This window comes from Coffea arabica, chromosome 5e, assembly GCF_036785885.1.
Source record: "Coffea arabica cultivar ET-39 chromosome 5e, Coffea Arabica ET-39 HiFi, whole genome shotgun sequence".
Taxonomy (NCBI): domain Eukaryota; kingdom Viridiplantae; phylum Streptophyta; class Magnoliopsida; order Gentianales; family Rubiaceae; genus Coffea; species Coffea arabica.
In genome coordinates this window covers 44,210,183-44,280,542 of record NC_092318.1, presented here as the reverse complement: position 1 = coordinate 44,280,542, position 70,360 = coordinate 44,210,183, and the positions used below count along the sequence as shown (strand labels likewise).

At 33.1% G+C, this 70,360-nt stretch overlaps 8 protein-coding genes and 2 long non-coding RNA genes across 17 annotated transcripts in view; 2 read left to right on the top strand and 8 right to left on the bottom strand.

Annotated features, from left to right (window-relative positions):
* LOC113687479 (homeobox-leucine zipper protein PROTODERMAL FACTOR 2-like) overlaps window positions 1-441 on the top strand; it is a 5,479-nt gene extending 5,038 nt beyond the window's left edge. The window contains exons 11-12 of the mRNA XM_072049751.1: window positions 1-8; window positions 94-441. The exon at window positions 1-8 is cut by the window's left edge and continues 390 nt beyond it. The gene's annotated coding sequence lies outside the window, so the exon portion shown is untranslated. The remainder of the gene's footprint in view (window positions 9-93) is intronic.
* A 5,788-nt stretch (window positions 442-6,229) lies between these two features.
* LOC113743800 (glucose-6-phosphate/phosphate translocator 2, chloroplastic) lies at window positions 6,230-8,449 on the bottom strand. Its single transcript, XM_027271899.2, has 5 exons — window positions 7,806-8,449; window positions 7,476-7,701; window positions 7,151-7,373; window positions 6,812-7,025; window positions 6,230-6,659 (listed from the first exon to the last, which is right to left on the bottom strand). The coding sequence occupies exons 1-5, from the start codon at window positions 8,340-8,342 to the stop codon at window positions 6,648-6,650; spliced, it is 1,212 nt and encodes a 403-aa protein (XP_027127700.2). The 5' UTR covers window positions 8,343-8,449; the 3' UTR covers window positions 6,230-6,647.
* A 6,440-nt stretch (window positions 8,450-14,889) lies between these two features.
* Window positions 14,890-16,659, bottom strand: LOC140006589 (uncharacterized). Its single transcript, XR_011814304.1, has 2 exons — window positions 16,345-16,659; window positions 14,890-15,168 (listed from the first exon to the last, which is right to left on the bottom strand). It is a non-coding gene; the product is annotated as an uncharacterized lncRNA (long non-coding RNA).
* A 5,776-nt stretch (window positions 16,660-22,435) lies between these two features.
* LOC113743804 (uncharacterized) lies at window positions 22,436-24,889 on the bottom strand. Its single transcript, XM_072048736.1, has 2 exons — window positions 24,427-24,889; window positions 22,436-22,727 (listed from the first exon to the last, which is right to left on the bottom strand). Exons 1-2 carry the CDS (start codon window positions 24,748-24,750, stop codon window positions 22,551-22,553), a joined length of 501 nt encoding a protein of 166 aa, XP_071904837.1. The 5' UTR covers window positions 24,751-24,889; the 3' UTR covers window positions 22,436-22,550.
* Window positions 24,890-26,612: 1,723 nt separating this feature from the next.
* Window positions 26,613-29,808, bottom strand: LOC113687801 (uncharacterized). The gene is made up of 2 exons (XM_027205323.2): window positions 29,340-29,808; window positions 26,613-27,092 (listed from the first exon to the last, which is right to left on the bottom strand). Exons 1-2 carry the CDS (start codon window positions 29,661-29,663, stop codon window positions 26,937-26,939), a joined length of 480 nt encoding a protein of 159 aa, XP_027061124.1. The 5' UTR covers window positions 29,664-29,808; the 3' UTR covers window positions 26,613-26,936.
* Window positions 29,809-30,932: 1,124 nt separating this feature from the next.
* On the top strand, window positions 30,933-35,684 carry LOC113743376 (uncharacterized). The gene is made up of 3 exons (XM_027271361.2): window positions 30,933-31,288; window positions 34,968-35,047; window positions 35,330-35,684. The coding sequence occupies exons 1-3, from the start codon at window positions 31,178-31,180 to the stop codon at window positions 35,397-35,399; spliced, it is 261 nt and encodes an 86-aa protein (XP_027127162.1). The 5' UTR covers window positions 30,933-31,177; the 3' UTR covers window positions 35,400-35,684.
* Window positions 35,685-39,863: 4,179 nt separating this feature from the next.
* LOC113688584 (septum-promoting GTP-binding protein 1-like) lies at window positions 39,864-42,211 on the bottom strand. Its single transcript, XM_027206456.2, has 6 exons — window positions 41,797-42,211; window positions 41,521-41,641; window positions 41,308-41,404; window positions 41,148-41,187; window positions 40,871-40,954; window positions 39,864-40,247 (listed from the first exon to the last, which is right to left on the bottom strand). Exons 1-6 carry the CDS (start codon window positions 42,109-42,111, stop codon window positions 40,083-40,085), a joined length of 822 nt encoding a protein of 273 aa, XP_027062257.1. The 5' UTR covers window positions 42,112-42,211; the 3' UTR covers window positions 39,864-40,082.
* Window positions 42,212-46,745: 4,534 nt separating this feature from the next.
* On the bottom strand, window positions 46,746-52,733 carry LOC113688173 (glutamate receptor 3.4). 6 transcript variants are annotated; one of them, XM_027205881.2, is made up of 8 exons: window positions 52,616-52,733; window positions 51,930-52,033; window positions 51,440-51,805; window positions 49,131-50,470; window positions 48,665-48,942; window positions 48,244-48,275; window positions 47,700-48,109; window positions 46,746-47,464 (listed from the first exon to the last, which is right to left on the bottom strand). In XM_027205881.2, exons 3-8 carry the CDS (start codon window positions 51,726-51,728, stop codon window positions 47,000-47,002), a joined length of 2,814 nt encoding a protein of 937 aa, XP_027061682.1. In that variant the 5' UTR covers window positions 51,729-51,805; window positions 51,930-52,033; window positions 52,616-52,733; the 3' UTR covers window positions 46,746-46,999. The 6 variants fall into 6 exon arrangements, with proteins under 6 accessions (XP_027061682.1, XP_071904834.1, XP_071904835.1 ...); XM_072048733.1 differs by lacking the exon at window positions 52,616-52,733 and adding an exon at window positions 52,210-52,228; XM_072048734.1 differs by lacking the exon at window positions 52,616-52,733 and adding an exon at window positions 52,119-52,135.
* A 6,071-nt stretch (window positions 52,734-58,804) lies between these two features.
* On the bottom strand, window positions 58,805-65,190 carry LOC113743352 (glutamate receptor 3.7-like). Of its 3 annotated transcripts, none has more exons than XM_027271336.2 (6): window positions 64,402-65,190; window positions 61,607-62,952; window positions 60,965-61,242; window positions 60,720-60,751; window positions 59,943-60,352; window positions 58,805-59,672 (listed from the first exon to the last, which is right to left on the bottom strand). In XM_027271336.2, the coding sequence occupies exons 1-6, from the start codon at window positions 64,655-64,657 to the stop codon at window positions 59,256-59,258; spliced, it is 2,739 nt and encodes a 912-aa protein (XP_027127137.1). In that variant the 5' UTR covers window positions 64,658-65,190; the 3' UTR covers window positions 58,805-59,255. The 3 variants fall into 3 exon arrangements, with proteins under 3 accessions (XP_027127137.1, XP_027127138.1, XP_071904832.1); XM_027271337.2 differs by having other exon boundaries at window positions 61,607-62,944; window positions 64,402-64,520; XM_072048731.1 differs by lacking the exon at window positions 64,402-65,190 and adding an exon at window positions 63,686-63,759 and having other exon boundaries at window positions 61,607-62,944.
* A 4,830-nt stretch (window positions 65,191-70,020) lies between these two features.
* LOC113743258 (uncharacterized) overlaps window positions 70,021-70,360 on the bottom strand; it is a 1,006-nt gene continuing 666 nt past the window's right edge. Inside the window, exon 2 of the long non-coding RNA XR_011813936.1 lies at window positions 70,021-70,360. This exon is cut by the window's right edge and continues 257 nt beyond it. This is a non-coding gene — a long non-coding RNA (uncharacterized lncRNA).

Below are 70,360 nucleotides of genomic sequence, written 5' to 3'. Positions count from 1 at the left end.
ATAGCAAGGTAGAACACATAACTTATGCATGCTTTTGCTTCTTATGAGAATAATTTTTGTATAAATTGTGACATTTATTGTTTGTTCTTGTAGGTCAATAGTAGGACAAGGCCAGGAAAAGTCAAGAGCGCACTCTAACATTAATTTTGTGTTCACAAAATTTGGCAAAGGTGTGAAGGTGGAGAGGTTCGGGCATTGACTTCTCCAACAACTGTTCTGTAACTTATGACTTTGTATTACCATTGTTGCTTGTTTCTGAAACTTGTGCTTGTAACTAGAGATGAGTAATGGAGTCATCCATGCTGATCTCTGCAACTTTTATCTTATTTCATGTTTGCTTTTGATTAAGACTTGGATAGGGTAACTTGATCTTAAATCTAAGACCATAATGCTCCTTTATGGCTCTATGTTGACATATAAAACTTTTGGTTTGACTTGAAAGTGTTTGAGATCTTTGGTTTGGTTTGATTAAGCTTACATCTGGCTTCTTCTCCTAATTTACATGTTGACTGGTTTAGTCCTTAGCTAAACTAGTGAAGTTTGGAAGCTTAGAATGGCAAGATGACTAGAACTAAAGCTGGAAGGCTTGCAAGGTTAGAAGTAAGGTCCTGAGTGGTAGAAATGGAGAGAAGTAAGTCATGCAACTTCCAATTTCAAGCTCTAAGGGCCTGAGGGAGAGTTTGATTCAAGGGTTTTCCTCGGACCCATGGGGCTTCAAGGCTTTGAATTTTTCACTCATTAAGATAGCCAAACAGGATATAAAATGGTTCAAGAATCATAATCATAATCGTAGACCCTATCGTGGGTGCTTTCCTTCTAACTTGTTTGGCTTGCAATTGAATGAATTTCGTTCTATAGAGTTAAACATAAAGTCATCAAAGTTCATTATTGGGACACCGCCACCATTCCAATTCCCAAATTCTAAGTACTGAAGAAATAATTTCTTTATATCATGAAAAACAAAGATAAAAATTAAGAACTAATTTATTTCTTGCAAGGGACAAAGAATTCCCCAACGATGGGCAAAAAATCTGAGGCTGTGGAAGTTTCATTGCTAAAAAAAACTTGTGGCAGAACGTTTGCTTGACTGCCAAAATCAAAACAGATCTTCAAAGAAAATAAATAGAGACAAAATCAAATCAATAGTTACATCAAATATCTTAGAGAACAATTAAGTGGCATTCGTCAAGATCGCTATTAAAGACAAATTTTGTGCAAATAAATGAGAATTTCTACTCGATTCATGCATGTCACCTTCAGTCATGTTAAATTCATTCCTCCTTATGTTTTCTGCGACACAATCGTCCATTCCATAAATCTTATGCTGAAATTTTCTTTCTTGTATTCTGTTTAGTTAAGGAAATTAATGAGGATTGCTTTTTATCTCTTTTTGCTTTTTGATATATGTTTCTTTTTTTCAGTTTTTAACTTTTTTGGAGTAATTAAAACATTGTTATTAGAAAAATGTTGTTTAACGTCAAAAGTTAATCTGATGAAAGCTTTTAATTTGCTAGTCTTTTGAAAAGAAAATGCTTAAATAAAAATGCAGAATAGGTTTTTGTTTAAAAATAAAATGAAGCCCATTTATTTCAAGTAAACAAGTGCAGGCTGATCGCTTTCACAAACTTGCATCATCATGTGAAACTATATGCCGCTTGAGGCTCCCAATCGTCATATAAGGAAAAAGAAACAGGAATTTTCTACCATAGGATAACAAATTTTTTTTTTTTTTGGGCTGTGAAAGCAATCTTTGGCGCTTTTTTTTTTTCTAGTAAGAAAGAGATAGGATTTAAGAAGCAATGAGAGGACAATGGGATTATACCTAATACCTCTAGTTCCTAGGATTTCAATTTAGCACTTTCTCCATATGCTGAACATTCCTTTAGTTTTAGAGAGGGGGAGCGGAGGGGAGTGTAAATGAAAATTCTGGATTTAAGACCTCCTACGTACAAAAAAAAAAATATTCCTTTAGTACTAATCGATAATGACTTTCATGAATGATGTAGTTAATTAGCTCCTAAAATTTCATTTTCCTACCATGTTACTCCTACTTATGTATTATACGGCTAAAAATCTTAGTGTTTGTAATTCTCAACATATACTGTAAAGCTTTCCTAACCAAGTAATGGAACTTAAAGGAAAGGCAAAAAAAAAAATCTCGAATAGTTTTTGGGCCAGAAAAAATAAAATCAACTTAAATTAAGCACAAAAAAAAGTAGGTCATATCACTTTCACAAATTGGCAAGATTGGTATTATGGCAACTATTTTTTCACTTGAAACTATCATCCACTTGATGGCAAACTCTTTGATATATGGGGGGTCTCTATTATAAGCTCGAATTTCATGATACACCATAAGCAAGATTTGATTCGATGTGAAGGAACATTTGGCAGTTTCTCCATTTCCTAGGATTATTACTTTTCATTTGTAAATTGAAAAAAAAAAAAAGGTAGGTCATATCATTTTGACAACTTGGCAAGATTGGTATTATGGCAACTATTTTTTTCGCTTGAATCTATCATCCACTTGATGGCAAACTTTTTTGTATTTGAGGGGTCTCCATTATAAGCTGGAATTTCATGATCCATCATTAGCAAAGATTTTATTCGATGTGAAGGAACATTTGGCAGTTTCTCCATTTCGTAGGATGTGAAAATGACTGTCTAAGTTCTATTAACGGTTCTTATTGATTGATAGCTATTCTTTGTATTTTCACCTATTTCCATACTATCTCTGTCGAATCATGGGAAACTAGAATTGAGAAGTATGAATATGATTTGCGCTTCAATTCTGACGGCCAAATGGTATGATTTTCTAGAGTTGTTAGAAATATTCGATTTTACACAGTTAGAAAATGTGAGGATAATATCACGATATCCTTCCTTCTTCAAATCACATGGATAATTTCAATGAATTTGCTTCAAACATTTAATAGAATAATTTGCAGTTGGAACTTTTCAAATCTTATGATCAACAAGATTGCCGATTCTTGAAAATCATGAAAGATTTTGGTCATAATTTCATATTTCTTTTGTGGCTAATTTTACCTTATCTATTTTTTATATTATTTTGGTTAATAAATGATGATCTTTTTGGTCATACCCATTTAGGTATGTCAATAAGTTGAATCTTATCCAAATCCAACCCAATATAGTTGGTTAGGATTTGAATTTAATTTCTTAAAACCAGAACCTACAAAAAATCTATATCCTATAAGAGAGTCATAGGTTTGGATAGGTCTGATTTTTTATTATTCATATCTAAATCCAAACTCATATCAGATCTTATCCAAACCCATATATATATATATGGGCATGTGTGTATGTGCGCGCGCGTGTGTGTATGTATATGTGTGCGTATGTATATATGTATTTATACTAGTAAATTTATAAAATAACCTAATATTTTATAGCCATTGGATCAATTACAATAAGACTTCATGATTGTTTTTTTTTTTTCAAAACTAATCTTAGTTGTTATTGTAATTGGTATAAACCTTTTTAGGAAACAGAGAAAATTAAAATCAGACAAATGAAAAAGATTGGATGTCGACACAATTAAAATTTTGAAAATAAATAGAAGTAGTCGACAATAGTTCTTTTTTTCAGTTCATAATATTGCATTCAACATCTTGAATATCAATTTTATTATTTGAAAATAAAAATTGGGTGATATTTAGATTATTTTTAAACACTATATATTTTTGATATATTTTTACTTTAGTATGTTCAAAAAAATACAAAGAATATGCATTGGATATTTAGATTCATAAGTGTCTAGATTTGGACTTACTTTTTCAAACCTATAGGGGTGTAGGTCTGGATTTAGGTCTAACTAAATTTTATGGGTTTAGATCTAGATCAAATGGATGCAATCCAGATCTTATCTATTAATATGCCTATACGCATTGATATAATTATGCATTTTGCTACTGTAAATTTCCACCATAATTCCTTTTTCTCTTTAAATATTTTCATAATCATTTATTTTGTAAAAAAAAATTCACGAATGCGTGGTTCCATGCATTGTCATATTTTATCCAAAAAAATTTCAACTCATTGTCGGAATTTTTTTAATGTCTAAGGCTAAGTAGAGATCACAATTTTGAAAGGAAGAGCTCAACGCCAATTTGTTCTGAGTCTGATCCTTGTATATTTCTTTTGCTCACAAAGTCAAAGATCATTGATGGTTTCTCAAGAGAAAATTTTTTTTTTTTGAAGGTCTATCTAATGACTGAGATGGAGTTCAAGTGTTGATATTTTTAAAAAAAAATAGAGTTACATATAAAAAGTATATAAATGCAAGTTAAGGTAATAATTACTATTAATTTATATACTTAGATGGTAATTTGTACGTGATTTAAATACATCAACAAGTACCTATTGGCACTCATTAAAAAAACCCAAGACTTAATGTCAAGAGAAAGAGAATTTATCATGGCTTGGCTGAAAAAAAAAACACCAAAAAAAAACGTATCACCTCATTTATAGCCTAATTGCTGATTCAAACAATATTCAGTAACGTAAATGTGCTCCATTTGGATTAGCTATTTTTTGGGGTGTCTTTAAAAAATTTTATTGCAACAGAGTTTTCAAAGTATATTTTGGAATATTTAAAAATAGCCGAGTTTTTAAAATATATTTTGAAATATTTTTTAAATATTAAAAAAATTTAGACTATTTTTTAGAGTACCTTTTAGAATATTTTTTAAAAGTGTTTATAGTATTTGAAAAACTGATGAATCCATAATACATGAAAGACAATCGGGCATTGATTTATCAATGTTATCTCAACTGTCTTATATGTACTTTGTCAAACTCTTTGGATTTGTCCAATGAATGCTAACTAACACTAGGTGTTCGGTTTGATTTGAAAAATCTTTAACAATCTGTACATTGCCAACTGTTTTGAAATCCTTCTTCAATTAATTCACATATTTGCTTTCCTGATTTGAGCCTTATTACTAATTGAAACAATATTCAGTAACGTAAAATCCAGGATGTAATTTTCAAAAACAATTCGATATTGATTCATCGATCAATGTGATTTCAACTTGGAATTTGTGTAACTGAGTTTCTGGATGCAAATGGAAAAATATGTCTACACCACTGGCCATAACATACTGATTAAACACAAATCCTTCAATTAATTCACATATTTTCCTTCCCAATTTAAGCATTAATAAGTAGATTGTGATTATTTTCAACTTTAAGCAAATTAATTGATAGGCTTTCAAGCCCGTCTGGTGGGTTCCATCAATTAATCCTTTCCATAGATAAAGATCATTTCAGTTAAGATTTAAGTTTGCTTTCCAATTAGAAAATTCTACAAAATGCTAACTCCTTTTTTTATATAATACATCATAATTTCATTAAAAAAAATCTGCACTAATGACAGAAGTTACATCATCAAATATACACAGATAGCAAAGAAATTCTACAAAATGCTGCCTTATGGGTATATATTTTTGTGCAATAATTGAGTTTCATCTCTTTCACTTCAATGGGGTGAAATTATCATACCTCATGTACAAGTAGGGAAATTTTATCAAAACAATAGAAATGTAAAAGTATGGAAATATCAATTGGTTGATGATATATTACTGATTTTCGGAAAATTGGGATCTTCAATCGATTCTCTTTGAAATTCTCATTCAAATTTGTAAAGCAATTGGTGCTAGACGACTTTTAGGAAGTTTAGTAATGATATAGTTTGCTTATTTATCAAAATGGTAACAGGATCCTCTAGACTCAAAAGTTATTGGGTGGTGTAGGATTTGAATTGCTATAACGTCAAGTAAAGCTACTTATTAGGAACTGATATATTTGGATACATTTGAATATATATCACATTAAGTGATAAATAAATAACTTATCACTTACTTTTGTTAGCAAATTTTATCTAGAAAATTAATGTTATTTAATTAATTCAGATATTCTATTTTTTTTATTATCAAACATATATGAACATGTTAAAATTTAAATCTATTAAATTCAAGGGTTGAACTAAGTTATCAACAGATTGTGCCATACCCAGGGAAACCCCTTAAGTGTTTTGTGGACTACTCCTAACTTAAAATTGGACCAATAGGTCAGGCTCAAAGGTTATTGGGCCCAAGACTCAGCAGTGTTGCAGAAATAGAGTTTTACTTGTCATGGCCCAGCAGACAAATGATTGTCACTTTCCGCTAGAAAATAAGGCTAGTTATCAAGCCCAAAGATTGATCACTGGCAGAGAATGCTACAAAAACTGAATTACTAACTTTTTTTACACAACAAATATTTCACGATGAACATTCAGGTTGAGACATATATTACATTCCAGAAAATTGTTAATGGATTCTGAAGAGTAAAATGAAAAAAAAAAAAATCCAGGCATTCTTTCTTTCCTCAGAACTAATCAATCTCTCTGCATCCTACTAGATAATGCCTCTAGCAATTAATCCTGGAAGAACATTGCACATTTTGTCCCAAGAGCAGAGAATATAGTGGATCAGAGATCCAGAGATTATTCCTTGGCCTTCAACATGGTTTCTCTCCTAAACTGATCATTTCCCTCTTGCACTGTCAGGTTTCATTGTTGGTCCAAATGTGATTCTTCCTCAAGTGCCTTCACGCTTGTGCCAACATCTCATCTGTCTAATAACTTATTGCTTTGCCTGCATATATAGATTATGTTACCTCCTTAGTCTTTATAGAAGAAAATCTGAATGTAACTGAAAGGTATGATTAGTATCTGCTAGAATAGGGATAACTTCTCAGAGTAATGTGGCATCATTTAAGAAAGTAGAATGAAATTAAAGGCTAATACCTGTGAGTAGAGGAATGTTCCAAGAATTGCAATGGCTGCTCCAAGGGCATTAACTGGCTGAACAGGTGTATGGAAGATGATAATTGAAGAGACTATAACTGATATCCTCTTCATGGTGTTCCCAATACTGAATGTTAGCGGAGAAATCTCGTTTAAGGACATGTAAGAGACTTGATTGTAGAGGTAGTAGAAGACACTCTGAGCTACTACCCACCTAAAACAAAGATTCAGATCCATGTGTTAGAATAGTTTCAAAGAATGCAGAAAGAATTTTTTTTTTTTTTGGTTAAATGTGAAGTGCATTTATAGAGACCAAAACAGGTTGTCTGTTGCAATTACCATATGAAATTAGGTCCAATTTGGGAGACTGCTTTCTGCCATCCAATTGCCCAAACCTGAGGACCCTCCACAGCTATCGCAAAAGGGGTCAGAATCAATAGAGATAGCATTGAAAGACAAGCATAGTAGTTCATTCCTCCAACAGATTTCCCATTCATGCCTTTCTTTGAAAAGATGTTTCTGAACACAAATGCCAAATTTGATACCATAGCCCCCATAAAACCTGTAAAATCACCAACAAAGACAAGATCCAGACGGTCATGAGCCAAAAGCAGAACTGAGTTAAGCATTTTATGCTAGACTACTGAATTGTTATACTACTTACCAGTCATATTGAAATTGAGTTCAGTGGCTGCAGAAAGTGCACAACCTCCGATAATTGGCAGAAGTGATAGGTATACTGGCAGAGGAAAAGCTTCTCCTAGTAGAAATCTTGAAACCAAAACACTGAAAGCTGGCTCACCGCTCTTGATGATATGAGTGAATGAAACTGCCACTTTTGACATACTTACTGTTGCTGCAACATGCCCAATTGTATGTGCAACAGCAACCTGGATGATGAAAACAAAGGAAAAAAATGGTTTATTATATGAAATTATTCAGGTCAAATTAGGTAATGCATAATAAGATGTAAAACTGTTATAATTCTGCTTACAGGAAACAGAGTTTTCCAGAACTCAAAATCAGTCTTTGGTGCTTCAGCAATTCTTGTAGCCCATGAAACTAACATCAACAAAGAGCCAGCTGCTAAGGACAGAGTTGAAGTGAGCCAAGGAAATGGAAAGGCATTGAGGACCTTCTTGTTGTAGATATTGAAAATCACATTCAGGCTCCACCATGTAGCAAAATAGATGCCAATCTTAAGCTTCTGCGCTGCAGCCTGTTGAGCTTCTTCGTCAAATTCAATGCTAATCGGTATTGGCTGCGATCGACGAGCTTCGTAGGCATTGCACTGGACTAAAGATTCGCGGGGTTTTGATGTTTCCTTCGATTCATCAATGTATCCAAAATTACTCACTGCAGAAATGTACAAAGGCTTCCTGGACAAAAGATTAATTTTGTCACATTTTCTGAGTGCAATCTGCTTGGAGAAAAATGGTGATAAATATGGCTTTGAACTTGAAAACTGGTTTTGTAATGGATGATCAAATGATGTAGAAGCTGTATAGGATTGTCCAATTGACATTGCCATGGCCTAAGATTCTTGATTTTCTATTAGGCCAAAAGCTAACTGAGAGAGATGAATGAAAGAGTGGCGCTGAAAATCTTTGTTTTGATACTCTGATAACAAGAAATCTTTGGCAGGGTAAGTGCATATATATACATATATATAGAGAGAGTGATTCTTGAAGTAGGGGACCAATATGGTAAAATTGGGTGGACTGACCTTTCAAGGGTCTGAACCGTGAAGGTTGGTTTTGATTTGAGTTGTTTGTCCATGAGGGACGGCAAGAGGCAGAAGTGTAGCCTCTATTGGACTCGCAGCTCACGGGGATAGATACTTGGGGAATATTCCTCATCACTGCAACTTGGAATTTGGACACATTTTAAAGCCCCTTCTCTATTCAATTGCAGTTTTTTTACTTGTTTGGAGAAAAAGTAATATACTATTATTTGCAGTTCCAATGAGGGGAAGAAAAACAATAAGTTACTGTAGTTCTTGATGCACAGTACAGTTTGGATTGTAAGGTTTTCCATGTCTATTATTGTTAGTGTGATTTTTTTGAAAAGAACAGAATCTTTGGTGTAAATGGATAGGTATAAATCAAATAGTATCCGTTCTTACTCCTTGTATGTCGGATACTCAATCAATAATTTTTTAGTGTTATAGTTTCTGGGAGAATGCTATTTGGCATGTTTTGATTCTGCACTAAAGTTGCACATCTATCTTTTTACTCATTTAATATTGTTGGTTTTTAGAGTATAAACAACACTTTCTATTGAAAAAAAAATAAAATACTCACAAAAGACTATAAGACTTGTATTAAGGTCAAGGGCTGAAAATGAACTTATTTTATTCATTCATCAACTCACTATTTATAATGTTTACATTAAACAAATTAACCTAATTTTCAACTAACAAATTTCCATACAAAATCAACAAAAACTACTTGCAAACAAATCCACATAATCTAAATCTTGGTAGAAATATTTTTGGATAACTCAACATGATTCTTTTAACAAATATTCGAACAAATACCTTTATTCAGCAACTGACTAAATTATTCCAGTATCAAATGAATCTAGAAATATCTCAACAAATATTTTCATGAGTTAATTTCACATAACTCCCCTGAGGTTTTTAACAATTGCAGAAAGTTCCCCTCAAGTTCTAAAAATTACACTTACCTCTCCTATTTTCACTATTTAAGTAATATTCTAGACCGAAAAGACTATAATTTTTTCCAAAATTTCTATAATACCCTTGAGTTATAATTCACAACAAAAATGTAAAGGAAAAAAATGGTTTACAGTCTCTATTTCATTTATCTTTATTTCCTACCACTATTACCTACTTATCAATATTCAAATTACCATTAAATAAACACTTATCTTTGTTCTAATGTTCCTCTTTTACCTTCAAAATTTTCGACGCAGACCATTGTATCAACTATAAATGCTACATCATATATTCAAAAACTTACCTACAATTTCATAACAATATCAAATTTTACTTAATATACTACAATATTCATTAATATTCCTAAATTTCAATTTCATGACTGCCACCTTTTTAATACAAAAAAATCTAAACCATCACTACTAATATCAATATCCAATATATTACATTGGCACAGAGTTCAAAATCAATGAAATTCTCTCTATAGGAATAATATCAGTAATTGTAAATAAAAAATAGAAACACAATGCAGTTATAAATATATACCAAGAACACTTTTTTTCATGATAACCATAATAGTACAACTTATATTTAGTTCCTATTCCACTTCTTATCCTTAATTTTTATTTTTTTATCACTGTAACTATATTCATCTCCATCTAATTTGATAATGAAATTAGCACTCAATTTGTTATTTGACAATTTCAATTTGCTAATACCTATCAAAAGTTAGAAACAAAAATGGGTGCAAGGAAACCATTTACTAATAATGAAAAATCGAGAATTGGGAATAGATACTAAGATATATAAGTATTGGTGGTTTTGATTCTGCACTAAAGTTGCACATCTATCTTTTTACTCATTTAATATTGTTGGTTTTTAGAGTATAAACAACACTTTCTGTTGCCAAAAAAAAAAAAAGAAACTCACAAAAGACTATAAGACTTGTATTGAGGTCAAGGGCTGAAAATGAATTTATATCATTCATTCATCAACTCACTATTTATAGTTGTTTACATTAAACAAACTAACCTAATTTTTAGCTAACAACTCTCCATACAAACTCAACAAAAACTACTTTCAAACAAATCAACATAATCTAAATCTTAGTAGAAATATTTTTGAATAACTCAACATGATTTTTTTAACAAATATTCTAACAAACACCTTTATTTAGCAACTACCTAAATTATTCTAGTTTAACATGAATCTAGAAATATCTCAACAAATATTTTCATAGTGTCATAGTTTCATCAATAAATGCTATTTGGCATGTGTTGATTTTGCACTTAAGCTGCACGTCAAAAACAAAGATGCTAGTGGATTTTTTTCTTCAAAAACCGATCCTGTCTTCTATCGAGATTCTCTCAACAACCTTTCTAGTTTGGTTTCTGGAATTTCCTATTCTCTCTATTTTTCTAACTCTTTCTAGACATTTCACAGGTAACTCTTTCTAGACTTTTCTAGTTTGTGAACACGATGAATGAAAAGTACAATGTATAGACAAAGCTGCGTCTTCTGATTTCATGTAGTCAAACTGTACAATGTAGACTAGAATCCCAGAATTTTAGCCCAGTTTGTGTAATTGCGTAATTATGAAATTTTTTTTTGTTTTTGAAATTCAAATCGAGCGTAATAAATTTCCAAATACTAGAAGTATTTTCAAATGCAGTTTTTTTATAAAACATCAAATTTTCATTAATTTTCCAATAAATCTGCCAATAGAAATGGCACAACAAAATCTAGAGGATCTCTCCTCCAAAAGACATGATCACATATAAATTTTACATTTTGCACTACCACATGAGCAACAACTTTTGAACAAAATTTGACTTAATTATTCAAAGAATAAATCTTGAACACATTCTGTGTCGCATTATACTTAGTGCCTGCAGTGCAATGCAGACAATGCAATGAAATTATGGTTTGGACAAAATATACTTTACCTCCTATGGTTTAGCGATTTTTCACATAAACCCTTTATATTTTCAAAAGTTATATATAACTCCCTCATGATTTGGATTAAAGTATTAAAGTAATGAAAATAATCATTTGTAATGGAACCCATGAAAATGTTGAAATTACCTTGATTTAAAAATTAAAATAGCTAAAGTGACTAAAATATATAATCATAATATGTATGACACTCTAACCCCAGATGATTTTATGTTTTACCATATAACCCCCTTTATGATTTTCAAAATATATATATAACCTCCCGTGGTTAATAAATAAATTTCAACTTTACATAGGGATGTTTTTGATGTTTTAGTTGACTCCGTTATGAAATGTAAATTCTGTCATTTTCACACTTTAATCCAAACTATAAGAGGGTTATATATAGCTTTTGAAATTATAGAGGAGTTACATAAAAAAGCGCTAAAGAATCTTTTGCCCTTATGGTTTTTATCAAAAAAAAAAAAGAGTAAACGAATCAATTTTGGACAAATTCTGACCAACTGGAATTCAAATTGAAGATTGAGAAACTTTCAATTCCTGTTCTAATCATACTCGTTTCCACAATTGACCAGGATTTAGGCCAGTTGCACTTGTGCCATACTCCATGAAGATGAGAAAATCAACACGGTCACAGAAATAATGTAAGGGAAAGTTCCAAGATCCCAGCTTGCAAGTACAACAAGATCCGCCATTCTTCATGGTCCATAAGGCGGTGCAGGGTGATTGTGGTCCTGGGTGGAAGCAATGAAGATCAGGCAGTACAGAAGTGGAAGGGGAGGGAAAAGGAGCTATCGGTTAGAGGTTTTGTTTAGCAGAATAATATATGAGAAATGGGTTGTAAAGAGGGCATAAGTTCTAATTTTTATCTTCATGTCCAGATTGCCAAAGTTTATCAAAACGGCCTATTACATCCTATTTTCCAAGAATATTATTGCTAATCAAAATTTTCAGTGGTCCAGTGATCATCCCAAGCCTTTTTAGGTTTGGTGGTGCGGGAGGTCAATGGTTCGAATCTTGTCTTTCATAAAAATTGTCACAATATGTGACGGTCTTCATTAACCAATTTCGATGGAGTTTCTACTCACATCGAATCCCCTCCCCCTCCCCCTAGAATAGGTTAGTTTAGATTATAAGAATTCTATCGTATCGACAAAAAAAAAACCATCGTTGGAATTCTTCAAATATAATATCCTGAGGTACAGCACAGAGATTGCATAACCATCGTTGGAATCAGCATCAATGGAATGGAAACCCATGACAAACGTTCTCAACCGCTAAATTTTTGTCTTGGCAGCATGCAAAATGTCGTCTCGTTGATCATATGTCCAATACATTTCATATTTTTTGCACTACAATTTCAGACAACAGACAACAAACATGCTTCATCTTCTTTCCCTTTTTTTTTTTTTTTGTTTTTTCTGGTGATAAGACGTAATTATCAAACACGCTTCATCGCTTTCAAGGGTTCGCATTATTGTAATCGTTGATTTTCCAACATTTGTGAATACTTTTCCTTTCCATTGGCGTCCACGATAAAACAATTTCAGAATTTGTGGCTCCAAAATTGTTGAAGTATGTGCAAAAGCATTACGAAAGAAAATAGTAATCATTTTTGTAGGTCTTTTGTTTTAAGGGTCATTTTTGTGAGTTCCTCAAACTAATCAAATGTAGTAACCTAGGAGAACACACATTATAGCAATTGTAAAATTAGTGTTAAAAGGATTTATCGTGTTAAATATTGACTTCTTCCTAACGAACTCCGGAATCTCTTCTCAAATTATATCACTTTTTGAACGAATTATGATTAACTGTACTTTCCCTTGTATTCTCCTTAGTCCCCCCTCCCCTGGTTAATTAAAGAATATCTTCCTAAATATAGGCCTCGTTCTCGGTTGCTTTAGATTATAGAAATTGATTATAGAGAATAATCAAAATCAACAAAAGTTACTCTTTGAGTGATTATAGATTCTAGCTTTTTATCATTAAAAAATTTATAATCAAGATATAAAAGCGACCGAAAACATCACAAAAGTTAATTATGCAAAATCAGAATTTATAATCAGTTGAAATTGTCAACCGAAAACGAGCCTATAAAGCATGAGGGATGGTTTCAGAGTTAGTATTTTTTTTGTCACTATTTGTAATTCCATTTTTACTCTAATAAAGGAATGGATTTACACTGTGTAACAACCACAAACAAACTATATACAATTTTAGTAAACTTCCAATAAGTTATTCTTTTTTTCTTTTGGAACTATCAACTTTTTTAACTCTCTTTTTTTTTTTTTTTGAAGAAAAAAAGTGTACGACTATAAGGTGTGCTTTTTTTTCACTAATAATAATAGCAATATTGAGTATCGTATCCATGTTGCATTTTCTTAAATATATAAACAACATATTTCACTACAATAATTTGTTACATCAACCATGTTGTAACAACCAATCTCGCAACAACCAATCTCGTACCCCTCATGCGCACTTGTGATTTCGCATTGTCTGGCCACACTGTTCTTGAATTGACAATTGCCAATTTGCCATAGCCATCATTGGATTTTCCATTTTCCCCCTTAATTTCTCTCTAGTTTTGTGGTTGATTGAAAGTAATTGAATGCGACTGGTTAAACCATATTGATGGTTGGTGTTTGCCGGCCAGCCCCAAATTTGATTTTTCACCGGCAATCAATTATCTGACCAGAATCACAATTGGGGACAAATTGTTACTTGTTTGTATCTCAGCCGCCAAAATTCCAACCAAGACAGCTAGTCCTCATTAACCCATTATCGAGCAATGCGCAGATTTTCGTGGAAAAGGGCATAGAATAGGACAAGTTAGGACCAAAGCCGATTTACTTTTCCAAATTTCAAAAAAGACCGTAAAATTTTGAGAGAAAATTGTATTTGGGCTTTGTAACATATTTATGTCTGCTGAATAATGTGCAATCTATTGGGCCATAAATTGGCAGACCGTGCTCTATACGCCCCTGACAAACCCATTAAAAGTTAGCCCATTCGAACCCAAAAGAAAAAGATAAATAGAATTAAAAAAGATAAAAACCGTATAAAATGGAAGAATTTTGTATTTCATATTTGTTTTGGAAAGGCACAAATTTGCTAGTATAAAGTTGTATAAATTTGTTAGCTACTATCAATTTCAATATGCTTCATGCCATAATTCTATAAGCTGAAAGATCATAATTTTCTTGGCCATCATCAAGACTTTAAGACTTGATAGAGTGGGAATATGTGGTTTTCTTAAAAAAATTTATACATGTGCTTAATGCACTCGTCTGGTCTCATAATGGTTCAGTCCCCATCAATCTCGTAGACTTAGTTAGGTTTCCCCCCTTAGATTAGGTTAGAGTAGGGTAGTATAGATAAAATTGATGATGACGAAAAAAAAGAAAGAAAGAAAGATCGTAGCGAGCAAAAAATAAAGACATAAAAGTCCAAATATACTGCAATTTTAAGGCAAAATAGTTTTCGGGAAGTTTTTCTCGACTAAATAATGAAATTCTTAGCCACCTTTCAAATTTCAATGATTTTTGGCCATCTTCTTCTGATTCAATGCAGGTCTTTTGCCAATTGGGGAGGACTTTCCAGAGTATAAAAGAACACCACGTAAGATGGCTAGAACAGCAACAAGCAAAGGCAGCAGGTAGATCAGTATTGGCTTTGTTGATGCTCTCTTAGATCCTATCAATTCTGCTTGTATTGCAATCTGTAATAGGCAACAGACATCAGAAAACCAAAGAAATGTAAAACTAGGGGATTGATGATATATATACACATTCTAATAGTTAAAATAGTTAAAATTTGTAATCTACCAAAGAGTAGTTTGAACTTATTCTGACTATTGTCTATAATTACTTTTCCTAACCAGTTTTTGCGAAATACATAGCAAACAAGAACAAATAGTACAATATTCTCAAATCAAATTCCAAAATTAGCTTCATGGATTTGGCAGAGCCCGATGAGTGAAGTGCTAGGCAAATTAACATCTGGGAAGATATCAAAGACAAACTCAAGAACTTCAACCTAAGGGAAAACTCGAATTGGAGAATGGAGATTCTATCTGAAGAAAAACCATTCAACTACGGCTAATTTCAAAGTGATTTCACGTCACAACAAAATCAATCTAGCAATCCAGCAGAGGACAATGTCATTATATTACTGGATTGGAGTATTTGCTATGGAAGGAAGCGAACAAGTGATTGCTGGATGTGTTTTGTTATCAAAGAAGATTATAATCTTAGCTCAACAATAGGTAATTATGCCCAAGCATCAACCAGGATGTAGATTTGGAAAGACCGTTTCCACTCAGAAAAATCACAGGTTGCATGCATAAATTTGAGCATTTGTTCAATACGATGTACCATTTTCTATTCCCCCACCTCCGTCCCAAAACAAAAATAAAAACCAAAAAAAAAAAAGGAATAAATTTATCGACAACATTGTTGAGATCCTCAGATATTAGGGACACTTCAACATTTCTTGTAAGAAGCTTCCAACGAAAAGTTACTCGTATTGGTCCACATGACATTTGCATAGATTATTACACATTTGGTACAAAGAACAAGAAAATCATTGATAAATAATGTCCAAAAAAAAAAATGAACTGCAAACGACAGATCCCAAAAAAGCAAGTATGAATTAAAGTTATTAAATCATTTATCCAAGGTTAGAACTGAGATTTGAATCAGTCTCGATTAGTTTTACATTTCTTCACATCCACGTCTGATTTGGGCTACTGAAAAGAACTGACATTCATATTAACTTCGATGCTTTCTTGACATTGTTCAAAATGGAACTCAATTTCACATAATGATCTGATTAAAAGTTTGGTAGATTAAAGGGGAAGCATGCATTGAATAAGACAGACAATAGATAAACTTACCAAGCCAGTTAAAGAGGATGCTCCGTAGATCAAACTAGTTATGTTGAACCAGGATTTCGAACCTGCAAGGCCATAAACACATAATACAGCAACAGGCCATTGGAAGAGAAGTTCAACCCATGTAAGGCCAACAAAGAAATGGGGCTTCTCGGCAAACAAATAGTCATCAAATTCTTTTATATACCACTTCTTTAAATCAAGAAGAAATGTCGGTAGAAGGTTTGAAGGAAAAATTGTTAGTGCATCGGTAACTGGGGCTGTTAAGGCAATAAACAGAAAGTAGAGAAAAAGCAAAACATCTATGAGCTTGGTAAGAGATCCCATTACTATTCAGTCTCTTGTTTTGTTCGGAAACTTTTGTGTAAGATGTCAGTTTAAGATTGTTAATCTTTATGGGATAGTGAATGGGAATCCTTGTGGGACCGTGAATGGGATCTGACAAGTAGAAGAGTTGACTCTTTTTTTTTTTGTCCCCTTGTCAAACAGAAGGCCAATGTTTTGAAAATCGGATCAGAACGGTCGGTTCAACCGATAAACCCAAAAATTAATTGAACCGGTCATGAACTAGTAAAAATCAATAAAAATTGGGAGTTTCAATCAATTTTTATTAAGTATTTATTTTTTAAAATAAATATTTTAGTTTTATTCAAAATTTTTAATACTAAAATAAATTAAAAATTATTAAACCTTTGAGCCAGAATCGAATTGGTTGAACCGATCAAACCGTCAACCGAAAGATTTTTCGGTTCACTCTCCGATCCGAATTTAAAAACATTGCAAAAGTTGACTTGTTCTTTTAGCTATGCTTTGAATTTCCGTTCCTGAACACTCTGTATCTTTTCTTGCCTTGTGAAAAGGAAATAGAAATAATTAGGCCTAAAGATGAAAATGAAAATTAAGCAGCATTTATTAGGCTTGGAACTTTGGGATTAGAACAGTGTAAATTTAAGGCTAAATTACTACGTACAACCCTATAGTTGTATCTATCACGACATAACCTCCTAAAGTTTCAACTTATCCACTAATTCCCTTGTGATTTTATGTAAAACGGAGATTTGATAGAAAGCAGCCTCCATAACATCTATGTGAGATTCTAATATTGCCCTTACGTACTGAATAGTGAATATAACAGGACTAATCACTTTGCATAAAGACTATTGGAGATTATGTGCATACGTGTGAAAGAAAAGGAAGATTAAGTAGATATTATAACTCCAGTACGGAAGTTTTGTGAGGCATGTCACTGGAGTTATTTCCTGTCTATTTTTCACTTAGATTAAATTCACTTTGCACTTTTTAACTTGTATTAGATTTTTACTTTACATCCTAAACTCTGAGATCTGTCGCATTTGAGGCCAACTGTTATTACCGTAATTAAAATAAAGGAAGTAAGGAGTGTGCAAACCACGCACAAGTATAGCAATTTTAAATCTATAAGGGTTCATTTGTTTATTGACTGGATGAGATGAGACAACTCATCCTCAGATTATTAATTTTGGATTGAAGCATTCTCAGATTAATAATCCAAGTTATCTAGTGATTGGTAGGTTCTAAGTTGGATAGGATATATTGAAAAATAATCCTATCCCGTCCTATGTTTGGTCAGAGATTGGATAAAATAGAATTACCATTTTAACAACCAAAATACCTCTTAATTTGTAAGATCGTTTTAAGAAAATAATTTATAAATTTTACTAAAATAAATTAATTTGAAACTTTATAATTATGAAGTAAATCAAGGACTTTGGTATATAAAAATTTGCATTCACTCAAACTCAGCCCACTTGGGCTCTTAAAAAAAGGTTTTAACCTAGTTTTTAAATCTAATTTTAAAATTTAGTGCCGAGTTTTGTCTAAATTAGAGTTAAATTGAATAAAGTCCAACCCATTTAAGAGTTTTAAATGAGCCAATCTCAAGCCAATATAAAAGATTTTTCTTTGGGCCGAACTTGACCTTTTTGAAGCCCTCGTTCGCAAAGCCTAATTATAAGGTTATGTATTTATATAGAATTTGGTTGAGAAAATAAGGTTAGTAAGGGCACTTTAGTCAAAGGGCAATATAGTCCTTTTATTATGATATAAGTAAGGGCAAATTAGTCTAAAAAATTTAATATAATTAGGAGGGGCAAGTTAGTTCATTTATTATCATATTATTATGCGAGAGTGTGATTATATAGTATTCAATACGAATTTGCATCATTCGCAAGGGCAAATTAGTCCAAATATTATTATGTTGGTAGTAGGTTCAAATTAATGAAAAAGCTTTAAATTAATTAGTAAGGGCAAATTAATCCATTCATGTTATATTATCCTATGAAGGTAAGGTTATATAATTATAAGAGCATAAATTTATATTTTTTGTAAGGATCAATTAGTCTCAAATTTCATCGTCCTATCTCTTAGTCGTCTCAGGATGACTAATACCATCACCACCATAGAATTATTTTATTCTATGAATAGGAGATTAATTCTGTTAATTAGAACGTGTCATGCCATGTGTAAAACGCAACCAAACATGAGATGACTAATCCAATCCTGTGTCCTCTCATAAATCAAACGGATCCTAAAAAGATTAATTTCACTATGCACTCCTTAACTTATATACGATTCTCACTCTGCAAGCTAAACTTGATTTCGAACGCATTACACATTTACACTTGATGCGTCCCATTTGAATCTAATCCATAACACAACAGTGAGCAAAGTACATAGCAGTGTCACGCAAGAAGCTATAAAAGCATTTGAAACTACCCACGAAATATAATAATCGTAGATTTTCTCTCTCTCTCTTTTTTTTTTTTGGCCTTTTTGGCCTTTTGTTCAGATAAATGTTATAAGGGTCAGATTATATATACGACTTCAATCGTGAGTATGTCAAGCTAACCAACATGGTCAAGTACGAAAAGACACAAAATAGTAGTCGTAAAATCAATGCTAAAGAATTTATCTTGTAAAAAGGGGATTTTTTGCTAATAATGAACTACGTGCCAATTTTTTTGGAACAAATAATGCTTACCTATACAAAACGCAACCTAAGCAACTTATATTCCACATAATGAAATGAAGATATGGCCTTACCTTGTATTTTCTCTCTTCCCCTTGATTTATCAAAATATGAAATAATAATCTCTCTCGTATCGATTTCTCATTTGTGATGTCGCATTGTCTAGCAACATATTGTTTTGGAACTGAAAATTGCCAATTTTCCATAGCTATCTTTGGCATTTTCAATTTTTTTTTTTAAAATTTTCTGGTGGACTTGAGTTTTCGAAGGCAATGTGGATGCGACTTGTTAAACCACGTTGAATTTTTCCCTCAGATATCTAGCCAAAATCAAAGCTGGGGACGAATTGTTACTTGTTGTATATCAGGGGGGAAAAACAAAGAAAAAGAAGGAAGAAAAAATCGCATGAAATGCTAGAATATCGTATACGTATTTGGCTGGAAAAGGAACAATTTTTTGAGTGTAAACTGTAAAGTTTTATACTTTTATTAGGTATAATCACTCTCTTCTAAAGGATCATCTAAAAAGCGATTTTTTTTTTGTCTCTATTCAGACAAAAGCTAACATAGATGTTATATCTACATTCTTGACGCCATGTTCACTGAAAGATCATAATTAGCATAAAATTGCATAAGGTACAAAAAAAAGTGCAAAGTTTTGGGAAAATTAATTCCAGAAAATTAACTTTTCTTGACCAATATTAATGAAGATAGCTCTTAGCCACCTTAAAAGTTCAAAGATTTTCAGCCACCTCCTTCTGATTCATTGCAGGTCTTTTGCCAATTGATGAGGACTTTTCAGAAAGTGGAAAAAAGACCAGTATGATGGCTGGAGCAGGAAAAACCAAAAGACCCAGTTTTCATCACGCTAAATTCAGACTGAATTATTTCCGGGAATTGTCATGTACTTTAATATATTCAATTTGCGATTGGGGAAGGGTTTCTTATAAATTCTTAGTGTCAATTGGTAGAAATAATTCATTGTTGAGATGCACAAACTGAAAAGAATAAATTAAAATTTGAGATAGATTAAAGGAAAAGAATCCATTCAATAAGAGAATGGATACACTAATTTTACTCACAAGGCTCGTTAAATAGGATGCTCCTTAGATCAAACTAGTTCTGTTGAACCAAGATTTTGAGGCCGCAAGGTTAAAAAGACATGATACAGCAAGAAGGCATTGGAAGACGAGGTGTTATCAATAGTCATCAATTTTATTTTATTTTTTTTTATAAATAAGAGTTCTTCAAGTCAAGAAGGAATACAGGAGATTATCTGATATATTATTTTGAATAATTACTATAACATTTTCTGTGATGTGATATATGTGAGATAAGAACACTGTTGAAAAAAAGTTCGATTTGACACTGTAATTATGATGCAAGTAAAATAATATTTGACAAAGATTTTACTATCCAAACACACCCATTATTAATGCATCAACGAGAAGAGGTGTTATGGTAGTGAATGGAAAGAAAAGGAAAAGCACATCATCCATGAGCTTGGTATGAGCTCCATTGTTTGATACAGTCTCTTTGTTTTGTTAGAAACATCAATGTAAGATGTCATTTTAAGGATGGTAATCATTATGGGATGATGAGTTTGGTTTGTCTGATAATAAAATGGGATCTGGGAATTATACGTGCTGACTTTTTTTTTTTTTTTTTTTTTTTGGGGATCAAACATAAGAGTTGGCTTCCCAGCATAATTGCTTTTAGTTGTTATTGGCCTAGTGATTTCTTTTTGTGCCTGCTAACTTCTTAGCAATTCCGTCCATACCTACTCCATAATATTTTCTTGCCTAGTTAAAAGGAAATAGAAATGGTCATGTCTTAAGAATGCTATAACCACAATAATATAGTTAAACATGCAGATAACAATTGCAATAAAGCAAAAAAAAAAAAATTTATCACTTGAAAATTTTGGGTTTAGAATAGTTTAAACTTAAAAAAGAGAATAAGGTGGGGAACCACTACTTATCCACTCTAAAAGGAAAAAAGTAAAAAAAAAAAAAAAAAAAGTGAATAAGGAATGAGGAAAAAAGTAATAATTGTGTCCAGAGATCAACAATTGCTTTTGACGAAAATCTGATGGAGTAAAAGATGAGAATTATGTGAATCTCTAAAGCTCAACAACACACTTGAGACTTTGTCTACTTCACAAAAGGAATACTAGCAGACGAGAGCATTAAAGTAGCATTCAATGAATAGGTAATTACCTCCATTTCGAATTAGCTTAATTGTTATTAACTTGTTATTTCTTTTCATTAGAAGAAAAAGAGGAGAAAAAGGGTCAAATTTTGCTCATTATGCTATTTGTTTTCTTTTGAATAGCACTTTACTACCGGAGAATTGATTTGAGGCTGTAAGACCAAAAAGTTATGTTTTAGTAAGAGCACATAAGAGTCCGAAGACCCTAGCAGTAACAATGAGTAATAATTTCCAATGGGCTAACGGCATGTTGTAACCAAACAGTGGAATAAAAAAAATATATCTTTCCTAATGTTTTGTTACAATTAGTCTTTCCTACACTAACTATATATAATGACAACTATACGAAATTTGAATTTGAATTCAAACTTTTACACATATATCATGAATTCAATGATAAAAGTGTATACAGTATTAGTATATAACATTTAATCGTTATTTTAGCCCGAAAAAACAAAAATAAGTCCCTTGAAAATGCAAAGAGTATTTGACATCATATTCATATGGGCAAGGAATCCTGGTCCTCTCATTGTTGAATCATTTTGTATGCTGGTTCAGTTTACTTCAGTTTAGCCTGCAACTGCAATCCATTAGGGTCAGAGATTATTAAAGTCACGACAGTTGGGCCTTAGTGATTATTCAGCATTTTATGAAACTGCTTTCCAGAGCAAAGAAACTTGAATTCAAGAACGTAGTTGCACCTTTACAAGCACAAACCAGTTAAGCAAACATTTCTGAGCAACTTGCTGGGAACCTGCCTTTTCCAATGTTTTTTGCGAAAACCAAAAATTTCAGCTACTTTTTGTGGTAGCTTATCTCAATCTCATCATAGTTTGTGCATAAATTTTGTGAACTGATAGGTGATACACTTGAAAACTTCAAAAATGCATAGAAGTCATCTTATAGGACACGCAAAATTCTGGAGAAAAACAGTTTGCAGCAAACTCTAGACCAAATTGAACAAACCTAGAACACTTCGAACTACAAAGAATTTAAACCCTCTTCTTCCTATTGGTTACAGGTCTTTTGCCCGTTGCAGAAGATTTGCCCGGATGCGACAGCAGACCACGTAAAATGGCTATAACAGATAGACCCAAAAATGGTGAGTAAATCCTTATCAGTGTATCAGACGCCTTCCCAGATGCTGTTAATTCTGCCAGTATCACAACCTGCATTGCATGAAATTCATCAGAAAATGGAACAGGAAAGATAGGTTGTCTAAATTGTGCTCAATGTCATGGCAAGCAAGTTTTCTCGTCTCCCTCAAAAAATTAGGACAGATAAATAGGAGTAAAGATGTTAAGGAGGTTAGAAGGGTTTAGCCACAGCCTGTGCGCAAAAGATGTATTTGACGGGGAACTTATTGAGACCCTAACTCGAGCTCCTGATCTCTTCAACATATCTTGAAATAAAAAAAATAAAAAAAAAAATCTTTTTCACACAAGCATGCTATAGCATTGCTTATGACATTTGATAGAAATTTATCTCAGAGATGAGACATCACAACCAGAAATCTCCATGACCTCAAGAATGGTCTGTCTACATCTACATCTATCATAGGTCTGAGTTCAATCCCACCCTTGACTTCCTTAACCTTCCCCTCCCCGCCCCAGTCCTAGCCCCTGCCACACGCATCCGCCTGGAATAAGGAGGAGGAAGAATGGCTTTGGTAGTAAGGCAACAATAAGAAAAGCAACTAGAGAGTTAGCATACATAGAGAGAAGCATACCCATAGCTATAATCTCTTCTCAGTGCTTCCAAAGAGCTTGAGCATATTGCTAAACTATATCCAAAATCAGAAAAACCAAAAAATGCTAAAGAGAGATCATTTATCCAAAAGTAAAAGCTAAAATCTTGCTCCAAATGTGGCAAAAGCACCTAGTTTGGACAAGGGTCAACTGGCCACAACTGCTGGCCTGAACGCACATTAACTATTTCGTTGAATTAAAAAAATAAAAAATAAAATTTTGCTTGAGATTGATCCCTATATACATACATGCAGTGAAAGTATTACTTTTGCATATTCACGTGCACATACACACACATACCTAAGTATGTAAATGTACATAATTAAATTGTTTTCTTGCTTCTTGAGGAAGACTTTACTAAAACAGAGAAGCGAGTAAGCTTTGGAGATGAAAATTAGCACTAAATAGCCAGCCCGTGCTTCCAAAGTTTCTCAAGATGCCCACAGGGATGAAACTCAGTGTTCCCTACTCACTCAATAATCTTGCTCAGAATACTTTTGGGCTATCTATTATTAACTACTAGAGTCACTAAGAACATAATGCCTGGTGAACTTCCAAAATTGATTGAATACAAGTCTTGACTTATGTAGCTTAAGATTCCAAGATGATCAAGAATGCAGGACCTCGTCTCAAAATTTCAAGTCACAGAAAGTTTCAAATCAGATTAAAATCTCAAGAACAGATTCACAATACCAACATTTATAGCTTTGCTACTAAATTCATTCACTGCTAATATCACTCTACAATAAGAGTCTAATTTTGGCTACTGAAAGCAAATCAGACTCAAAGTGAACCAAATTGTTCCTTTGTCATTGTTCAAACGTAAAAACTCCATCTTTCTTGAAGATCCAATCAGAACGTAAAATCGTCAGCCAGTCAAGATATCCTCTGCAATGAGTTTGTTCCTTGAACTATGACATCTCTCAAGATTATCTAAGCATTTCCTGATCCCATAACACATTGGCATTCAATTTAACAACCCTTCTGAAGTGATATAACAGATCCCATTCAGATCAATTCATTTTTTTATGATTAAAAAGCTTAGCAAAATATAATTCTCATATGAAAAACAAAAAAAAGTAAGCCAACATTCACCAAAAGCATACATCTAAGAGCTTACCATTGCAGTTGAAACTGATGATCCATATATCAAACAGGTTGTGTTCAACCAAGGTTTTGAAGCCACAAGCCCGTAAAGACAAATCAAAGCAAGAGGCCATTGGAACACCAACTCAAGCCAAACAAGGCCCACAAAGAAATGTGGCTTCTCAGCAACCAAATAATCCCCAAATTCTGTGGCATACCAACTTTTCAAGTCAACCAAGAAGGTGGGATAAAGGTCTGAAGGAAGAATTGTCTGTCCATCAATAAGAGGAGCTGCCAAGGCAACAGTAAGGAAAAAGAGGAACAGTACAGCATCTGTGAGTTTGCTAACCACTCCCATTACTGATTCTGTTGGATGATTTTTCTTTCTTGGGCTGAGGAAATGTTAAGGTTGTTATGACGGGTAAGGGGGTGTTCTGTTTTCGAGATTCTTGAATCTTCGTGGTGGGACTTCTGGCAGTGTTCTATTTGGTTGGTTGCCAGTGAAAGGGGGATCTGGAAACTGGAGAAGTTGACAACTCAACTGCGTTGTAGGAAAACTTCTAACTGTGTTGCGATGGGCCCTTGTGTTTTTCATTATTTGTTGTTTATCCCCATACGGTTTCTTTTTATGCCAACCATACCCCTTCTAAGTTCTAACATCCTTTTCTTGAACCCTTGAATTGTTGGGGTTGAGGGTTTCTTGTCCAATCAAAGGAAATAAAAAAATTGTGTAAATGGAATCAACTTTGTGATGTGATTCAAAGTGCCATATGATATAATGTATAAAGTAGATATAAAAAAGCAATTGCAATGTATTATAAGTTGTTTTGAGAAGAAAGATATTCATAGTTATATATTGAAGTCTATTAATATTAGTCTCAAGTATACTCCAACATATGGAATATGCAGTGTGTCCATTTCAAAGATGTGGAATTACACTCCCAAGAACCTTGTGATAATGCACTTTCACATGCTATATTTTGGTGTGCGTGCACATGTATATGTGTGTGTATGTGTATTTATTAGGAGACAACATTTACCTCAGAGTGCATATGACAAAATAGAATTTAACTAGACTGAGAGAAGTATAATTTGTTCTAAATTTATGCAAAAATTAAGATTAAAAGTTAATTCAAATTATCCGATACACAAATCGAGCTCAACTCAAATAAAGTTCGCTCGATTTTAGTTCGTCAACTAATCAGACCAAATATGAACAACGTTTTGATTCGGTAAATTTTCAAATTTGATTGAAACTTCACTCAATCACCATAATGTTTGAGATTTACATATAAAATATTCAAGTAATTTGAATTTGACTCAAGTTTAACTCGATAAAAATTTGTTTAAATTCGACTTGATCGATTAACAAGCCAAACTTAAACATAATGTCAAATTCGTTAAAATTAACAAACAAACTTGAACACTAGTATTCAGCTTGGTTAGACCTTTCTTGTTTTTGGCTAGATTAAACTTGATAACACCCGTAACAGAAATTAACAACAGTGATAGGACCAATTATCAATTGAAAAATAAATTTAGTCTTGTTGGTTTAATAATAAAACATTCATTATTTAGAGAACTGACATTAATTCTAGTAAACTAAATTATTGAAGCCTTGAAATTTAAGGAACCTATTTACTTTCTTAGCCCCATACTCTGGAATTACATAATGAGCATGGTCCTACTCCTATCTTGGATATTCAAAGATTTAAGCCATCTTCTTCGTACTCAATGCAGGCCTTTGGTGGATTGCTGAAGATTTTGCCAGAATATGGAAGCAGACCCCGTAAGAAGGCCAGAAGAGCGAAACCCACAAATGGGTAGTAAAACCTAAACAACTTTTGTGATGCTCTCCCGGACCCCATGAATTCGGCAAGTATTGCAACCTGCAACAATCATATTGAGTTTATATGCTATTGATTTTTATCCCAAAAAAAAAAAAGAGTTTAGATGCTATTGAAATTTTGCTACAAATGTTGTTTTACTGTTTGGCTCAAAGAGAACAAGCGACAGAACGTACTGTTCTGACTGATTGTCAATACTCAGCCAATGTATATATATGGTTGGAATCATCGAGTTCTTGTGTTTCGAATTCCAAATGGAAATGGAATTAATAACTTTGTATTACCTGAAAATGCCACCTTTAGAGTAGTCGGCCACCACCAGGAAGAGCGTTCTTGGGTGCAGGTCAAGGGAGACTTGCACTCATCTCCAAGATTTTCTGAAAGTTTCACCAACAGGTGCAAAAATATTCGTTTGGTCCGGTGATGATTCAATCCACTCCGATTCTCCCTTGACCCATTTGGGCCCATTCCCTCCCCCTTAATATAGAGTAGAAGTAGGAGCCGAATTTTTCTATCGTGTCGACAAAAAAAAAAAGGATAATTTCCTGGAAACTTAAAACAACTTTAACAATTCTAGTGCATGACATTTATTTTCTGAATAACCTAAATTATTGCACTCTGACCCTGGAATCTTATCAATGATCTCGATTGTTTGACGTTCTCAATTTTCCATGAATCTAAGCCTTCTTCTTCTTGTTCAGCACAGCTGTTTGCCAATTGATGCAGATGTGCCAGAATATCGTAGCAGACCACGTGCAAAGGAAAGAACAGCAAAACCCAAGAATGGGTAGTAAAACCTTATCAGCTTCTCTGATGCTCTCTTTGACCCTATCAATTCTGCTAGTATTGCAGCCTGTAAATGCTTGAAAGATGTCAGGAAACCTTTTCTGCTTCATACATAAAAAACATAATACTGATTCTAATTTTATCATCGTTGCAATAAGTAGTCAACAACATCACATAAAAGACATGTATACCACAAGCCAATGTGATACTGAAAACATGTTTGTAACAGTAATCCCTTAACAATATACAAAGAAAAATTATGAGATCTTTGGTGCAAAAATTGCAGAAATTACTGCTGAGATGATGCTTGAAATAAGAATTCAAAAACTAAAGTAAAAGATGATATGTCAAGAGTATTGTGAAAATTATACAGTTTAAACTTTAAAGAATGGCTTACAAAATTGATGTTCTGATGATGTACCAGACACCTATTTAAGACAAGTTAGAAGATGATTAACATTGCAGGCCTGATCAAAATTTCTTATATGTGGATGTTGAAAATTTGAAGGGGTCCGGATGTAAACTTTTACGGGGATCCAGATCCACCAAGGAGAGCTACCACTCTCTAAGTGGATACACATAAAAAAGAGATAATTTCAGAAACCCCCCTTGAGGTTTCTAACAATTTCATTACCTTTCTCTAAAGTTTTGAAAATATCACTTACCTCCCTTATTGTTAATATGGGATCCAATGCTCACATTGTTATCGTGAAATGACTCTACTATCCTTATACCTCAAGATATTTACACACATTTGTGGAGAGAAATAATCAACACATTTACTAATTAAATTAACCATAATTTGGAATTCAAAAAACAACTAATTTGCTATATAAAAGGGAATTAATACTAGGTGCACTTTTTCTATTAATGTACTTGATAGATAAAAGGAATTATATATGATATACCTGATAAATCAAAGGATTCAAATATGAAAAATAATTAAGCCATTTACAAGCTAAAATAACCATAATTTGATAATATTAGAAAACTTAATTTGGAAATAGAAAAGGACTCCAATACTAGGTTAGTTTGCTATATACTTGACAATTAAAAGAAATTGGACGTGAGGAGACTTCGGTTCCATTGTTTCTGCTTATTACCATGGTGATAACAAAAGTCTTAAGTTAAAAAAAAAAAATTGTCTTGTTAAATTTCGAAAGTTGTTACCTTTTGGTTGCAAATGATGAAATTTTTTTTATTAATCATATGTAATAACGACCCCATAAGTGAAATAATAAGTTCGATCGAATAATTAAATTAATTACTATTATTATAGGTGAAGGGCACTTTTGGAATCAAATGACACCTAAAATTATTTTTTTATTTTTTTTTGAATTGGGATAAATTGTTACAAGAATATAGGTTTCAAGAGAAGTTAGTAATATTTTCAAAACCTCAAGAGATGGCAGTGACACTATCAGAAACGTGAGGGGAGTTTTTTGAAATTATCCCTAAAAAAAAAGAAGAGAAACAGTAGTTATCTACGTGGAAAGTAATTTCTCATGAGAACCACTTGCTTGCATGTGTAATCTCACTCTATCCCATCATAAAGAATAAATTGCTAAAGTAGACTGAAAATTATTTTTTTTACTTTTTTTTGAATTGGGGCAAATTGTTACAAGGATATGGGTTTCAAGAGAAGTCAGTAATATTTTCAAGAACTGCAAGAGATGGTAGTGAAATAATCAGAAACCTAAGGGGAGATTTCCGAAATTATCCCTAAAAAAAAAGAAAGAAAGAAAGAAACAGTAGTTATCTTATCTACATAGAAAGTAATTTCTCATAACAACCACTTGCTTGCATGTGTAATCTCACTCCATCCCATCATAAAGAATAAGCTGCTAAAGTAGACTGAAAATGACTAGTGTACAAAAGATCCATGCTGAAAAATTTACCACGAATTACTTGTGAAATTATGAAGCAGTAAAATATTTAAAAAATTTAGTAGTAGACTAAACATCCAACCATTAACAACAAAACATTATTAACTTTGTAGTATTATACTATAAAGAACTTATATATAAAGTGGGAATGAGTGGTGAAATTTGATGGTCTTTGGTCCTCCATGTGCAAATCACGTGAGATGCTTTCTTCCATTTTGCTCTTCTTTTTTCTTCTTATCCTTTTTTTTTTGGGTTATTTTTTTTGTTCATCCAGGCAACCCACTTTTCCAACTTTCTGATGGGAGTTGATGGCTTACATAATTATCAGATCACCGCCATTAACAACAAAACATTATTTTACTGGTAAAAAGAGGGAGTAATTAACTAAATATAAAAGGGGAATCATGTTTTGATCAGCAGAAGCATACCAGGCTAGTCAAAAAGGAGGAACCATAAATCAGAGACGTAGTACCGAACCAAGATTTTCCAGCTGCAATGCCATAAACACACATCAAAGCTACTGGCCACTGGAAGAGAAGCTCAAACCATGCAATTCCAACATAGAAATAAGGCATCTCAAAAACCAGATAGTGGTCAATTTGTTTGAAGAACCAGCTCTTTAACTCGATCAAGAACTTGGGATATAGGTCTATAGGAAGAATTGTTTGGCCATCAATAAGTGGAACTGCAATTGCTATAATGAGGAAGTAGATGAAAAGTGCAGAATCAATGAGCCTTAGGGGTGCTCCCATATTGCTTCTTCTTGTTTAATTTGTTAGCAAAGGGTAATTGAATAAAGGGTTCTGAGCATCGAATGATCTTTCTTCTAGTTTCTTGATTGGAGATCGTTAGATGGTTGACTTTGGAATGAAAAGGGATCTGAAGGAGGAAGGTTAAGCATTTCAATGGGGTGTACTAGACCAACTTGATTGTACTTAATTTAATAATTAATTGTAACAAGAAAATTTGTTGAAAATGACATACTTTACCTCTGAAATTTGAAGAGCTTCAATTTGGACCATAGACAAATATTGGTAGAGGATTGAACATATGCTATTGCTTTTGCAGTAAGCAGAAAAATGTCTAATCGGATATATTGGTTAAACTATTGAACAAAAGAAAGAAAGAAATCCTATTAATGTCCGTTTGGAAGGTGAGTTTTTTGAGAATTTGTCTAAAACGTTACTGTAGTTTACTGTAAAAGTTTTTTAAAAATTTTTTAAAATGTGTAGATTTTTGAATATTTTGAAGTGTGTAGTTTAAAAACTTTAAGAAATTTTTTGAGGTTACTGTAGTTAAAGTTTTTAAAAAATTTGTAGCAGACAAACTTGACAAAAAACTTGGGTTCCAAACAAGATACTAGACTAGCTTGGATAAGAAATAGGGAAAATTTTGAAATTTGGTAATGGGAAGAATCAATATTTATAAGTAGGGGCCAACATTTACAAAAGGGAATTTGCTCATTTTTGTCCTTGAACTTTTTTAGTTAAATCAATTTTGTTCTTAATGATTTTTTTTCACTAATATAGTCCTTCAAATTTTATTTGTTGTCCAATCAAATCCTTTTATGATGGCACCATCCAGTTTGATGTTTTCGGTGCAAAAATTAGGGGCCATATAGGAACTACATATGGACTCATCTATCAAAATGAATATATATACATATATATGTATATTCAACTGAAAAAAAATTGATGCTTCATGAAATTGAGAAGAAAAATAGAAATTAAAATTTTTTTTAACAAATAATTTATAAATTACATTCAATACATGAACTACAATATGCACCATTGAATCTTGATCTCATAACGTAAGATCTTATTAGTTTCATGATAATTAGAAGTCACAAGATACCTTTCAAATCAGCCAAGATTTTAAGGTTAAACAAAAACTTTTCTATACTTAATAAGCTAATTATCGAAACATAATGTGCTTAACTGCCACCCGGAAGGAGCTTATAAGATAAAAACTTGGTGTGCATATTAAAGGCCATCTGCAAAACCCAAGGGGAGAAGAGAACCAAAGGAAAAAGACCATGGAAAACAATAGCCAAAGACCGCTGATATTTTATTTTTACAATTTTGCCCAAACACATCTTCTTCTTTCAGAAACAATAGGGATGAAACTGCCCAGGCTTGGTAAAATATAGGGACCAAATGGAGCAATATCGAAAGATTGAAATTCATTCCCATAAATGAAAGAGATACATACACTGTAGGTTGTAGCTTCAATTGAGCAGAAGAACAAGGAGAAGAAGAGGAAGAAGATGAGTGAAAGGCCAGTACCAAGAAGAGAAAGTCCATGGGGAATGCCTGAGGGTGACCACAGACAACCAAAGCCCCATAGATGCAATGACCGTGCTGAAGATGTTATCCAAGTAACTTTCCTTGAACCCTTTTTTTTCAAAATCTTTTTACTTTGCTTAAACCCTTCTTGAATATCTGTGGGATGTGCTATGATTAATGGGTTTTATCTGCTTTCAGTAAATTTCTTATCTTTTTAAGTTAATTTTTGTTTTGGTGGGTCTACTGTGCTTTGGGTTTAAGAATTTGTCAAGAAAATTTACAGTACTTTCATTTTCAATGTTAATGTTGAGATTAAATTGTTGGGTTTTGGTTGCATTTTGAATTGTTTATCTAATATGTAGATATAATTGTGTAAGGAAAAGAGATGACATTGAGTATCAGGAGCATGGAGTTGGGCATAACAGAAAATGTAAAAACTGGAACTTGACGTGACTGATGCTTGTTAACATTTGATTGAGATATTTGAGATGGACTTCGAATTTGATTCAGAAATTGGAGAAAAGAAAGATTCTGAGAATTTTAGATATTTGTATGTGACCTTCAAGAACTAAAATTGGTGGAATATTTTTGGTTTCATGAGTACTTGAAGGTAATAAAGTAGGAATATTTCTTTCTTTCTTGCATTGTTACAGTTTTATTGTTGTAAGGCAAGGTAGATGGTTTGAGCACTGATGCGAGGATTTGATCTGCTTGTTTATGAGGGCTCTTGTTTGTCTTGGCTTGTTGAGACCCAGGTTTTTAGCGTAGATACATTATCAGTTCTTTGTCGACGAGGGATATATGACCTGTTCATTTTTGTTATCACTAGCCTCCAATACAGGATCTTCGCATTGTTTGGAGGCTTCCTGAATTGTTGTCTCTGTGCCATCTCTTGATGTCAATGTTGGATTCACATAAAGGTTCATGATTTTTCCCTTTGAAGGCAAATCTAATAGAGGGATGAAATTTGACATTTTAAGTTACACGTTTTGTTTCTCTGAACTTATTTGTAATAGTTGGCTTCCTTACTTGTGATGTTTGGAATGAAGAATAAAGTTTAAGGATAGCATGATAGTGATCATGATCTTCAAATAAGCTCAGCTAAGAGGAATGTTAAAATTGGTAAACTCTTGCAGGTCTGAAGCTTGTTTGGAAGAGAATCACTCAACCTTTGCGTTGAGTTTGATTTTTCTTCTTTCCTTTTTATTCTTTCCATGGAGTTCCCTTCCCACCCCACCCTTTTAGAGTTTTATGAAGGGAGGATACATCATAAGTTGAAGTGATGGTTGGTAGTTGCTTTGCCTAGTCAATATCCATAGTGCTATCAGTAATTTTTACAAGCAGTGGACACTGACTTCTGGCACTTTGATACTAGTGAATTAGAAGAAAGCTTGCATTTGGCAGGAAGGGAGAATACACATTTGGAGAAGTATATTCTATGTACTATCAGAAGCATGTATTTCTTGAAAGGGAGAAGAAGGACGGGATTGAATCCCAGTGGTCAAAGTGCTTTTAATTCTTGTTTCAGACATAGAGTCTATTATTCCTTCATCCTTTTCTCTATTCCACTATGTCTTTACTCTTGTAAAAATTAAAGAAAAAAAATATATAGAGGTCAACTTTATTTCTACCTGAAGCTTTTGTCCTTTGAGTTCAATTTACAGTAAAAATGTCTGGTAGCTCTCTCTGAAATCTTTTTCAAGGCACACAATGACTGAACATGCTCTTTGAAGCATTAAAAGGCAAAATCATTGTTGTAATACAGAAATCTGCAAAATAAACTAATGACAAGATTGAGAGGAAAGCAAGAGAAATTGCAGATAAGATGGGGGGTGGGGAGAGAGAGAGCTTTTACAAAAAGAAAAGAAAGAGTTGGACAGCAGAAGAAGAAGAAGAAGAAGAAGAAGAAGAATAAGATGCTGCAGATTGTAACAGAGAGAATTTGAGAGAGGACGATTTGATTGTAGTTAATGAAAATTCAATAAAATAATTGATTGTCAGTAAATAACTTCGTGCCTGATGAACCATTAATGGTTAACCAATCCTTGAAGTGTGATATCAATCCGTTACATGAGCGTAAAACAGTCCATTACATTATATTGGGTGACTGGCTTATCCAGGCAGGGACTGTGAACTTTGGGTTTTCTTATACTGTTTGTACACGTGGTTAATCAGTTTATGCATCAACTTCTGCTGGGCTTTAAAACTCTACAATAACATAAAGTTGGCAGTGGATGCCGTTTTCCGCAGTCTTAATTCTGTACTTGAAGAAAGAGAGAACTCATGAAGTTATCATGTTCTTAACATTTTTTTTGTTGCAGAGTTTTCAAGTTTATCACCCTTTGGTATTGTTCTGCCTTATTCTTTTTCCCCATAAACTAAAAGCATATTGTCCTCCTTTTTTTACTTGGCCTGTTTGTATCTTAAGCTTAAGTACCAATTTCACAAGCAGAAGAAACTTCACTTTCATGGTGATTTTGAGACTCATGAGTCTACTTTGTACATTTTAGAACGTCAACAAGATGGTTGAAATTTTTTTTGTTTTAGTTTGAACTGGAACTATGCTAAGGGAGGCTTAGTTGTAAACTATATTTTTCTGCTTGTGTAAATTATTGAGTATTAATGATTGCAGAAATAAAAGTTTTGGTAAATCCAGAAATGAAATATCTGAAAAAGATAGCATTTAGTAGATACCTTATTTGCAAAATAAGATCCTTTGACAAATGTTGGAAATTTCCTTGGCATGCTGGAACGTACAAACCACATGATTTTCAGCTTTTAACCACCCAAAAAAATTCTGAGAGTGATGACAAATCTGATGACTAGTGACATTTGCAAATCAATCAATCAAGTTTACCAGATTAATTTGTTATTCTCAATGTTGGCTATGACAGTAGATGAATAGAGATGATATGCTAGTCCTTGCTATGTTTTTTCTTATTGTTCTATAATGTATTGAATTAGCCATGCACTCGAAACTGCTCTTATCTGTTGAAAAGCAAAGAACTCTGCTGATGTGAAGAGTAAAAGGAGTTATACAGGTATTTTAGCCTCTCTTAATGTTCTATATGGGTCAACTATGATTTTGTGAATTTCACCTTTAAGGTGGCCTCAATTGCAGCATAAAGGATAAGTTATAGCAGCTGGCTATATTAAACATAGTCAATAAGTTCTTTTCTAGTTTATCCTAACAAACTTAGGATGATTAAATTGCTTTGCATCTTCTTTGGCAAGGGGGAGAATAACGTGGATGTAAGGTCCTTTGGACCTCTTGTAAACAAGGTTTTCTTTTGTCCATATGACAAATAACTTGTTGGAAATTTGTCCATTGATGTTGATCTGAAAAAATCTTTTCATGATCCATCACTAATCCCTAGAGACAAAAATGAATTTTTTCTCTTATTAGTTGTGTTATTCAGGAGGTGAAAGAAAGTTGTTGACTTTTCTGGCTGCACTACAATTACGGCTTCCTTTTATTCCATATTTGAGGTCATATTACATTACGGATTCCAGCTAAATAAATGCACTAGTTTTGCTTGACAACAACCCCCCCCCCCCGGCGGGGGGCCTTTTTTATTTTGGTGCTTGACGAACTTGATTGGTCATGTCTTATTTCTACTTGCACGTCTTTTGTTTGCATTTCAGTTCTTTTTATTACTTTAGGCAGACACTGTAACAAATTCTTTTTTCTTTTTTTTTTTTGCAAGGGATTGAGTTAAGTGCATATTATACTATTTCTAATTTGGAGTTTTCCACATTTGAATGTTGCAGGCATGCTTTGAAGGTAATCCTTTTAAAACGGTTCCAGGGCCTTTCAAGCTATTCTGGCAGTGCATGCGTTCCAAACCTGGGTGAGTTTGATCTTGACTGCTTTGTAGCTAAAGTGGTCAAAGTTCTGAAATAATTGGAGACTGTCTATCTTAGGCCTAACATAAAATGCTATGGATTGAGTGCATATGCATAACTATCGTTGGAATTTTGTTTGGATGTATTGAGTAAGATTTAATGCTATTAAAGATCCTAGGTTTGGCAAATGTGTTGTGCCTTGATATGTAGTCTTTTGTCTGCTATATGCCCAGAAGATTATATCCTTACTATACGTTGGACAACTAACATGTTTGCCTACTGTGCAGGGAAGAACCTACTGAGCCATTCTACTACTTGGAATTTGAACCTCCCCAAAGAGAAGTGAAACTTGAGTAAAAATTCTATCAAAAAGTTTCTTTTGTGCTACTTATCAGTCTCTTTGTCAAATGATTAGGTGTAGCTTATCCAGAACCATCAGTAGTCTGGCCACTATCCAAAAAAAGATGGAAATAAAATGGTTTTTGTCAGTAACTTTGAACAATATGCTAGGAATATCTTCAGTTATCATAAGAACTTTGTTACATTGCTAATTTGAATATCATATGTTGTGCGATCCTTGTAATTTCCCTTGTGAGAATGGGTGCATTTTGTCATTTTATTGCTGCTAGAGTTTTGGATGAACTTCTTGTGAATTTTATTTTGCTGAGTACTCTATAAAATGGCTGAGCTTTTATATGTTTGAATTCGTTTCTTGATAGGGCTTGCATATCATGTTGTTTGGGCAAGCTCTACGTGATTCAATACATGAGTACTGTCTTTGTCGTGTCATGAATGGATGTTCTTCTCTATACACGAGTACTAAGTCCAATAGCATAAATGGCCAGGCATTATATGTTTTTCGGTGTTTGGGGCCTAATCAGCAAGACTTTGATATATCAGGTAGAAAATGTGTGCGCGCACATCATGAATGAATGTTGTGTTTCTTTAACAAGTCAGATAGCATGCAAAGCTAGCCTAATCTGCTAGGCTTACTTGATGAAACTAGGGTTTAACCTATGCACTTGAAGCGTAGCTGAATTACTAGGGGTTTAGGTTATGTGAACAAAATATTGAGGAATGTGTCATAGAATCCTTCGTTCTATTTGCTGAAGATGATAATGTAACCATCTTTCTTCGGACTCTTAACTAAAACTGAAGATTTTGAAGGGTTCAGGACTCTAAAACTGATACACCAAAATTTTCGTAGGCATTATCAGTGTATACATTAGTGTGTTTAGATATATGTCAAAAGACAGAATTTGGCTACATGTAACTACATCCAGATGACTTTTAACAAATTTTCTTAAAAAAAATAAGCATGAGAAATTGATAAGTTCGTTACCAAGACATTGAGTAAACTACCCCAAAAAAAAAAAAAAAAAAAAAAAAAATCTACTGACTTCAGATGATCAAAGCTCCTAAGAAATTTAATTTGGCTTGTTCCATGGATGCCCAGAAAAATCTCGAGCTAGCATTAGCCTCAATTGATGGAACACTGCTTTGCTCCTCCAACCATTGTTCCATTGGGTGCATGCGAAGAGAATTCAACCCTCAAATTGCTACAAAGAACATCGAACCAAGAATATTGTCGTCTGTTTTGGCCAAGTAAGTAGATTGTGTTCACCAGGAGCTTCAAATCGAAACCGACAACTCTTCCCTTTCTATCAACTCCATCCAACAATGCTGCTTCTGTCTGAACAACAATTTTGGTCTTGTTCTTGGCTCGTTGATGAAATGGTTCAACAGTTTTTCCAGTTACAAACTCGGTTTTATTGTGCAAAACCAAAACGTAAAATTTTTGGTACTCAAGATAGTACAATTTAGTTGGATTTCTCACCAAGATTCCAATGCTCCAATGTGATCTTGTTCCATCAACATTGCTGGATAAGTTGAGAGGAGAAACCATGATGGAGTCAACTTGAAACTGGGGATCTTTGGCATCAGTAAAGAAAACTAGTGCCACAGTTATAACAATTGCAAAAGCCAGGAATATAATGCTTAAAAATCCTATTAAAACGCATCTATCCAAACAGGGGTCTTTTGGGGCTGGTCCTGATGATACAGTAATTACTGTATCTGGTGGGATCGGAGGTGAAGAGCTCATATCTGCTTAGAGAAATTAGCAATCAAAGAAGCTTGCTAGAAATACTTGCGAGAGAACTTTCTTTGGTTTAGCACATGACGTTTTGGATGCATATTTAAAGTTCTAGGGTGATCATCATGTTAGGAAATGGATTGATATGCAACCAATGTTTCTAAGTAGCTTCCTAAAGTGAGAGACTGATAAAGTGAGATTTATGGAAAATGGAAGATACCAAAACTTAATTGCAAGTTTTGTAAGGTATATATGTGTATGTGTGTGTACATCCACACACATATATATAGTTAATTTTATATATACTGACAACGTATATACTATCACGATTGAAATACAAATTTTGCTTGTGTTATATATATAAAGGTCAAAATATATGTACTGTCAGTGTATAACAGATTAATCCTTTATATAATTGGTTCATACTTGATTTATATATAACAATATTAAAATTCTAGGGTGATCAATAATGTTACTCACATGTATATATTTATATTATTGGTTCAATAATTGATTTATATACATGTATATAATAGTATCAAAGTTTTAGGGTGATCAACAATGTTAGGAAAGAGATTAACATGCAACCAATGTTTTTAAGTAGTTTCCTAAAGTGGTAAACTGAAAAGGTCAGATTTATGGAAAATGGGAAGATACCAAAATTTAATTGAAAGTTTTGTAAGGTAGCTTGGGCCCAGCATAAATCAAACTATAGTGGGCTCAACACCAGAAATTACTTGGGCTTCTGTACATGTTGATATTCGGATCCAATGACATTATACAAAGCCTTAAGAGGCCGTGTCGATTCTCTATAGGTTACCATTTTCGATTTTTGAAAGCAAATGTATTAGAACATACAATCATAGAAGGAATTTTTTTTCTCTAATAGAGAAAAAAAAAACAAAAATAAAACTTTGAAATTCCATGATGTCTTCAAATGATATATTTCCTCAACCCCCAATGAACAATTTATATGAATGTTTTCACCAGCCATATCTAATATGTAACTAATTCAAGTTCGAATGAAAAATTTAAATTTGACAAAACAGATATGAGAAATTACAAGTCTGACAAAAATTGACTTAAGAAATTACATATTTGAAGAAAAAACATACATGAGAAATCTTGACTTTGACAAATAGATCTGGAAAAGCCTAGGTCTTTTTTTTGCGTGAATGTAGGCTTCCAATGTCATTCATATGTCCATTCAGATTTGACTTGACAAAATTCAAAAATGGGTTTTTCTAATAAACTGTCCATTAACCACAGCTCTTGGACTGGTGGCTACCACCAAGCTCTTAAGGCTTTGGTGGGGTGGGAGGCAAGGGTTCAAACCTTGCCACCCACCAAAAATGCCACTCTTGTGGCTCTGCTTCAAATCCAGACGGGTGCGTAGTGCACCCGTCTGGTCCGATGGTGGTTCTGTCCTCATCGGTCCCCATAGGCTCAGTTGAGCCTCCCCCGTAGATAGAGTAGGAGTAGGAGTAGAGATGACAATTAAAAAAAAATAATAATAGACTGTCCATTTAATAGTTATTAACACGCTAAATTTAGTTAATTTGCTATATATATGCACACACTAATAAATAATAATCTCCCTTACATTTAAATACTTGTTTAATTAATTTTATCTTTCAAAAAAAAATCTCACACTCGAAACACATCTTAATAAATGTCAAATGGACACCGTTGGACATACCCTTTAGATAGTTATCAAGCCAAATTCGAACCAAAAAGAAATTTAAGTCATTAAGAATTTAAAACGAGTTTAACGTCAACATAACCGGCTTTATTTACAAACACATACTTAAACTAAGCAAAACACCAAAAATTTATGTGAAGAAAATTACTATCAAAATTCTGAATGGAAACTTCTAAATACAAAGGCCTCTTTGTTTGATTTCTACTTGTAGATGTGCCTTTTCTGCTATTAATAAATGTCAAAACTTACTCTTTATAGGCAAGAAGGGGGAAAAAAACTCTAATCATCACTGAAGCAAAATTGATAGATTCCTCAGTCGATCAGAAATCAAGCTGCATCATGTTGAAGTCCTAAAAGAATGATCAATAAAACCAAAAGGCAAAATTTTTGGTACTCTTGTTGTTAGAACTTGGATGTGATGAAGTTTGTGATGATGGTAGAGGTTGATTTCTAGTTTGATTTTCTTAAACCGATACTGATAAACTCATGTTGAACGATGCTTAGCAGTTTCTTGAAGAAAGTTCAAAATTTATGATACTATACAATATAATGTTCTGACTAGGTTTAGTCCTTTTAGGTGTGTGAAACCATTTCCTCCTAAGAAATTGTTGCTATTTCAAGTCGTAGTGGGGTCTTTTTTAAGATTTGATTTGAGTACGTGTTAGAATATGAGCCGGATTACACATATAAAGCTAAAAATTAACGAAAAGACCTTCCAAAAGGGAATCAGGATTTTGACTCTTCACCTAAAATGGAACAATCAATCACGGATACAATTATTCTTTTGAGGCTTTGACAGAATCATACAATCTCCCAGATGACTTTACGTGTCTTTGAACCTGTAACCATTTTTTTCTTTTTTTGTGGACAAAATCATAGAAAATCCAAGGGCATGATATTCAATCCATGACCAAATATCAAGTGCCATCATCACAATATTGGACTAGTTAAGGGCACAAATCTATTGCTTGATTCATGTCCTTGTTAATTGCTGAGATCAAGCCCCATCATAACCAAAACAAAGTAAACAGAGAACAAGGTGGCTCTTGGCCTTATCTTTTGCTTTGAAAATTAAAGAAAAGCATTCACAAAAAAACAAAGCTTGGAGCACAAAAAGGCTACAAAACTCCTCCCATGACTTTCATGGGGAAGTAAACAACACGAATTTTCACTGGTTGCAGTATCATTGTGACAGAACCAGTGACCGGTTGAGAGTAAGGGGAAAAAAAAAAAGAAAGAACCTCTAGAAATCAATCATAGGTTCTCCAATGGTGAGATTGCGCTCCAAAGTCCATGGTAAATTGAACAGCTTGGCCGTAATGAACTTGAAGATTTTATTCACATTTATGTTGTAAGTTGCACTTGAAAAGAAAAGGGTTGCATTGAGTGCCTTTGCATATTTCCTTGCCTGCTCAAAAAAAAAAAAGAAGCAAATTTGTGAGCGTCTAAGGGTTTATATACAAATCGGGAGACGAAAATTGAACCCTCGTTTTATATATGATTAAGGAAATAAGAAATCGAATCCTAGTTTAAGACGAGAAAAAAAAAGATTCTTGACGTAAATTATATCCAATTAGTGTACTTATCGTCATTAATATGCTTTTAAACAACTTTAGTGCATGATTACACTAGAGGTAATCTCATGTGATTTCTAATTTGTTTTTACATGTACATGTATGCCTGATGGTGATTGAGAGTGACAACAAGTGGAAAATATCAATCCACGTAAAATTCACTGGATGATATAAGTTGTAGAGTACAATAATTTCCGTTGCAAAGTCAAGTGGGTTTTATCATTGGAATTGACTAGGCAACCTCCTCACTTCTCTCTTTGTCTCTAAAAAGATTAAAATAAAACATGTATCAAGGAAATTGAAAGGACCTAGGTATTCTAGAACAAGGCTGCATTTGGTATATTCTATGGTTCGGCTGTCTATGTTTGTGAAGATTAATGAATATGAATTCTTCTTGATGACCATCAATATTAGGCAGATCACAAAGATTTTATTGAAAATTTAATTACATGATTACCTCACTTGCAATTGTCCATTGAATGTCTATTGGTAATTGGATAAAATCATCGAACTTTGTTCCAACCATCACCGGAATGGCTGTCTGCATAACCAAAAGATCATATGAACAAAAAACGTTCGCTTGCTTTGTGAAGAACAGATGAATTATAGACTGAAAAAAGGTGAAGAAAAAAAAAGAGAGAAAGCAGGATAAAGAAAAAGTGGGGATCAAGACTGGGCACTAAAAATCAAGAAAGGAATAATGTGAAACATTGTTGTTAAGCAAGTATCTTTACCTGATTCCATTTTCTGGCTTGCTTATACCATCTGATCACGCTGCAATTACAGCAAGAATCATATATTAGTGTCAGAAAAAGAAAGAAAAAAAAAGGGAACACATATATAACTATTTAATGTCTGGTGCAATTTGAAAGTGAAATTGCTATATATCTATACCTATTCAATGTGCACCGGCTTGTGAGATCAAACATGAAAATCATGGCTACAGAATCTTTACAAGCAACTGGAATGTGATCATGAGAAGAATTGTCGCCTGCATTGTTGATCAAATTTGCCAAAAACGGAACGTCAAGACAGATCTTTCACTACTAATTCAGGTTGAAAAAAGCAATAAAAGCCCAGAAAAGTGAAATCATGGAAAATGCATACCTCTTACTTCCCAGATGCTATAAGAAATCCGAGCCCCTTTAACTGATAATGTTTTGTCCATTTGATTTATCCCTGGAATTGCAGAGACGACTACTCCATTATCTCTTCCGACATACTTTGCCTTTGATCAAGAACAGAAAGAAAATGGCATCAAGAGTTGATTACAAAAAATCCAAAAAACTTTGATCCTAAAAGAATTATAGGCATCAACCGTAATGCTAAAGCAGAAAATGTATTCAAGAAAATCAGCTCAAATGATTAAGATTCAAGACTTGCCAGAAAACTTGTTTTGCCAATTTGACAATCACCCCAGAGACTAATCTTCAAAGTAACTAAATCAGACGAATCTTTATCAATATCTGGGGAAGGTGAGCCCATGATTTTGGAAGAAAAGCCACTACCAATGACACCTGAATGAGGTGCAGAACTGATCATCTTCTGCTGCAAATGTCTATACCTGACTGATTTTCCTATCCAACAAGCAAGAAACTGGTTCCAAATTGACTTGAGACACTGCTTAAGGACGGCGATTCGCCACAGAATCGCTTTTTTCATGTTGAAGTGAAACTTTTGACGGCTAAGCTGAGTCATTCTTCAATGAAATCAAGATTGATGATGAAATGATGATGATGATAGAATGGCCTTAGGAGCCCTCTTAGTCCATGAAAATGGAAGTTCTAATCAGGCTCCTAATGCCCTTCTCACATGATATTGTTGAATATATTTCATTTTATTAAATGTTTTTCAAATTTGGTATTTTTAATTTTGGGTTTCTTTTTTTTTTTTTTGGGGATGGCAAACAATTGATGTGTGGTGATGACAGGTGACCGTTTGTTGTGGGGGATTGTTTGACTGATTTTGTGGGCTGCCAAGTCTAAAATTTTATTCCAAATGCCGGCTTTTTTGGATTTATTTAGGTTTATGTTTCATAGGAATTTGGGGACATTAATCATTTGTTTGTATATGTTAGAAAAAAAAAAAAAAGATCCAAACCTTACATTATTTCTTTTTTGTTTCTTATATTTTTCATCATTGTTTTTCCATAATTACTTTAATCAATCTCGGCGAGAAAAATGGATCAAGAGCCATCATTTATCACAATACTGGACCACGTGGGGTTTTGGAATTTTCATTTTCTTTGGTATTTTTTATGATTCTTTCTATTTCTTCTTGATTTTCTCACAAATCTACATGGAAAATTTGGTCCACTATAGAGTATAGGCCACGAAATATAGGTTCATACATTATAGCTTTTGTAAAATTGCGATGCAAGGGATGAACAATATTGATAAATTTGCTAATTAAAATTTTTAAAATACTCTTTACTACTCACATATACATCTAAAGTACTTTCACAAAATCTTCTATTTTTGGAATTGCGACATTATCTTTACTTGGACAACGACAATAAAACATCCAAAGGAAATGCGGAATAAGTAATTATTATGGCTAAAAAAACTTAATCCCTTTTTAAATTCAATTTAGTTTGATTATTTGAGAAGAATAATTAAATTTTATTAGAACAAAACTTATTCTTGAGATTATAACCCATTGAGGAGGAAATGATAAGCCATTTAAGCATGATAAAACAAATCTTTTTTCTTCTATTCTTTTTTCTTATATTCTTTAACATTTTTGGGTTTTTTTTTTTTTTTAACTCTAACAAGATTCTTCCAACAATAGTTTCTTTGTTACAAGGACGTTATAGTCCCACCATTGACAGAATCAATTTCAGGCCATACACGCAAATTGACAAACATCAATCATGAAATTAGCCCCACTCAGAACCAAGACAGAAAAGGCCAAGATTGTTCTCACATTTTAGTAGGATTTTGTTACATCATTCTAATTACATAGACTTTTTCTGGATCTTTTAAAGTTCTATTGATTTCTCTTTTTCTCTTGGGGGAAAAAAAGTGTTTGTATCACTCTACATTTATTTTCATATGAAAGAATTATTGAAAAGTTTCTTAGTGTCAATTATTTTTTTTGGGTATAAAAGACTATAGGATACTAAATGGAGATCACTTTTCTTGCACCTAGAAAATGAAGAATAAGAAGGGAAAAAAAACTAAATAACTAATTTTCAGAAGATGTCAACATGGAAGGATATTGAATTCAAAAGATCTATTTAATTTCATTTCATATGTAATTATGACAAAGCTCAATCATTTAAATTATTGGAGTCACCCAATAGTCGGGGATGACTCGTAGAATCTTTTCTACTATTTGATTTCAGGATTCGAAATTTGAATAATGTGCCTGACAGTTCGAATGTAAGGAGGATGGGACGGTAAATAACAAAATATTAAAGAAGAGTTCAATAACTTAGGTTAGTTACACCCTTAGATATTATTTTATGTGGCTCTGATCTTGGTCGATAATTGTCCATCCATCTTTCATTTCAACCCCTTGGCCCCAGTGTTGAAAAACCAGTATCCGATAAAACCTAGAAAAAATTATATACATGCGAGTTGATTTTTTTTTTTTCCCATTGTTTATGTTTTGGTAGATAAGATTATTGGAGTTTGGACTAAACTGGAAGCGATGTGCAGGAATCTTTGGCCGGTACAGAAATCAATGTATGACCTTAAAAGTTCAATATTAAAATACAAAGGACAGATTCAGTCTCCATCCCAAAAAAAATGTTAAAAAAAAAAAAGATATCATACAAACCAAGCTTGGCCATATACAGTAAAAAATAATACTCAAATTAGTCTTTGAAAGAGTGTATTTTATAAATTCAAATTTGTTTTTTATATTCATAACTTTGTCGATGATTAATTATGTCAATTAACTATGTAAAAAGTACAACAAAACGCAATAACAAAATGAACATTCTTTTCTAAGAATATGCTATAGGAATTACCAGATTAAATTTTGTTGGATCTGAATTTACCGAGGATTTAGATGTTCACGAAGCAAGATAATTATTTAATCTCAAATTATCAATTTATATAAGCATTTAAGGGTATAGTTATGCATTTAATCTAACCTCAATAAGTACATACACCTAATGTGCCTCTATAATCCCAAACATAATTACCTCCACAACATGATCAAATAGGATATGGCATCAAAGCATGTGAGAAGCATTTATTGGTATATTAATATGTCCTTAAAGACAAACACACACTTTATAGTTAGGGACAAATAATTCACTTGCAATATATCTTTCAATTTGAAGGATTGCGAACTTGAAAACCATACAAAGGAATCTTATTAGCACCTCCAAGTTGTTTTCTAAAGAATTATTATGTCCGTTGATGTTAAATAAAGTGCAATAATGTTACTTTTCTAAACTTCCTTGCACGAAGTGGGGAGACAAGGAACAACATGTCCACGTTTTGAATGAATTGACAACCATAAGGCTAGAAGAATTGCCCTCAATCTTGTTTGGTTGAGTTTGGAGTTTTAAAAGAGGAATGGCTATCAAAAGTAAAAGATAATTTGAAAGATCATGTATTATAGGACCATGACTTCAACTTCTCCTATTTGAAACTGTATTAAGGGTGCAATAAATAAGTATAGATATATTTATCTCTCTTTCAAACCATAAGAATTTTAGAACGAACAAAAATATAAACCATGACATGTAAAGGTAGCCCCTCCCTAATAACTTGTTACATCTACTTCGCATTGAGGTAGGCAAAAGCTAATATGGTTTAAGCTATCAATTGATAAAAAAAAAAAACTTTAATTACGTCTGATCAAAACCCTAGAAACACGAAGGGCAGTCCAATACAATGTAAGATTTAATAAATCAATAAAAACCTTGGACGCTTAAAATTTTGGACACAAGAATTCGAGTGTCACGCTTTTATATCCGTGGGTGATTTTGCCTCCTTTGAGGAAATTCTGGGTTGAAGATATGATTTTTGGTATTACGAGAAGTTGGATAAAGTTTTTTTTTTTTTCGGTTCAAGAGAAGACCTCAAGTCTTACGAGAGAGAGAGAGAAAGAAGAGAGAAAATGAAACCAATTGAGAATCGAATCAAGAACCTCATGGCGGGTAATGTTTCTATCAACTAAAAGCCTTTAAAGAAAAGCTGGGTGGAGTTTAAGGTTAATTAATGGTCATTAGGCCAGTCACAATCGGTACAAGCTATAATCGCATTCATCTGGCGTTTGGTGTTGTGATGGGCCTACTGCTGTTAGTTTTAGACTGGGCTTTCTGAATTGGGCTCGTAGGTAATCCATGACCATTACAGTGCCCTTTAATGGTCATATTTGATCTATATGGGACCCAAAACAGAATCAGAAGAAATGAAAAAGTTTTTTTTTTTAAATTTTATAATGTGGTATAACTTTTCAAATTTGACATTGGATATACTGGATTTTTTGAGTTTTTTTTATTGGTGATATCAACTTCCTTTTTAAAATTTGTTTTTTGGCAATTTTGTAGCTCTAAACAATTCGTCTGGACTAAGTTTGGATTGGATCTATATAACATATCCAATTTGTTCTGATTTAAAACTAGGGCAATTATTTGATGCAATCGCTGATATCTCGGTTTACCTTGCCAGATAAACAAAAGGTTTGTTTGGATTGTGTTTTATTTCCCCAATTTTATCTGCTTACATCATCATTACAATTTCCAATACACCTTTTTATCTTCCCAATTACCTTTTTATCTCACACACATCACATCACAAAAAGTGTTACAGTAAAAATATTCCAAATAAAACACAATCCAAACAAACTAAAATTAGCTTGAATTATGTGAAAGCTTGGCATGTTGAATAGATAATATGGATCTAAAGTCTATGAGAAAGTTGCATTTAACCTATTTCTAATGAAAAAAAATTAAGAATTAAAATCAGTGGTTTCGATTTATGACCCGAGTTAGGGCTTTAATTGCTGTCAGCTAATAAAGTTGTAATGACAAATAATCCAGCCCTTAAGTGCAATTCTCAATTTCAGTTCCAAGATTCCAAATTGTAAACAAATGAACAATGAATTTTCTGCAGCTTAGACAGTCAGTCTAGACCACTTAAACTCCCCTGCTCATTGAAAATAAAGAAACTTGCTTTTAAGCACTTTTCATCTGCTCTTACTGATTTTTAGTAACAACTCCTAGTTCAATCAAAAGCTACAAAGACACATCATTTGTACTTCCAAACCACACAGAAAAGACTAATATCACATGCTAGAGGATTGGAAAGAAATCTTGAGGCTTAAAAGGGCTGTCACAACTCTCAGATCCTTCAAATCTCCTTGGAGAATTGGCAAAAAAAGGAAGGGAAATATATCTTTTCTAATTCATCTGTAGTTTCCAGAAGACACATGACATCTACACCAGAATTTCCCCACATATTTTTCCTACTAAGCAGTAAAATTTTTTTTGTTCTTTGACATTGCTTGGATTTTCCAGCATACCTTGCTGTATTTTATACTAATAATGGGGACAAACTGTTTGCATTCTACACTAAAAGCAAAGGTGCATTGTGGAAAAACACCAAACCTAGAATAATTCTCTTCAAGATGGTGAAATCGGCTGCCCGTCTGAGCTTTGGCTGGGAGCTCGTTTTTGATCGCTGCTCTTGCGCTTAAGCTTAAGCATTTCCTTGAATTCTTTTTCTTTGATATCAAGTATGCTCTTGAAGCTAGTGGCACGTTGCGTTGATCGTCTGCTGCCATCATCCGGTGGAAGTTCACGTTCCCGAGCTGCCTCTTCCTCGTCATCCTTGTTGACTAGACGGTATTGCTGCCAAATCCTCCAGAAAAACAGAAGAAGACCGATGGAGCATGCTATACCACAGACAAGGAACAAGCCCCAGAAGCTGTCTAAAGAGAGCCGGTTTTCATCAACAGGATTGGGTTGTGAAGAGCATGCATCACTAGACAACCATTTATCGTGGATTCTTTGGAGATCACCATTTTCAGATAGTTGAAGAATTGCAGTGGACAAATCAACAGCCAGAGGAGAGTCCCTTTGAAATGCCTGGACGAAGCAAATTTTGAATAGCATGATACTGATACTCAAATTACAATACTAGGAATACACGATTTATGTTTATCTATCCATTGAAGTAACGACACCAATCTTAGCTCGCACAACTAGACTTCATTAGATAGGTGCATTTAGTTTTAGTATGTTATCCCAAGATGTCTCACATTTACATTCTCAGCATGCTTAAGCAAACAATAACCTCAAGAAATAAGAATTATTAACTTACAAATCCCCATCCACTTTTCGTGAACTCTTGTCCGACTGTCCTGAATGTGCACTTTGTATTGACTAAGAATAGTTCAATATAAGGAAGCTCATCAACTATAGCTGCAACGCCACCATTATTTGGACCCTTTTGAAGGGCAGCAACATAATCATCTTGGGTTTTCATGGTTCGGAGCCTCGACTCTGCGATGTTTAGTTCTTCAACAAGATAGTTGTGTGCAAATGACCCATCTTGTATCCCTATAGGATCCGAACTGGCAATCAAACTGTCGATGCCCTGCACACGTGAAGTCAGCTGCTGAACTGTGAGTATTGAAGTCAAGCTAGCTGTATAGCTTGAATTGATAATTAGGACAACAAAGAGCCACAAGATCAGCACTAAACGCCCAAGGGTGCTGACGGTGTTCTCTCCTGCTCAATCAAACAAAACTATTAGGATTGCTCAACCACTGCTCTTCCCAAGACCCCCAAAAAAAAAAAAAACTAGTAACTCAAAAGAATGCACAATTAAGTAAGAACACTTGAATAGGTATTTATCTACTTACTGTGTGCAAAAAACATCGTTGAGAAACTAAACCTGCAACAAAAAATCCATAAAGTACATTAGCATCCATAAAGCCAGAGAAACACTCGATGAAAAGCTAATATCTCCACCAATTCATCAGGAAGCTACTGAGACAATTTGTAACACAAACCATTCATTTATCAAAAGCATATTTCTTTGAAATTGAGCTAGGTGAATTTCATGGCATAATAGCAAAAGTACACTAAGAGAAAACAATTTGTAGAGTTGTTCGCTGAGTGCTACACATAACAGAAAACCTGCAAAGTGGCTCATGATCAGGCCCACATTAATCAGAATATAAAGGAGTACTTGGCAGAAAATGTGAAGACGACGATCTAGAACACAACTTGCACACGCTCTTCCAGTGTATTAGGAGGTATGTCTAAGTACAGGATACTAACCAAAAGATCGTTACAAGTTGTTGCCTCGGTGGACCACGAAATTCAGGATTCATCCGATGCTCAAGAATCCAAACAACAGCACCGACAAATAGAAAAAATGCTGCAGTCACACACCACATTTGCCAAGTAAATGGCTTGAGGAAAGACCATGGACTAGATTTAACCTCTCTAACAGGAGCAACTACAACAAGTCCAGATTCCATGTAAGGCTGTGTGAAGTCTACAATCCTTGTCCTATTAGTAGTAATGGTTATATCCCCCACAGTTGCATCATATTTCTGCAGAACCCAGTTAACTAATGTCAATAAAAGGAAACACTTGCAGCACTAGATATAAACTACAAGTCGAATGGTACCGCTGCTACTGAAATAGGAGATGAAAGTGTGTGCGTGCGCGTGCGCATGCGTGCATATGTATGCACGTGGTTGTTTGGGGGATGCCAATTAAAGGGTGCTGGAATAATTACGTTTTGAGAAACATCAAAAACAATATTGTTGAATTCAGGATTCCTATTGCCATCTCCATATAAAATGTATGTGTGGGGGACAGGGTAAGCCAACAAGTTTATAGCAGCTTCAAATACATCAATGCTGTATCCTTTCGCTCCAGAAGGCCCATTATCTTTGCTAACAAATTCTTTAAAAGTAACCCGGTTGGGAACTGCAATCCTCAGAGGCTTCCCATTGTTTGGGAATACCCATCCCTTAGGATTTGCTGTCATTTCACCAGGCCATATTACACTGTACAGATGTTGGTTACTTGCTGAAATATTTGGAGGCTTTGTGTATAGAATTTCTGGTGCAACAGTAGAGAGATGAGAATAATTTGACCAATAGCCTATCGTTCGTATACCAGTTCCACCAATGTTAAGAATATCATATGAAGGACGGATTAAGTTCTTCTCTGAATCAAACTGTATCAGACCTGTCAAACCTGTGAAGTTCATAGAGAGAAGTATCTTGAGAAACTTCGGCCCTTGATCAAATATATGCAGGGAATTCAAATAAAGGGCACTTCCATTAGTGTCATGCAGGCTGGGATCTTCAGAAAATGTGATATTTCCTCCTTCATTGAAGAAAACATCAAGAGCACGAGCTATTAACCACACTGAATCATAAGCATACAAGGCATAAGAATTAAAGTTCGGGGTTTCCTTATCCTTCAAATTTTTCCACTTAGATGAAAAGCTTCTTTTGAGATCTGATTCTGGAGTATGATGGCGAAGAGAAACAACACCTTGTATAAGATCCATTGTATCAGAATCAACTGAATCCATTGAATCTAAAACAGAAGGAAGCCAATCAGTAGTAATCCAAACGTAGCCAGCACTCATCATTCCAAGGGTCTTTGCAACTGAAAAGATTGTAAGGCCAGAATCAGGATTCACATGTACGACAAAAACCCGTGACTCCATCAGGTTCACTCCAACTAATAAATCTTTAATGTCACTTCTGGGAGCATTTGGAGTAAAAGCTGCCTTGTAAGAAATCTTTGCACGGTTCTTGGCAAGTGCATCTCCCAATACAGAAATCCCATTTCTACCATAATCATCATCAACAAAGATGGCAATTATCTCCCTCCATCCAAAATACTCAAGCATATCAGCAATTGCATACATCTGGAAATAATCACTCATGGTAGTTCGTAGGAAGTATGGGTACTGCAAAGCGGAAAGAGTTGGATCTGTTGCTCCAAATGACAGAAGTGGTACATGAAGTTCATTCACAACATGAGAAATAACATGGGCAATCCCTGATGACTGTGGACCAATTGCAGCAACCACATCATCCTCTATCAACTGCAAAGCTATACAAATGAGGATGCAGTCATTTCCTCCAATTCCTCTTTTTCAATTACTCAGAAACCCATAGATGTTAAAAAAAAATTAAGGCAGGGCCATTAGATATACTGATCATACCAAGTACATTTCAAACTTATATGAAGATAACTAGTTCATCACCATTCTTAATATATTCAAGATCTCAAATTTTTTAGGTGTAAAAAAGTTGATAATTCAATTAGCTATAAACTCTGAGTTGTAAAACTATGAACAATTTGTTGCCATGCACAGCCATTCCAGGGGAAATAGGAAAACCTGATAACTCATTCTCTACTTCTAATGTCAGTGCTGCAGAGACATAACAACTTAAAGCAACAAAAGAATTGTGATTGTACTGTTTTCCCTATATGATACGGATGCAAGAAGCAAGTACAAGAAGTTGCCAAAGCTGCGATTTCATAATTTAAACGAATGGATAATAAGTCAGACATCTGATCACTGAAGGTCTGTCCGAGCTAGAAGAAGAATCCAAGAGGAAACATGATCCATGATATTTCTGCAACTTGCAATTTAGCAACATTTATGCTTGTAGTAAGGCTATTGCTTTGACTCGGGAGTTTTGTTTATGAATACCTTCAGATAGAATAGCTTGAGTTAAGAATAGACAACTGCCAACTGAGCAATATTAGACAACCAATATTAAAGCCTGATTGATGAAAAATGCACATGCAACAAGCAAGAAAGTGCATGTAACTCAACTCACTTCCACTTATTAAGCTGATTCCTAATTACTTTAAAACAGCCAACCGCAGGAATGCTTCTTTTACTTCACCAGTACATATGGTCACAAAAAAAAAAAAAAAGAAAAAAAAAATTCATTTCTGATAACAACAACTAGAACTTAAGTATAGAGCAGTGGAAAAGAAACAAATTATGGTCTAATTCCATACGAAACTAGTTAAGACAAGAATTTCCATCTTCACTTCCAATATTACCTTCAACAGTTCCAAGAAATTCGCTGCAATTTGTATCATGCAAGATGAGCTTCAATTTTGTCCCCTTAAGAATGCTTGGGTTAGAATTGATCTCATCAAAAGCAGCAAGAATAGCTGGCTTTGCTGATCTTCCAATATATGAATTCAATGTAAACAGAGCTCCAACTTTCACCTCCTTTGGTCTGGCAGCTGAACTATCGTTTGCACCTTGACCAACCACCACCATGGGCACCCACAGACAAGAAACCCATACCAGAAATGCTCTCTTCAGACAAAAAATGAGCTCCATTTCCCACAAAGCAAGAATCCTATATCTGATTCTTTAAGTCATTTGATGACAAAAAATCCTTCAATGAAATTATGGTCCTGCAGATGAGAAGAGCAAGAAAGTGAAGCTCCTCAAACAACAGACTCAGAAAAGAATACAAGATTCCTCACATGGGTTTTTAAGCTTTAAGAACTTGATCAAAGATGAAGCACGGAAAAGAACCTCAAGACAAGAACTGGAAGATAGAGGTCCAAGAATTAAGGACCCTCGTATCGGTCCTCAAAAGGCAAACACCCCAGAGGTATTACAAAGCAGAGGAAAGTTCACTGCAAATTTGGCCAAGAAAAATGAAGGTTCATTAAAACTAGAGTCCAACGAAAGTGCAGTAATTTGAACCTGAAACAACCTTACCAACTTGCACCTCACATTTCAAAATAATCATGGAATATGTGCACAAACTTCCAAAATAAAATGGTAAATTGACTCATGTTAGATTACGCACCAGCATTTTCTTCTTTTCTTTCATTTTTTTTCCCTTTTGTAAGAAATGATAGCGTATATTAGTTATTTAACATTTTTCATCGTATCAGATTATACTCACGTCACATCACTTTGTATTCGACTTTGCTAATACATATTTTTGGTAAACGAAAACATATTTTACCATCCAACAAGTATAAATATTCATAACTTAACCCAGTATAAATAAATAACAGTAGACAAAAGAAAATGAGAAGAACATCTAAAAAAAATATTGCAGCACAAGTTGCAATATAGTCAATTGGGCATCTGCACTGGGATTCACATTCATGAATTGATAAATGTTGCAGACATGATACTAAACACAATTGTTAACTGGAGCAATTCAGACCCGAAGAGAGTTGTTGGAAGATGACAAGTTAGATTACCTCAACTTAATCCAAAATTTGCAACTTTCAACACTTAAAAAATGGTACAAGACTTGCACTTGTGGCTCCTTCTGAGGGAGTAACTTTGGGTATCAGGACAAGACAACCATTTTCTTGTAGTCACTTGGATTAATTTACATGGGTTAATAAAGTGGATGGTTGCCCTCAGAAGAGCTCAAAACATGAGAACAGTCTTGCAATCTCAGTAAAGAATTATTCTTTCCTGTAATTGTTCTAATAATATACTATAATTCAAGTATCAAACGGAAAAGTTTATCATATGTAATGCCATCACATAAGTTGGAATAGTTAAGAGTGAAGACAACGTCGGTGAGAAGTCTCAAATTTTAAATCCTCCACTTACACTAAAGAAAATTTGTATTTTAAAATAATAATTAAGTTGATATATTGCATTTTAACATTTGTATTTTGATTTTTGTTCTTGACTCCAAAATTTATTTTTACAAAATGCTAATAGAATAAGAAAAAAAATGCAGGGCTCACCTAATTATTGTTAAATTTTGTGGTGGGAAATTGAAAAATGTACTAAAATGGTTTGGGATACTACCAGAAGTCCTGTGTATTATTTCCACGATTAGGCTGTAGTTAACACTAGGATTTAGGTCAGTTTCATAATAGTAAAAGAATATTACCAAATTGAGATGAGAGGAACATGATGTATGGTCAAGATAATGCCATGTCATTATTAGGTTTAGAAAAATTCTTTTCATGAGATAAAGATGATGGAGAATGGGTCCCATTTGTCTCTCGCATGGAACACGTGGATGATCTCTTACTGTTTATTTTGGAATATAAGCAATTGGCAATTGACAATTGACTCTTGGAATATTTATTGAACACAGCTAAAAGAGAGGTGTAATCTACTGCAGCCACAAATCACAGTTTACATCATCTTATTGGAATAAAAATTACATAATCAGCATCTTAATTGTCCACGTCACATCTTTGGGTACGCTGTGACCAAAACATTTTAAAAGAATTTAGTGTTTTCTTATTTGTAACCTCCCTCATTTTTTTTCTTTTCTTTTCCTTTTTCTTTGAAACATTTTGTTTGGATAGTCGATTATTTTGGGAAGTGTATTTATTTGCATTATAAACACATTTTTCAATCACAATTTTATATCATATACATATTAGCACATAAAATCACGCAGGAGAAGTAACATTAAAATCTCACAAATAATGAACATTAAGAAAGACACGGGAGGAAACAAAATATCTTACTTCAATCCATTAATTTTCACCATCTACAAATCTAGGACTCCAAGTGCTTAAACAAAAAAATATATATAATTACAAATCACATTCTAATTATAATATAAAAACATGACTCAATAGATTTCCTAGACATCAAACCAAATATAGTTACCAAATAAAAAAGAATATAATTCTAAAACTACTAAATTTTTAAATATTGCTCGGTTTAAAATATGTCAACAATGCCTCCCTTAAACCAAATTTTTTATGTTGTTATCTTCAATATGATCACGAGTTTCAATCATCATTTCGGCCTTTGTAGCAGTATAATTCAAGTGCAACTCCAATTTATAATTTTTAGCCATCTAAAATTTTGTATTGTTGAGACAATTCTCGTGAATTTTTTTTTCCATTGTAGCTGAAAAAACAAAAAAGACTGGGTAGAGGCAACGAATAATTATTAGTTCAATTTTAGAGGTTAAAATGACTTCAAAACTTCATCAAACCATAATAAACACGAGCAAATTGACTTTGTCAAAATCCATTTTCTAGCGGACATGTAACATCAGAAATTTATTTTTCCATAACATTCAATGCAAAGACTTCCACAGCATTCAATGCAAAGACTTAATTGGTCAAAAGATTTTTCCAGACTCCAACCCCTTCCCTTCCCCTTTCCCTTGCAAAGTTTAATTCCTGTAAATTGAGACCAAAAAAAAAAAGAAACACATAATTCGACACTAAAGCTCTTTTCGTTTCTGTTCTTCCTTGTAAGGTTTAGAGCTTCCTATAAACTAAGCAAATAAGACCACAAAAAAAAAACAATATAGGTTGTTTGAATTACAGTTTTTTTTTTTTAAAAAAAAGCTTGTTGCTATAGATATATGCATTTAATTGTTATATTTGTAGGACAGCTTTATTTAAAATATGGATTTTTTTTTTTGGGTTTTGTTGGGATCTTTAAGATCAGTTTGGTTAAATCTAAACTTTCTTTTGGAACTTCTAATTGGTACTTGTTAGATTTTGAGCTGCAAAGATTCATTTGTATTTAAAGAAATTTTGGAGTTTCACACTGCTAACTGTTATTGATTTCTTTGATTTGAAAGGAATCTCTTCCTATCTGCTTTATGTCTTGCATGCTTTTCAGGTGTTTCTTGGCACTATTGCATCTTTTGTCTAAACATGAGTTTGTTTGGATAAGAGTTTATTTGGATGATTTATTTGAGATAATTACTATAATACTTTTTATGATGTGATGTATGTGAGATAAAAAGGCGATTGGGAAGATAAAAGGTGATTGAAATTTGTGAAGTAAATTTTTTTATTTGAAATCAAGTCTATCCAAACAAACCCACTAAAATTCTCTTATTTTGAAAAAAGGAATTTCTCAAAAGCACTAGTGTTTCTATTGTGCTCAAGAAATGGAGACTGAATTGATATTTCACGAACCCTTTTGCAAAATAGCTTCACTTCTCCCCCAACAATTTGTAAATTGTAGCACAAAATCTCTCCATATGTGTTAACCATGGTCGTTTGCATTGCTAGTTTTTAGAGAAATTCTTTACTTTTCCGTTCAAAAAAAAAATCTTATTAATACATTTTCTAAGTACTTTCTAATTTTACACGTATCATATTATAGAAAATGCTACAGTATTATTTTGGCTGGTTTAGGATAATCACCAAAGCATAGGTGACAAGAAGATATAGATATATATATATATATATATATATATTGAAGGAGACATTATAGATATTCTCTACAGGCCTATCTGAAAAATGGAACTGGAATGTAGGGTGGAAGTTTTGGGACTGTTCTCTCATTCTGGAGAAGATATTTTCTCTAAAGACAAGGGGTCCGTTTGGATTCCTTGTTTTTGGACCTGTTTTTGAAAAACTGTTTTTCACATTCCAAATGCTACAGTAAATGTGTATTTCAAAAACAACTCTAAAAACACCATATCCAAACAATATATCAAAAACAACTCCAAATACATATTTAATATGTTTGTTTCAATTTGTATATCTCAATTATGTATAGGATATATATATATTATATTAATTTAAATATATTTATTTATACATATTATAAATATTTTATTTTATATAAAATATATTTTTATAAATATTATATATTATATATTATATATTATATATTATATATTTAATATATACATAATATATATTATATATATTATACATTTCTATAAATGTACATTTATACATAATATATATATTTATGTATATTTATAATATACATTTATATTATGTATTATATATAATATAATACATTTATACATTTATATTAATATACATAATATTAATTATACATTTATACATAAAATTAATACATTTATACATTTATATTTATTATATTAATACATTTATACATAATATTAATATATATTTATAATATATTAATTTATACATTTATATAATATTAATTTATAATTTATACACATTTATAATAATATGCATTTATAAATATATTTATATTATGTATTATATATAATATAATACATTTATATATTTATTTATATAATAAATTAATACATTTATAAATAATATTAATATATTAATTTATACATTTATATAATATTCATTTATAATTTATACACATTTATAATAATATGCATTTATCAATATTATATAATATAATACATTTATATATTTATTTATAAATATGTAAATATATTTATTTATAAATATGTAAATATATTTATTTATAAATATTTAAATATATTTATTTATAAATATTTATAAATGTATTATAAATGCATAAATGTATATAAATATAAAAATTAAAAATTAAAAATTATAATATACATTTATATAATATTCATTTATAATTTATACATTTATAATAATATACATTTATACATTTATAAATATATTTATATTATGTATTATATATAATATAACACATTTATAATACATTTATATATTTTATATAAATATATAAATATATTTATTTATAAATATTTATAAATGTATAAATATATATTGTTATAAAAATATAAAAATTATAAAATATAAAAATAATCGAAAATATGTTTTAAAAATACATCTAAAAATAATCCATAAAACATCTACAATAAAAGTTTTTCATATAGTTTTTGAAAAACAACCCAAAAACAACTAATCCAAACGGACTTGTATTTGAGAAACGAAATGCTACAGTGCTATTTTTGAAAAACAACCCCAAAAACAGCTAATCCAAACGGACCCAAGCATTCGCTTTGTTTAAAATGCAAAGATTTTGTCACCTGTCCAAATCAACTTTACAGATTCACCAGATGGGCCAAACAAGGGAAAGAAATAGGCATCTGCTTGGAAATAAACAAAGTGCAATGTGTCAGCTAATATATGGCGGCAACAGTCTCTTGGACTGTTGATACTACGTAGACATAAGTTTTGAATGGGTGGGAGGTTAGGGTTCAACCTCGTGCTTCCCATCTTGTCACTTAATTGTGATTTTTTCTAACGAGAAAATTCCGTTGGTTTCCCCTCACTAGGTTAGAGTAAATTATATAAATATTATCGTTGTAATAAAAAAAAGTATTAGCTAATATACGAAAAATTATACCAAATGTACGCTATGTTAAAGCTTCCATTTTGATGGCTATTTTCGATAAAAGAAATTTTTAACTGATTTTCAAAAACATTTCCCAATTGAATTTTTTCAAAAAAAATTTTGGTTTCTTTAAATCATATTTACATGCACCCTTGTCCAAAAAAAAAAAAAATGCTATAGTGATGCTTTGTCTTCTAAAAAATGCCATCCACTCATATAAATGACCTTTGGATAGATGGGAACAAGTGAAAGTGGCACCGCTGTGCACCTTCAACCATTAAATGGTTGTTCACATCAGTCGCTCAGCTCAACCCAAAGTTCTTGTTTGTGGAAATGGAGAGTCTTAGTCCTAGCTTTTTATTCTTTTCACAACATCTCTAATTTTTTTCCATTTGGTAAAGAATTAGCATCATTTTTTGGAGCCATCATTTATCTATTTGAAAAGGTGAAAAGAATTAGCATTTGTACATTTTAAATGATTTAGGCCTGATTTAAAATTACGACGGCTTATAAAGAAGTACTTCTGACACAAGTGCTTTTAAGTTATCAAAAATTGGATTCGTTAAGTTTTGAAAAAATTAATTACTAAATACCTTGGAAGTACTTTTAATACTTAAAACTCCTTTTTTTTTTTAAACATACACGGTAACTCCAAATGAGGCCTTAATCCACTTTTAATATGAACGGTGAGGTTGAAAATTGGAAACCATCAAATCAACAAAGTAGTGGAGGAAAATTATAACAGCAAGGAGATTTGCTTTTAAATATCCTTTAATTTGCTTTGAAGCAAGGTGATGATGCCGCAGAGGACTGATTTAGTGGCTACAATTAAGACTCAAAACTTGGATGTCTTGGATTCGAAACCAATATTTCCCTTCTTCACTTCTTAAATCTCATCATTATCTTGCTAAGAGCCAAAAAAAAAAAAAAAAAGGCAATGACCAACATTTTAACACTCCCATACTTTTTTTTTATAATTTTTTTTTCAATAATCACCTAAAGATGAAATCAAAACTTGTTCTCTTTCTCTGTTTTTTTTTTTTTTTTTTGGTAGGGGTATAGATTAGAAATCCTTTTCCTATAAAAATTTATTTGGACGTTTCTCCCATCTCATCACTAAAGGCTAAAATATTTTACATCACCTGAGCGTGTGAGCCCATGAGGAGATGGACCAGGACAGTTGGATTATGTGAAAAGGGACCAGCTGCTTCTGTTTTCCCATACTTATTGGCCCACAAATTAAATAGAGTTAAAGAGGGGGGTTGTTTGACTGACTCGATGCATTAAACGTATGGTCCCAATAGCGTATTTGGATAGAAGATTATTTGGAATAATATTTTAAATAAACACTATAACATTTTTTTTTATATGATAAAAATGTGATTGGGAAGATAAAAAGATTATTAAAAAATATATAATATATCTGTGATGTAATCAAATATACCACGGTCCAAACAGACGTAGCTACATGTTTTTGAACAACATGAAGAATCATAACCAGTTGCAGGATTATGCGTAGAACATTGTGAACCAGTCCAGCAATGAGAAATTGTTGCAGTAAACTCTTGTCCTAACCTTTTCTTTTCCCCCGTTAGATCTGTTAGATCTATTCCATTTGTTACATTGAAAGGACAAACTATACTGTAAGCTAGACTCAACAACTAAGTAGCTAACTAGGTCGTGTCAAATTTCATCATCAAAATGAGACAAGGAATACAAGAGAAAATCTTTTACCTAAAAGGACATATATACACCGTCTATGGCTAAGGATTCTTTTTGATGGTAGGAACTTAGCTTTGCAACAAGGATAACTGAAAAAAGTTAGAAGCTTGATGGTAGGAATTTAGCTTATCAACTCACTTGAGACTGAGAGTTGTTGTGCTGATTGAAGTATCTTTTGATTGCCTCTTCCTTCTCATCAATGAAGTCAAAGAAGTTGTGAAGGACCTTTGAACAATGTACGTTTGATGAGAGTGTGGTTGAAGAAGTAGGAGTTTCCATCTGCTTCTTCTGGTACCTTGCATATTGCCTAGCAACTCTGAATAGAAAGAGTAAAAGGGCTCCAAGGCTGAAAACACCGCATAGTATAAACAGTTCCAAAAAGCTTCTTAAATGCAGCTGATTAGGATCAGGGTTTTGTATTCTCTGTGCTGGACATTCTGGCTTACAGAACCATTTGTGATGGATCTCCTGGAGTTTCCCACTCTCTGCAAGCTTTAGGATTGCTGTTGACATGTCCACTGCAAGGGGAGAGTCCTTTTGAAAAGCCTGAATTGTAAGATAAGTAAGATAAACAAACAGAAGATGCCCACAGGAAAAGAAACGTAGCTTTTACAAGTTTGAGACAAAATGTTTAAATTATTCCAAGCTTATAACATGACTGAAGAACCAAGAAACTAGATGAGATGCCACATTTTTCCAGCGTTGTGTACTGTTCTGCATTTCTGCATAACAAATTTGCTATTCTTCGGCTTCAGATATAACTCTATCCAAATAAAATCAGATTTGCATGCAAGAAATCATAAAGTCGGCACTTACAAAGCCCCAACCACCCTTTGTAAATGGCTGTCCAACAATTATAAAATCAGTGCGCTTGGAAAGAAACAATTCAATGTACGGAAGCTCGTCCACTATAGCAGCTACCCCTCCAGATTTTGGCCCTTGCCTGAGGGCCTTCTCATATTCTTCTGGGGAGCCTAGAGACACAAGTCTTGATTTTCGTATGTTGAGATTGTCCTTTAAATAGCTATAAGCAAATGATCCGACTTGATAACCAATAGGCCAATCACTGGCAATCAAGCTGTCAATTCCCGTGATAGTAGATGATGAAAGCTGCTGGACTGTAAGGATTGATGTCAAGCTTGCTGTGTAGCTTGATGTAACAACCATCAAGAGGAACAGCCAGACCACCATCACCATTCGTGACAGCGGGCTTATTGTTTTTTCTTCTGAAATTAGAAAAAAATAAACTGTTACACAACATTTCTACGTGTACTTAGTTGTATTTGACAGAAAATGCAAGCAATTCCAAAGACACAGAGAAATGCTGAGAGAGAAGATCATATGTTTTAGGTTTTGTAAAAGAAATTGCAGATAGCATATGAGAGAGACTAGGATGTGAAAAGCCTTTCAGCAAAATAGCAACATGCCCTACACACTTTCTTCTCTAGTTTAAGGCTAGTTCAGAATCTCTATAGCCTATACAATGCTAGCTAAAAGAACATTTTACAAACCAAACACTAACTGATATGGATCCATGCAAGTATTAGTTTTACATATAACTTGTCAACACAACTACCGATGTACTGTACTTACGATTTGTCTTGAATAGAGTTGAGAAGCTAAACCTGCATCAACAAATTGATCAGAGTTAATTACTGTTCAGTAAACGAAAATTCAGTAAAACAATATCAAGAGTGAAATGGTGCCTGGAACTTACATGGTTCAGGTTTTGTCTGCTTAAGTAACAGAAGTTCAATATGGTCACATGAAAATTTGTGAAATCAAAAGTGCAAGTCTCAAGTGTGAAATGAGTGAATGAATACTGAAAAAGGGCTTACAGGAACATTGTTCTAAGCTGTTGTTTAGGAGGGCCACGAAATTCATCATTGACGCGGTGCTCAAGTATCCATATAACAACTGCTATTACAACAAAAGAGATTGCAATGACAGCCCAAAGTTTCAATGCAAAGGGTTTGACAAAGACCCAAGGAGTTGACTTTGAATTGTCAATAGGAACAACTATGACAAGCCCAGTAGCAGCAAAGGGCTGAGTGAAATCAGCATTCCTCGTTCTGTTTGTCACAATAGTAATATCCCCAATAGCTGCATCAAAAACCTGCAACATACCTTTAAAGAATGAACCAAGTATGCCCTTAAAGAGTGAGTAATAGATCCCCTCCACATTGGACATGTCAAATGAAGATGGAAACAAAAGATAAGCCACTGAAATGTCAGTGATATCAGTTAGGCTTTGGCAAAAATAACTTTCTACACATTGCAATTGTTTATGACAAATCTTCACTTTTAGCCAACTTTGGTGTTCTCTTTTGATATTTGTTCTCTGTAGCTATATTCATAATGGATTCATGCTTGACCAAATGTGTATGAAGTCTAGAAGAGTAAAGATTAAGAATTGTGTATCTAACAATATCAGAATCTTAGATAAATTAAATGAATGGCAAAGCATGTGTGATACTTACACCATCAGCCACCATTTTCACCAAAGCATCATAGTTTGGATTGGAAAGACCATTGCCAAAAGGCACAAATGTGGAAGGAACATCGTATGGAACTAGTTGTCGTGCCTCATCAAACAGGTTAATGCAATAACCTTGAACATTGTGGCTTTTGTTCAATTCAGTTACAAACTCTGTAAAACTGGCCCTCTTGGGAATTCCAATTCTGAGCGGTCTTCCGCCATTGGCAATCACCCATCCACGCGGCTTTTTAGTCATCCCACCAGGCCATGTAACATTGTCAATCTTTTGATCTGGATGGGAATAGCTGGTCTGATTTTCCTTGCGGAATTCAGGTGGCAAAAGAGAGAAACCAGTATGGTTTGACCAATAACTGACTATGCGGGTTACCATTCGCACAATGTTGACAACCTCATAACCAGTTAAGATAATGTTCCTATCTGCATTAAATCGAATCTGGCCAGTTAAGCCAGTGAGGTTTGTTTCTGACAAAATTTTGAGCAGAAGTTCTCCACCATTGAAAACTTTAAACTTCCCGAGCTGCATCCTATTTGTCTTTGCATCTTGTAATGTGCTGCTGGAAGAAAATGAAATGTTGATATGCTGTTTTAAAATTTTGTCGATTGCATGTGCAACTGCCCATACTGTGTCATATGCATAAAGTCCATACACATTCAATCCTGAATGTACTGCATCCCTTTGCTGTAGTTTCCTCCACCGAGACACAAAGGCTTTCTTCAGGGTGGTTGTAGGAGTATGAGGCCGAAACACAATTACACCTTCAAGCATGCTGAACAAATCTTGATTGTCTTTTGATAGTGAATCTAAAGTGGAAGAAAGCCAATCAGTTGCAAGCCAAACATATTCACTAGTCATCATGTTGAGCTGCTGTGCTATGTGGAAGAATCTCAACATTGGGTCAGGATTAATGTGCACAACATAAACACGAGGACCTAAATACTTGGAATTGTTAAGAACGTCAGTAATAAAATTCACATCAAATTGAGATGGTAAGGCTAGTTTATAAGAAATTACAGCCATCTTCTCTGTGAGCTTATCCCCTAAAACAGATATCCCATTTCTTCCATAATCATTGTCAATAAAGATGGCAATAACCTCTTTCCATCCATAAAAGTTGATAAAATCAGCCACAGCCTCCATTTGATAAGAGTCACTATGTGTACTTCGTAGAAAGTAAGGAAATTGTAAGGCTGATAAAGTTGGATCAGTGGCAGCATACGAGACAAGGGGCACATGAAGCCCATTAGCAATTTGAGAGATCATATGAGCTATCGGAGAAGACTGTGGGCCAATAATTGCAACTACTTCATTATCAAGTACCTGAAATGCTGACAGAAGCTATTGAATCAAGACAGCATAATCTATAATTAAGAACTCTGACCTGCATACTGAAGACCTAATATTGAAGAAGGAAAACAAACTATAAGCAAAAAGCAGAAGATTTTTTATCTTCAACTAACAAAGGATTAAATTGGTATGCTCCAGATCAAAACTTATTCATGTTCGACTTCAGATTCTTTCAACAATTTAAGATGATGGTATAGAACGCTTATTGAATAATGTTTTTGCCCCTTATAGCTAGAAGCCATACCTCATAACCTCAAGCTAGGCACACTGCAGTCAGGTGATGGAATACGAGATTGCGAAGTTTCATAAAAGATAACATGACTTTTGCTTTCTTAGTTAAGACGATTTCACTTCAAACAAGTCTAGGGATAGTAGACAATAAATATGTAGTAATAAGAGCAGAAAATGCCATCCCTCAAGTTTGTTCCATCTGTGATACTGAAAAATGGAAGGTTGTAGGAATGAGTGAGCTCCTCAGGATTACATACTGCCAGCAAAAGAGAAAGTATCACTCCCCTCTCACTCTTAACGCATGTAACCTTTTTTTTGTTCCCTCTTTAAGGATATTTCTCTTTCAAGTAAAAAATTGTCAGTTGTTGAAGTTTGGGGAGAAACAAGAATAACAATTTAAAGAATTGCAACATATGAAATGAGAAAGAAATTGAAAGAAAGGCATCAATTGATAAGCTAAAACCTTAATCTGGAAGAAAATACCAGTTGAAGTCAAGGGTGAGGATGATGTAACACTTGGACAATAATTAATTTGGTAATTGCCATCACACTAAGCATGCAGAGTCTGTACATAGTAGATTCTGGAAAGGAATCATAATTTTGTCAATTTAAGGTTATTAAAGGGAGAAGCAGTTAGATTCAAGAAATAATTAGATCTGAAGAATGTAAAAGATGCATGTAGAATATGGAGCATACTCTGGCTTCGCCACAAACTATAGAAAGAGCATCTCAACTGTGTAGAAGACCTTATATAATCCAAATGGAACTGAGATTCAATTATCCTATATACTTCTTTGTGCAACCTTCTGAGAGGGCGGGGACTCATAGCATCTTAAACAAGGACAAATTTGATATGTAAAGGGGGTTAAAAATTGCATAAACTGGCCAGATGTCCATTCATCGGTTCTTTACATTTCCTTTCTCTTTTCATATACTTGAATTAGATTAAGCCTACTCTAATCCATAGACTATAACAGTAAAAATCTTCACATAACAGTCTCGTAAATCAACCAATGTCCTTAGAAATAATTCAAAACTATCACTACAGAGTTCATAGTCAAGTAGTAGCCTCACATCTTTGAGCCATAGGAGATATACAATTCAGCACCAAGAAATAATTATTTCAAACACATACCAGACAGAATTAGATAAAAATGTATGTGGCAACAAAAATAGCAATTGAGACATGAGATAGGTACCTCTCATGGATCCTAAAAAGACGTTGCATTCTGCATCCTCCATAATCAACTTCAATTGGGTTCCATTCAGGATTCGAGGATCAGCATTGATATCCGAAACAGCAAGTTCCATGGCAGCCTTTGCAGCTCTGCCAATAACTGAATCGAAAGTAAAAACTGCACCTATTTTTACAACACTAGGCCTTTGACAGTCCACGGAATTGTCAAGTAGCACCAATAGCAGAAAGATTACTAGCATCAGCACTGTCAATTTCATGTTTGAAACAGCACAACAATAACACCAAAAAGAATAAAGGCTAACAGAAATAATTCTTAAAGTTTGCAATTGTTTGATTCTTTCTGCTAAATACTGCAAGAAATGAAAAGGGACTGCTTAAAATGTGAATTTGATGCAACCCTTTAACCATCTGCTATTATGGAGCAGAGAAAACCATCCACCTTGACCATCCTTGTCAAGCAGTCTGCATATTTGAAACTTGGCTTTTGCTACAGGTGAAGACTTGACCTGGCAAGTAAAGATCAAAAGGAAGAAAAAGAGAATTCAAAATGGGATTTGTCTGTACAATGCAGAAGTTGGAAACATGTCTTGAATGACAGAGAAATGGGAATCTGCTTTAAATCGTGGAGAAAACTTTGGTAAGCGTGGAACAAAGAATCCCATTAAAGGAGAGGACTTTAAGGAGTTAGGCTACAATTCATGAAAGGGATGGAAGCTGATATATTTAGTACAAGAACAATGTCCACATGCATGATTTAATGCATTCTTAAACTTAGCTAAATGAAAAGTCTTTTCCCAGAGAAGTTTTTTTTTTTGAGGAATTTTCCCAGAGAAGTTACTAGCATGATATTTGTAGCCTTGGTCTAAGTAAAAGAAAATAAGATAAGGGGCAAAGTTGACATTTAATTGTTCATAGTCTAGAGTATTTTGTTTTTTTTCTAAAGGCTACAAACCTTTGCACTTTTTTTTTAATTTTGTTTATGAAATGTTATTATAAAACAGAAGAATAAACTTATAAGCTCCAGTTTCCAAACTTTCAACATCAATCTTTTTGGCTACATTATGTTTCATAGGTACTTTGAAAGGATATTGCGTTTAACAAGACAAAATAAGCAAGTCTTTAATATTTTTTTCCTTTACATAATCCAAAAATCAAAACTGAACTTTTCCTTGGAAATGACATGAACATCTTAGTAGAAATATAGAATGCGCTACATTTTTGTTCTTTTATGCTGTAGAACGCATCATATATTTGTAATATTTCAATAAACTCGAGACATAGTTTAAAACTACGAAAAATATGGAGATTTAACGGTATTTTGATTAAAGAAAATGTGTATCTTATACATCATGTGACGAGAAATAAATGGATAAGCTACCAGCTTAAAGAATCGTCATGAACCCTAATTGCAAGAAATAAATGTATGGATTACCTTTTTCTTTTTATATGATTACAGGTAATCCACAATTAATGTAAGATCAATGTATGAATTACTAGTTTACTACCTCATAGCATCGTAATGAAAGCCCTTCATTTGCAATGTAAGAATAACAAATGTCTCTTTTGTGTCAATTAATAGAGACAAGACTTAAAACCATGTCTCGACATTGATGTACAATATAGAGTCTAAGACCATATGTGTTACTTGAATAGTGAATTATTCCTTCAAAAAAAATAGTGAATTATTTATGAAAATTTATTTGTTTGTATTATTAACATATTTTTTATCTTACATACATCACATCAAAAAAATATTACAGTATATTTTTCAAAAAATTATCCTAAATAATCTATTATCCAAACAGGACTTATTTCTTGGCAAATTACTAAGGCGGGCAAATGGGTCCTTGCAAGTTGATAATGAAATGAAAGACAACCCAGTAAGGAGTACAATTTCCAAAAGTGGTTGTGAAAGATCTTTTGTTCTTTTTCTAGAAATACACAAGAAGCAAAATTTTCTTTTTGATTTGACACCATTTTGGATGAGATTATCTTTTCCCCATCATTCGCCCCACGATTGTATTGTAGAATAGCCTGAATTAAATTCAAATACTCAAACTGTAGAATACAATCTAGACTCTTGTATACTACACACGCACATATATTAGTATTACATCACATAATTATATTATTTCAAAATATTTTTTTGTCAAATTTAGATCGTCAACATCATAATACAATGTTCGTCTTATTTCATTTGGTTTGGACAATAGTTTTTAGAACACATGATTTAAAAGTCATAAATGTAAAAATTTTCAAACTTTTCTGAATTATGAGGTTAATTTATAGCTTAAAATTCAGAGAAACAAATACTAAGACCATTTTGTTTTGTCAAATTTATTTTATTTTCATAATATCATTACATTTATTAAATCACAAGGTTGTAATGTATTATATACACAACAACAATGTTAAGTTGAAACAAAAAGATGCACAAGCCAAACGTGGAGCGGTAAACAACATAGATAATTAGTAGTAAAGTAAAGATTTAAATTGTCAGGGTAAAATATCAAAAAAATCCCTGTGATTTGTTAAATATTCAATTTAACTCTCTCTAATTTAAAAAACTACACTATAGCTTTTTATGATTTCAACTAAATTGAAAATTGGACGGAAAACATCAAATCTAACGGTTGAGCGTGAATTGTCAATATTGCCGCGATATAAATGAATTCCCTGTATAACATGTCATAATATCAAAAGCCCTCGTATACCCAATCCCAATCCCAAGTTGATGAGGATTAAATGACTAATCCAAATTAAGTTGGAAATTTCCTTATTTTTTTTTTACCGATCACCAATTATAACTTTAAGAGCAAATCCCAATCCCATGTTGATGAGGATTGGACGACTAAACCAAATTAAGTTGGAAATTTCTTTTTTTCTTTTTTATTTATCGGTCACTGAGCATAACTTTAAGAAGAGACAGTTAAGTTAGGTGATAAAGTATAAGGGATTGTAAATAGAGATTTAGGATTTAAGATCTGTCTCTTAAAAAAAGGCATAAATCTAGAAAGAGACAAATTATAAATCTAGAACGAGACAAATTATTTACATTTATTCGCTATAGTATCCCCCCGCCCTTCCCCACCCCCAATCCCCTTCCAAGGAAAAGTCGTTATTATACTTCTTGACATTTTGAATATGTGTAGTTGTTATTCTTCTGAACTAGTATTTGTTTTCCAAGGAACATCTCACTTAAATAATTTGGGCAACTACCATTCTTTTGGCTTATATTTGCTGATTTTAATAGTAGATTGTTTCTTTTAGCCCCGAGTACTAGAACTTTTTCTCTTCGCTTGTTTTTCTTTTCTTTGCCCATGACTAATCAATTCTCTGATTTTGCATAAGGTTGACTTGAGTTTTTGTGGACCCTAATGCTTGACTTTGATTTTTATAGACACTAGTGCTTTGACTTCAACCCCTTGTTGCTCATCTGTAGCATTAGCACTAATATTTGGTGGTTGGATCTTAGGCCACAATATTGGAATTCCAGGTTGCTTTTCATACTTGGTTAATTTTTTTTCTCAATTTTTAATGTAAGTAAAAAGTTTTAAATTCGAAACATTCCACTTGCACTCATTTACCTGTATCAGTCAATTCATCTCTCTTCTTATTTTTCCCCTTTTTAATTACTTAAACTAGAGAATAATACGGTACATGTAATCTAGAAATAACACTACTATTTACAATCTATACTTGAGCACCTCCAGTTTATGCTCAAGGGCTTGATTTTTTTTTTTTTTTCAAAACTTGGATAGTGCATGTGCTCTTGATGGAAAGTAGGATAAGAAAGCAAAAAGTATAAAAATTTATATTATTATTTTAAAAAGTATTCATAAGTTGGTTTTTCATTGAATGAAATTCCACAGTAAACTGCCCTTTTTTTATGTAGTTCTTGATCTTATTAGTCATGATTTTTTTTTTATTTTCAAAATTAAGTGTTCATTTTTGTATCATTTTTGTTACTTTTAACATTTTTTATTTGCTTTGCTAATGGATTTTCTATTGTTTTCTTTTCTTAAAATTACTATAAGCGAAGGATTGTTTATGGAATCAGGGCATATTATGATAAATAAGGAAAAAAAAAGGTTTTTTTTTTCAGGATACATTGTATATTGAAGACTAGTTACTTGTTCTATTGGATTCTATGGCCTAAACCCCCCAAGGTATTCAACTTTTGTGGCTGTCGGATTCTATGGCCTTAAACCCCCCAAGGATTTCGACTTTAAGCTGTTAAGTCTTTGTGTTCATTGCAGGGTATTTCTCAATAACGCATGGTGGTTCACTAAGTACGTTCATTTTACCAAGAGATTTAGCTCAGTGATACTAAAGTCATCTCCAAAACTATGAGGTCAAGTTCGAGTTTCAATAGAGCCAATGTTAATAACAATACTAATAATAATAATTAAAAAAAAATCGTATCACAACAAAAAAAACCCACATGGACCACCACAACGACAACATATTTTAATATAGAATGCATGAGTTTTTTTAATTTAATTTTCTTCAAATTATTTTGTTTAAGATAATTGGCCTTTCGGAGTCCACCAAGTTATTTTACAATCTAGTGAGTTTGTTTTTAACTTATAAAATTATACGTGAAAAATTATACCCTAAGCAACATATAATTTATACGATCAGATACAAACTAAATAATGGTTTGTCTCCTTAATTTTAGAAATTTCTATGCTTATATATATATTACTTAAACATGTCGTCATTTTCAGTCAATTTTTGTAGGTGAACTCAAAATTTAATTTGGTAGAATCACTTTCGTGTTTGAAAGTTTACAAGCACGAGTTAATTGATAATCAAATTCTATAGGTTCGAATTGGTACAGTATTAAACGCTTGAAAATTTATTCCTCTTCTAGGAATGGGGGAGGAGCCCAGCTAGGACATTTTGTTTGGGTTATACGGGTCCTAAACTGGGCTAGTTTTATCAACTTTTATTCTGTACCCTAATAAGGATGGGCCTAACTAAGACAGACGTTTGCCCATTCAAGCAAGAAAAAACCAGTCTAGTTGCAAGTGTGCTGCAATCTACTTTCCAAGTAGGCCTAAACATAATATAGAAAAAATTACACCCCACAAAAAAAGAGTAGACTGCCTACAAAATCAGTAAAAGTTCCAAAAATTTGGACTCCATATATATATATGGATAAATTTTATATACTAACAATGTATACATTATTACTATTAGATCCTTGACGCATATTCAAAAGTTGAATTTCAAATCTAAATTTTGCATAGTTATCATTTATCCAAAACTGACAGTGTATACACTGTCAGTGTAGGAAATATTAATCTTACATATGTATATCTATGTATGTATGTATGTATATATGTATGTATGTGTATTCACCCAACCAGCAATTTTCATCCATAAGTTCTCATTTAGATGCTTGTGTATTGCACATTGATCCAATTATTTGAAATAAGAATGCGTATAAGCTGTCTCCATGAAAATATCCTGGAAATGACATTGCTTGACAAATCCCTTTTACAATTTTGTGACATGCACAAAAAGCGAATGTGACTTGTTAAATCTATTACAAATGGCTTGCTTTTCAGGAGCATTCATCAGCTCTGCAGTACCATTTAACAAGTTGAATAGATTTTGATGAAAAAGTTGCAAGATCAATCAGAAAGCTTTGAGAAACTGAGCCTTCTGAGCTGATCAGTAATAGGAGAAGACCATCCTTTCTCAGAATTCCCACATTTTAGATCCACAATTTCGACTATTCGAGTTTTTCGCCTCTCTTGACAGCCTCTGGCTGGAGTTCTTTCCAGAGAAATGTCTTCTGATTCCAACATAGGAATGGATTGAGCAGATGGACTTTGATGATGAACTTTCTTTCGACTGCTTATTCCTGATGATATTCTTTTATCACTGCTTAAATTGCTGCTTTTGCAACCAGTACTAGTGCTGTTTCTCTGATCAGATTTAGTCTTCTT

Coding starts and splice junctions, on each gene's coding strand:
- LOC113743800 (XM_027271899.2), bottom strand. CDS start 8,342: ATGGCAATGTCAATTGGACAATCCTATACAGCTTCTACATCATTTGAT. Junction 7,374..7,475: donor ACTCAATTTCAATATGACTG/GTAAGTAGTATA, acceptor GTGATTTTACAG/GTTTTATGGGGGCTATGGTA. Junction 7,026..7,150: donor ATTGGACCTAATTTCATATG/GTAATTGCAACA, acceptor TCTTTGTTTTAG/GTGGGTAGTAGCTCAGAGTG.
- LOC113743804 (XM_072048736.1), bottom strand. CDS start 24,750: ATGGGAGTGGTTAGCAAACTCACAGATGCTGTACTGTTCCTCTTTTTC. Junction 22,728..24,426: donor CATCAGTTTCAACTGCAATG/GTAAGCTCTTAG, acceptor CATGCAATGCAG/GTTGTGATACTGGCAGAATT.
- LOC113687801 (XM_027205323.2), bottom strand. CDS start 29,663: ATGGGAGCACCCCTAAGGCTCATTGATTCTGCACTTTTCATCTACTTC. Junction 27,093..29,339: donor CCTCCTTTTTGACTAGCCTG/GTATGCTTCTGC, acceptor AAGCATTTACAG/GCTGCAATACTAGCAGAATT.
- LOC113743376 (XM_027271361.2), top strand. CDS start 31,178: ATGAGTGAAAGGCCAGTACCAAGAAGAGAAAGTCCATGGGGAATGCCT. Junction 31,289..34,967: donor GTGCTGAAGATGTTATCCAA/GTAACTTTCCTT, acceptor TGAATGTTGCAG/GCATGCTTTGAAGGTAATCC. Junction 35,048..35,329: donor TGCATGCGTTCCAAACCTGG/GTGAGTTTGATC, acceptor CCTACTGTGCAG/GGAAGAACCTACTGAGCCAT.
- LOC113688584 (XM_027206456.2), bottom strand. CDS start 42,111: ATGACTCAGCTTAGCCGTCAAAAGTTTCACTTCAACATGAAAAAAGCG. Junction 41,405..41,520: donor TAGCATCTGGGAAGTAAGAG/GTATGCATTTTC, acceptor TCAACAATGCAG/GCGACAATTCTTCTCATGAT. Junction 40,248..40,870: donor AATGGACAATTGCAAGTGAG/GTAATCATGTAA, acceptor TTTTTTGAGCAG/GCAAGGAAATATGCAAAGGC.
- LOC113688173 (XM_072048732.1), bottom strand. CDS start 51,728: ATGGAGCTCATTTTTTGTCTGAAGAGAGCATTTCTGGTATGGGTTTCT. Junction 48,943..49,130: donor TTTTTGATGTTTCTCAAAAC/GTAATTATTCCA, acceptor TGGGTTCTGCAG/AAATATGATGCAACTGTGGG. Junction 47,465..47,699: donor CGAAAAGTGGATGGGGATTT/GTAAGTTAATAA, acceptor TGCTTCGTCCAG/GCATTTCAAAGGGACTCTCC.
- LOC113743352 (XM_027271336.2), bottom strand. CDS start 64,657: ATGAAATTGACAGTGCTGATGCTAGTAATCTTTCTGCTATTGGTGCTA. Junction 62,953..64,401: donor CTTTTTAGGATCCATGAGAG/GTACCTATCTCA, acceptor AGCTTCTGTCAG/CATTTCAGGTACTTGATAAT. Junction 59,673..59,942: donor CAAAGGGTGGTTGGGGCTTT/GTAAGTGCCGAC, acceptor CTTACAATTCAG/GCTTTTCAAAAGGACTCTCC.